Source organism: Salmo salar, chromosome ssa15 (genome assembly GCF_905237065.1).
Source record: "Salmo salar chromosome ssa15, Ssal_v3.1, whole genome shotgun sequence".
NCBI lineage: Eukaryota > Metazoa > Chordata > Actinopteri > Salmoniformes > Salmonidae > Salmo > Salmo salar.
Genome location: NC_059456.1, coordinates 68560870 through 68621817, shown reverse-complemented (window position 1 = coordinate 68621817; position 60948 = coordinate 68560870). Strand labels below are relative to the sequence as shown.

The window sequence follows — 60948 nt, the reverse complement described above, 5'->3', positions numbered from 1 at the left end:
GTAATTGGAATCCAGTCATCCTCAACATACGTTTTGAGAACTTGTTATGGCTATTAGCGATCAGCAGTGCTATTCCTTAAGCATGCCAGCAATCTCAGAGACAGATTTAAACCGTGATTTAAACAGCCCAACCGCTGGTTGGATATGAAGTAAAAAATATTTATAGTATGGATAATGAGCATTTCTCCAGCTTTCATCCCTGATCCCGATGGCCTGCATAACTGTAATAACGATATCAACATTAGGACCCCCTACTGCTCTGTTGTCGCTCAAAGATCTAGGTGAACACTATTTCTGGGGCCCCTGCGCCGGTGTCTTGCCACCAAGTCTCCAGAGCGATGGTTAGGATGCCAACAATGAGGATAACTGTGTGCTCATCTTTTATTTGGCCATGATATTGTGTTCCTCTGCTCGTTCTTTGTTGATGTGTCACATGGGAGGCTCAGGCTCCTTAAATCCTTAGACACTTTAAATATGGTGGTGAGTGACACACGTCAATGGCATGTGACCTTTGTGTGTAAAGGTAAGCCTACATTCAATTTCAGCTGTCTTTTTGATCAAATGGCCAAATAAATATGTTTCTGTTTTAGTATTTGATATTCTCACAACATCTGTACTGCCTTCAATTCACTCTCAAAGCAGTTACAGATTTGACCCATTGACAGATTTCATCTAGAGATTGTGAGACAATATATAATGGAAACTGAATTAGATTTCTGTTCAAACTGACCATGGAAGTAGATCAAGAAAATGCATCACATGCATCACAGTTCTCTACCTCCATCTAGTGGGAATATGAAGAATAGCCAGTAAGGACTCCGCAAGGGCAAATCAGGGCATGTCAGCTGAGGTATGGGTAAGAGTGAATTAGACTACCCCTGAAATGAATATACACAACACTTAAAGTACACAACATTTTCTCAGAGAAAAACAACTATGTGATATGTCATTTGCGAAAAGCCTATCTGATTCTAAAATATATGGCACTTTAATTTCATACACTCAAAGCCTTCTTGTTCAAGCCATATTTCACAATAAAATCGTTTTTGACCCGTAGTTATGATATGCCGAGAGAGAATACTTTTTTCCCCTCCGAAGTGCTGAAACAAAACCAGCCTGTGGTATTCTCTAGCACTGGCTATCTGTGTAATTACCGTACATAATGCTGAATGACTTCTCTGAGGCCGGCTCAACAACTTCTCTCTCTCGAGTTGCCATGAACCATCGGGGCGACGCCGCTTCAACAATGGCCATAATTATGCACTCTCTCTGTGCAGAGCGATGGATTGCTTGCCTGTGATTAAACTATGAATAAATTCCCCCTGGTTTTTAGGAGGGTGTGGGTAGACAAGCAGGTCTATGTTTTGTTGAAGAGCCCAGAACTGGGCAGTGCTTGAATGGATAAAATAACACCCTCGCTCACTAAATCATCAGACTTGAATATATAACACAACTAGGACAAGAACCTGTCTGATCCACTCAACATCTCATCTGCTCTCAGTGAAGGATTGGAAATGAATTGTTATGCTCACTCTCCCTCCTCTAGTGTCTCTCTCTGATATGAAACCCACACACACAAACACACACCATATGTTTTGCTATCATTGTGGGGACCTAAAATGTATTTAGATTCAAAATCATATTTTCCCTAACCCCTAAACCTAAACTTAAGTCTAACCCAATCCCTTACCTTTAACCCCTAACCCTAATTCTAACCCTAACCCTAAATCTAACCCCTAAGCTTAAAATAGAACACTACAATCTGCAGTGAGTGCATATTTGTGACAGTGTCACTGCAGGTCATGGCAGAAGCCTGTTGTCATGGCTTTATAGCGATCTGAGGACAGGTGGGTGTATAAGTGACTGCTGCCTCCATTATCGATGAGCAGAATAGTACAGGACAGCCAAACATATCCCTCATAAACAATGCACTGCATGCTGATTATTGCTATAGGTCTACTCCCATCCCTCCCAGCTCTATTTCTGGTACAGGGCATGCTGGAGGTAAGTAGACTGGGGATGAAAAATACTCTCCCTGTCAGTTGCTGTACGTGATTGCCTGATGTGTTTACAACGTCTGTCAATGTGATATCATTCACGTTTTAACACAGTTTTACATATTTGCATAGGAGGTGTCTCCACTACAGTTCAAGTACTTTCACCCATCATCACCAGCATCATCAGCGAAAGCATTATCAACTTCAATACATCGATTACCATTCTCCAGAGAGTTATTGTTAGATGATCCCGAGCCTTCATATGGACATGGTTGCACACCTGACTTTGCCAGTATCCATGAGAGCAGACAGCGAGTGTTGATGGCTGCTGTATAGTAATACCATGCTATTGGGAGATTTCAGATATGAATGATGGGAATGAAAAACAAACAGTAGGCCTATTTTTCATCATCATTCATCAAGTCCCCTGTCCTCTGGAAATGGATTGCTGGGTCGGATATCACTTGTACAGTAGTCCCTGTTCACCTTCCTGTACTCCCTGTTTACCCGTGACTGCATGGCCGCGCACGACAGCAACCTCTCCCTTAACGTTAGCAAGACAAACGAGCTGATCGTAGATTACAGGAAACGTAGCGGGCCGGCACGCCCCCATCTACATTGATGGGGCTGTAGCAGAGCGGGTCGAGAGCTTCATGTTCCTCAGTGTTCTACATCACTAAGTAATTACCATGGTCCACACACAGTTGTGAAGAAGGAACGACAGTGCCTCTTCACTCTCAGGAGGCTGAAACGATTTGTCATAGGCCCTCAGATCCTCAAAAAAGTTATACCGCTGCACCATTGAGAGCATCTTGACTGGCTGCATCACCGCTTGGTATGGCAACTGCAAGGCACCCGACCATTCAGGGTCTATAGAGGGTGGTGAATACAGCCCAGTACATCACTGGGGTCAAGCTCCCTGCCATTCAGGACCTCTATACCAGGCGGTGTCAGAGGAAGGCCCACAGACTCAAGCCATAGATAGACTGTTCTCTCTGCTACCGCACGGCAAGCGGTACTGATGCACCAAGTCTGGAACCAACAGGACCCTGAACGGCTTCTACCCCCAAGCCATAAGACTACTAAACAAGACTGCTAAATAGCTAACAAAATGGCTACCCGGACTACCTGCATTGATCCTTTTTTGGCACTAACTCTCTTGCACTGACTCTACCCACACACTCACACATACAGTAATTACACTGACACCCCAACACACACATACACACACATACAGTACACATGCATACTGACGTCACACACACACTCACCACATACGCTACTGCTACTGTCTATTATCTATCCTGTTGCCTAGTCATTTTACCCTTACTATATGTACATAGCTAACTCAATGACCTCGTACCCCTGCACATCGACTCGGTACTGGTACTCCCTGTACATAGCCATGTTATTTTGACCTGTTATTGCTATTCGTTATTCACTGTGTAGTTATTCCTTGTGTCTCTATCTGTATATATTTAAAAATAGATATATCTTTAGCTCTGCATTGTTGGAAAAGGACCTGTAAGTAAGCATCTCACTGTTAGTACACCTGTTTTTTATGAAGCATGTGGCAAATAACATTTGATTTGATTTAGTAGTTAGATACGTTTTTGGCATACATCTTCTTGTCCCTAAAGTGGATAAAAAAACAAGTTGTTATTTAGTCCACCCACCAGCCAGCCTGTGTGTGTGTGTATATTCTGTATATACACTGAGTGTACAATACATTAAGAACACCTGCTCTTTCCATGACATAGACTGACCAGGTGAATCCAGGTGAAAGCTATGCTCCCTTATTGATTTCACTTGTTAAATCCACTTTAATCATTGTATATTAAGGGGAGGAGACCGTTTATGGTAGTAGGTGACAGGAGCACCGGTTTTAGTGTGTCAAGAACTGCAACGCTGCTGGGTTTTCACGCTCAACAGTTTTCCGTGTGTATGAAGTATGTCCACCACCCAAAGGACATCCAGCCAACTTGACACAACTGTGGGAGTGAACATGGGCCAGCATCACTGTGGAACGGTTTCGGCACCTTGTAGTCAACACCCTGACGAATTGAGGCTGTTCTGAGGGTGGAAAGGAGGGAAGGGGTGCAACTCAAGGACGATGTTCATGGTTTGTAGGCTCAGTGTATGTGGATCAGGCGGTCCATTCAAGGATATCCGATTGGCCGGTTGTTAATAAGACCGCCCCTGTGGTCACCTACTTCCGCTTCTGTGTCAATTCACACCGTTTTGTGGTCCTCCTGTCCTTTCAAATTAAGTCAAACGTTACCAGGTGTCCCAACGCTTCAGGTACAGTAATTATATAACAGCATGTGACAGTTCTGTGAGTTTTGTGTATGGACTGTAATGTAACTACGCACAAACTTTTGCTTCATCTTCGTTTTTGTATGCTCACTAGCTAGCTTTTTTTCCGACGAGCTCTCGGGCTAGCTTTCTAGTTAGCGTAGCTGGATATGAGCAAGCAAGACAACACGTCAATAATTTGTTTGATTGTGTAGTTGATAGTAAGCTAGGAAGTACATAGAGTGTTAAAGGTTAATGTCGCTGGCGAAAACATTGTATACCTGCTAGCTAGCATACAACATAGCTAACTAGCCTCTCCCTCCTAAACGTCGCGTTAACTAGGTTTCTTAACTAATGTATGCCTTGCAAGTTAACTAATCACGATAGTAAGATGGCTTGTATAAGATACATTTACCATTGTCTACAACCGACATCCCACTGAATTGATAAGTGAATTCGAGGTGGAGCATGACAGACTACTCCCTCCAGTTGCCTGTCTGTGTCTATGCTGCGTCTCTGTCAACAAGATACTGAATCATGTCTGCTCCATCAGCTAGTAGAGAACACAGTATGGGAACGTTATTCTGACCCTTGTTGTTAACCTGTCTGTGTCTTTGATGCTGGAGACAAGCAGACCTGGGTTGATTATTTATTTAAATTCTTATGTTTTGTGTAATTTGCGTATTTTATATAACATCTGAATACTTAAATTGAAGTGTATGTGAAAGTAATTGAGACATTTTGTAGTAGTGTTTTTAACCCAGGTCTGGACCCTAGACTGCTTCATCGTAATTTGAAGTACCAGCATTTTGGCGGAAATCAAGCAATGACCGGGGTCATACAGATGTTGAACAGTGCGTATCCCCCTTCCATTTGTGATGCACAGTTAGAGTACGGATGAAACCTTGTTGACAGACAATTCCCCATGGGCATAGCCTGCATAGTAAGCCTCGACTTTCATCTAACAACCCAGTCAGGACGATAATTGCCCGCACCAGTCAATTAGCATATATTTCAACCCAAGCATCTCCCAAAACATGGTGACTTACTTACACAACCTTCAGAGGCCATGTGTGTCAGCACTCCGCTGATCAATGAGGTTAATGCCTGGATGCAAGCCATTACCGTTGAGGAGTATGAATGGAAAAGGCTCACACGTGGTTGGTGCTTAGGATATGGAGTTTTGGACTAGAACGCGTCTCTTGTTTGAGTTCAAGAGAGGGTGATGGACCTCCCAGGTTTCAGGTGACACTACATTGTGCTTACTCAGTGGAGGTGTGCATCTGTAGTCAAAAGCAGCAGTAGTGCCCTGCCTTGGGTTACCTTGTCATCGGTGTTAGAGAGGTTACATTCCTGAAGGCTTTCCTGAGGGGCGCCAGGGTGGGACGTAGTAACTCCTCAATGTTTGTCTGAGTATTTGTCCTTTATAGTTTGCCAATGTAGACACATGCATGACGTGTGTTTGTGGTGCCTTTGTCTGTTAGTTTGAATCACAGAGTACCAGATAAAGCCCCACATTTGCTAGAACTGGAACAATGTAAACCCATGGCCCTGTGCCCCACTATTAGTCAAAATCAAATACATTTTTATTTGTCACATGCAGATGTTATTGTGGGTGTAGTGAAATGCCTGTGTTTATAGCTCCAAAAGTAATACAGTAATATCTAACAATATACACAACCTAAAAGTAAAATAATGGAATTAAGGAATATATAAATATTAGGATGAGCAATGTCAGTGGCATTGACTAAATACAGTAGAGTAGAATACAGTATATACAGTTGAAGTCGGAAGTTTACATACACTTAGGTTGGAGTCAAATTTCTTGTTAAAACAAACTATAGTTTTGGCATGTCGGTTAGGACATCTACTTTGTGCATGACACAAGTAATTTTTCCAACAATTGTTTAGACAGATTATTTCACTTATAATTCACTGTAGCACAATTCCAGTGGGTCAGAAGTTTACATACACTAAGTTGACTGTGCCTTTAAACAGCTTGGAAAATTCCAGAAAATTATGCCATGGCTTTAGAAGCTTCTGATAGGCTAATTGACATCATTTGAGTCAATTGGAGGTGTACCTGTGGATGTATTTCAAGGCCTACCTTCAAACTCAGTGCCACTGTTGTGCCTTCTTCACCACACTGTCTGTGTGGGTAGACCATTTCAGGTCATCAGTGACGTGTACGCCGAGGAACTTGACACTTTTCACCTGCTCCAGGGCGCCGACGACGTGGATGTCAATTTAAGGCAGCCCCCCGCACCTCTCTGATTCAGAGGGGTTGGGTTAAATACGGAAGACACATTTCAGTTGAAGGCATTCAGTTGTACAACTGACTAGGTATCCCCCTTTCACTGTGGTCCTGTCGATGTTGATAGGGGCTTGCTGCCTTTGCTGTTTCCTGAAGTCCACGATCAGCTCCTTTGTTTTGTTGGCATTGAGTGAGAGGTTATTTTCCTGGCACCACACTCCCAGGGCCCTCACCTCTTCTCTGTAGGCTGTCTCGTCATTGTTGGTAATCAGGCCTACTACTGTTGTCGTCTGCAAACTTGATGATTGAGTTGGCAGCGTGCATGGCCACGCAGTCATGGGTGAACAGGGAGTACAGAAGGGGGCTGAGCACGCACTCTTGTGGGGCCCCTGTGTCGAGGATCAGCGAAGTGGAGGTGTTGTTTCCTACCTTCACCACCTGGGGGTGGCCCGTCAGGAAGTCCAGGACCCAGTTGCACAGGGCGGGGTTCAGACTAGAGGTCGACCGATTAATCGTAATGGCCGATTTTAATTAGGGACGATTTCAAGTTTTCTTAACAATCGGTAATCGGTATTTTTGGACACTTTTTAAAAATATATTTTTGTAATTTTTTTTTTTTTTAACACCTTTATTTAACTAGCCAAGTCAGTTAAGAACACATTCTTATTTTCAAAGACGGCCTAGGAACGGTGGGTTAACTGCCTTGTTCAGGGGCGGAATGACAGATTTTTACCTTGTCAGCTCAGGGATTCGTTTTTGCAACCTTCTGGTTACTAGTCCAACGCTCTAACCACCTGCCTTACATTGCACTCCACGAGGAGCCTGCGTGGCAGGCTGACTACCTGTTACGTGAGGGCAGCAAGAAGCCCAGCTAAGTTGCTAGCTAGCATTAAACTTATAAAAAACAATCTTAACATAATCACTAGTTAACCTGTTAGGGCTAGGGGGCAGTATTGACACGGCTGGATAAAAAACATACCCGATTTAATCTGGTTACCACTCCTACCCAGTAACTAGAATATGCATATACTTATTACATATGGATAGGAAACACCCTAAAGTTTCTAAAACTGTTTGAATGGTGTCTGTGAGTATAACAGAACTCAAATGGCAGGTCAAAACCTGAGAGATTCCTTTACAGGAAGTGGCCTGTCTGACCATTTCTTGAACTTCTTTTCCATCTCTATCTTTTACTAAGGATCTCTGCTCTAACGTGACACTTCCTACGTCGTCCATAGGCGCTCAGAGCCCGGGAAAAAACAGAATGTCGTCATCCCAGCCCCAGGCTGAAACACATTATCGCCTTTCTCAAGTGGCCGATCAAGGGACTCTGGGCTTAGGCGCGTGACCCGACCGCCCCCGCCTTTGTGATTTTTTTTCCTCTGTTTGCCGAAAAGGAGATTCCCTGTCGGAATATTATCGCTTTTCTACGAGAAAAATGGTGTAAAAATTGATTTTAAACAGCGGTTGACATGCTTTGAAGTACGGTAATGGAATATTTAGATTTTTTTTTGTCACGAATTGCGCCATGCGCACGACCCTTCTTTACCATTTCGGATAGTGTCTGGAACGCACGAACAAAACGGCGCTATTCGGATATAACGATGGATTATTTTGGACCAAACCAACATTTGTTATTGAAGTAGCAGTCCTGGGAGTGCATTCTGACGAAGACAACAAAAGGTAATCAAACTTTTATAATAGTAAATATGATTATGGTGAGTGCTAAACTTGCCGGGTGTCTAAATAGCTAGCCCGTGATGCCTGGGCTATGTACTTAGAATATTGCAAAATGTGCTTTCACCAAAAAGCTATTTTAAAATCGGACATATCGAGTGCATAGAGGAGGTCTGTATCTATAATTCTTAAAATAATTGTTATGCTTTTTGTGAACGTTTATCGTGAGTAATTTAGTAAAATGTTAGCGAATTCCCCGGAAGTTTGCGGGGGGTATGCTAGTTCTGAACGTCACATGCTAATGTAAAAAGCTGGTTTTTGATATAAATATGAACTTGATTGAACAAAACATGCATGTATTGTATAACATAATGTCTTAGGGTTGTCATCTGATGAAGATCATCAAAGGTGAGTGCTGCATTTAGCTGTCTTCTGGGTTTTGGTGACATTATATGCTAGCTTGAAAAATGGGTGTCCGATTATTTCTGGCTTGGTACTCTGCTGACATAATCTAATGTTTTGCTTTCGTTGTAAAGCCTTTTTGAAATCGGACAGTGTGGTTAGATTAACGAGAGTCTTGTCTTTAAATAGCTGTAAAATAGTCATATGTATGAGAAATTGAAGTAATAGGATTTTTAAGGTTTTGAAAATCGCGCCACAGGCTTCAAGTGGCTGTTACGTAGGTGGGACGAATTTGTCCCGCCTAGCCCATAGAGGTTAACTACACATGGTTGATGATATTACTAGTTTATCTAGCGTGTCCTGCGTTGCATATAATCGATGCGGTGCCTGTTAATTTCTCATCGAAATCACAGCCTACTTCGCCAAACGGGTGACGATTTAGCACTGTCGTTGCACCAATGTGTACCTAATAGAGGTTGAAAATGTGTCACTTCTCTTGCAAACAGAGTCAGGGTATATGCAGCAGTTTGGGCCGCCTGGCTTGTTGCGAACTGTGAAGACTATTTCTTCCTAACAAAGACAGCAGACTCTGCCAAATGGGGATGATTTAACAAAAGCGCATTTGCGAAAAAAAAGCACAATCGTTGCACGACTGTACCTAACCATAAACGTCAATGCCTTTCTTAAAATCAATACACAGAAGTATATATTTTTAAACCTGCATATTTAGCTAAAAGAAATCCAGGTTTGCAGGCAATATTAACCAGGTGAAATTGTGTCAGTTCTCTTGCGTTCGTTGCACGCAGAATCAGGGTATACAGAATCTAGCTCGTTGCGAACTAATTTGCCAGAATTTTACGGAACTATGAAATAACATTGTAGGTTGTGCGATGTAACAGGAATATTTAGACTTATGGATGCCACACGTTAGATAAAATACGGAATGGTTCCGTATGTCACTGAAAGAATAATGTTTTCGAGATGATAGTTTCCGGATTTGACCATATTAATGACCTAAGGTTTATTATATTATAGTTAAGTGTATGATTTGATATTTGATAGAGCAGTGGTGGTAGGCAGCAGCAGGCTCGTAATAGTCAAAGGTATATGGTTTAGAGATAGTCGACGTGTCATAATTCCTGTAATAACTTGCGGCTGAACTTGAAAGGGGTTCCTTCGGTAAAATAACGTTCATGTCTTCCATAGAGAATGTCTTGATCTACTTCAAATAATGTCTGTGTTTTGTGCTTAAACCGCCTCAGCGTTTTGATACCCGTGTAAATCTCACTAAGTAACGTTTGTCAACATATTTTCATAAATCCTCTACAACAAAAATTATCTTTGCTTATATTGATCAGAGTTATATCCTATGGATATCTACACAGTTATACAATTGGCAAGGTGGTGTAAGCCTAAACCAAACACAGACCTTATTTTAAGTTAATCTAAAAATATCCTATGTAATAAATGAAGGAACCGCTTTTCAGATTTTGCTAGAAGGTGTCATGGGAATTATGACTCGCACTTTGGTAGTCAATTCTTACCATGCCCATTATTAAAATAGGATTTCCTGCATATAGAAATTACAGTTTTTGTTTTCAGCATTCATCACAGGTAACTTAAACTCTATTTTTATTATTCAAACAGTTGAGAGTATTTGTCTCCTAAGCAGACTCTTCAGTATTGTTGTCACTTCAGAGCTATGTATGTATGTATGTATGTATGTATACATACCTACCTACCTACCTACCTACCTACCTACCTACCTACCTACCTACCTACCTACCTACCTACCTACCTACCTACCTACCTACCTACCTACCTACCTACCTACCTACCTACCTACCTACATAAAAAAAAAAATCATAATAATAATCGGCTGATTAATTGGTATCGGGGTTTTTGGTTCTCCAATAATCGGTATCGGCGTTGAAAAATCATAATCGGTCGACCTCTAGTACCTAACATAAACATCAATGCCTTTCTTTAAAATCAATACACAAGTATATATTTTTAAACCTGCATATTTAGTTAATATTGCCTACTAACATGAATTTCTTTTAACTAGGGAAATTGTGTCACTTCTCTTGCGTTCTGTGCAAGAAGTCAGGGTGTATGCAGCAGTTTGGGCCGCCTGGCTCGTTGCGAACTGTGTAAAGTCCATTTATTCCTAACAACGACCGGAATTAATTTGCCAGAATTGTACATAAATATGACATAACTTTGAAGGTTGTACAATGTAACAGCAATATTTAGACTTAGGGATAAAATACGGAACGGTTCTGTATTTCACTGAAAGAATAAATGTTTTGTTTTCGAAATGATAGTTTCCAGATTCGACCATATTAATGACCAAAGGCTCGTATTTCTGTGTGTTATTATATTATAATTAAGTCTATGATTTGATATTTGATAGAGCAGTCTGACTGAGCGATGGTAGGCAGCAGCAGGCTCGTAAGCATTCATTCAAACAGCACTTTTGTGCATTTGCCAGCAGCTCTTCGCTGTGCTTCAAGCATTGAGCTTTTTATGACTTCAAGCCTATCAACTCCCGAGATTAGGCTGGTGTAACCGATGTGAAATGGCTAGCTAGTTAGCGGGGTGCGTGCTAATAGTGTTTCAATCGGTGACGTCACTCACTCTGAGACTTGGAGTAGTTGTTCCCCTTGCTCTGCAAGGGCCGCGGCTTTTGTGGAGCGATGGGTAACGATGCTTCGAGGGTGGCTGTTGTCGATGTGTTCCTGGTTCGAACCCAGGTAGGGGCGAGGAGAGGGACGGAAGCTATACTGTTACACTGGCAATACTAAAGTGCCTATAAGAACATCCATTAGTCAAAGGTATATGAAATATAAATGGTATAGAGAGAAATAGTCCTATAATTCCAATAATAACTACAACCTAAAACTTCTTACCTGGGAATATTGAAGACTCATGTTAAAAGGAACCACCAACTTTAATATGTTCTCATGTTTTGAGCAAGGAACTTAAACGTTAGCTTTTTTACATGGCACATATTGCACTTTTACTTTCTTCTCCAACACTTTGTTTTTGCATTATTTAAACCAAATTGAACATGTTTATTTATTTAAGGCAACATTTATTTTATTGATGTATTATGTTAAGTTAAAACAAGTGTTCATTCAGTATTGTTGTAATTGTCATTATTACAAAGAAAAATAAAAAATCGTCCGATTAATCGGAATCAGCTTTTTTTGGTCCTCCAATAATCGGTATCGGCGTTGGAAAATCATAATCGGTCGACCTCTAGTTCAGACCCAGGTCCCCAAGCTTAATGATAAGCTTGGAGGGTACTATGGTGTTGAATGCTGAGCTATAATCAATGAACAGCATTCTTTACATATGTATCCCTCTTGTCCAGGTGGGATAGGGCAGTGCGATGGCGATTGCGTCGTCTGTGGATCTATTGGGGCTGTAAGAAAATTGAAGTGCGTCTAGGGTGTAAGGTAGAGGTGATATGATCCTTAACTAGCCTCTCAAAGCACTTCATGATAACCGAAGTGAGTGCTATGGGGCGATAGTCAATTAGTTCAGTTACCTTTGCTTTTTTGGGTACAGGAACAATGGTGGACATCTTGAAGCAAGTGTGGACAGCAGACTGGGATAGGGAGAGATTAAATATGTCTGTAAACACCAGCCAGCTGGTCTGCACATGCTCCGAGGACGCAGCTAGGGATGCTGTCTGGGCCGGCAGCCCTGCAAGGGTTAACGCGTTTAAATGTCTTACTCACTTCGGCCACGGAGAGGAGAGCCCACAGTCCTTGGTAGCGGGCAGCATCGGTGGCACTATGTTATCCTCAAAGTGGGCGAAAAAGGTGTTTTGCTTCTCCGGAAGCAAGACCTTGTTGTCCGAGACAGGGCTGGTTTTCCCTTTGTAGTCTGTGATTGTCTGTAGACCCTGCCACATACGTCTCTTGTCTGAGCCTTTGAATTGCGACTCCACTTGGTGTCTATGCTGAAGTTTTGCCTGTTTGATTTGCCTTATGGAGGGAATAACTACACTGTTTCCCCACTTTCAGTTTTGCGCGAATGCTGCCATTTATCCACGGTTTCTGGTTTGGGTAGGTTTTCATAGTCATAGTGGGTACAACATCCCCTATAGACTTCCTGCTGTCAATGGTATTTATTCAGAGAGTAGTGAAGGCCTGGCTTCCCTTTCTCATCAAATAAATCTTTATTCATACAGCACATTTCAGACATGGAATGCAACACGATGTAGTTTACAGGAAGAAAAAAAATTAAAACAATGAAAATAAATAAAAATGTTTATTTATTACACAAACACGAGGATACAAAAAACTAAAGAATAACTAAAAACTGAACGACTAAAAGCACACTACGGAAAGCAAAGCTAAAAAGGTATGTTTTAAGATCTCTTTTAAATATGTCCACAGTTTCGGCCCTACTCAGGTTCTCTGGCAGGCTATTCCAAAGGCTGGGGGAATAGGAACTTAAGGCTGCCAATCCATGTCTCTTGGTCCTAGGCTTTGGGATGGTTAAAAAGAGAGTGCCTGAGGGACCTACTGGGTACATAACTTCAAAGCATGTCTGACATGTATTTGGGTGCACAATTGTGGATTGACTTAAAAACCAATAGAAGAATCTTAAAATGAATTCGAAAACTCACAGGCAGCCAGTGCAGAGACCTTAAAACCGGTGTAATGTGTGCTCTCCATCTGGTCTTGGTCAGTACCCGTGCTGCAGCATTCTGTATGTTTTGCAGTTGACCAATTTACTTTCTTGGGTAGACCAGACATGAGCGCATTACAGTAGTCAAGCCTGCTTGTAATAAAAGCATGTTTTTCACACAGAAAAAAAAAAGAACGCAGAAACAGTATCTTGCTGCGTTTTGTAAACGTAGTTCTAAAATGCTTGTTATTGTCGTTTCTGCTTGGCTTCAGTCACGGCCAGCTCCAAATCCTGAATTTTTGAAAGGACACATTTTGTGCTTGAGTTGCACTTCTCAGCTCGGATGAGAAAATATTTGATATCTTGTTAAATCAGGTTCCCGCATTCGGTCAGCAGACAGCGCTCTTTTTGGGGAAAAAATTCAGGTACTTTTTTACGGTGTTGTTTTTTTTTTCCCGGTAGCAAGTTAAAATGAAAGATGAGCTAAAAGCAAATCGTTAGGAAATGTAGCTGGCTACATTCTTTCTATGATAAACATTACAAATCTGATGGCCGTGCATAATTTTTGCAAAGAAAATAGCTTGCTTTTTCTAAGCTAATACGACCACTTGGCATATGCTTGTCTCAAAGATTAAGCCATGCTAGTCTAAGTACACATGGCCGGTACATTGAAACTGTAAATTGTTCACCAGTTATGGTTCCTTTGCTCACGCCAACGTTCCTTGGCTAACTATCAATTCTAGAGCTTGGCCTAATATTTAAGGAATATTTTATCTCATGGAACATGGGACCAAAACTTTACATGTTGCGTTTATATTAATCAAACCCATAACCCATGCGGGGTTCTCTCGGGCACCCCAGTCACTTTTTGTGACTAAATAACCTCAAGCTGATTGTGTGTCCTTCAAGGCGGTGATGTCTCATTCGAATGTCTGCCCTATCAACATTACATCTGACTTCCTGTGCCTACCATGGTGACCACAGGTACCGGGTAATCGGGATTCGATTCTAGAAAGGGAGGCTGAGAAGGCTACCATACCCAAGGATTAAGGCGGAAGGTGCATACATTACACCACTCCCGACTCGGAAGTACTGTGTAAGAAAAATAACAGAACAGGACTCTTTCGAGCTCTACGGACAATTCCTTCGACCTCGTGGCTTGGTTTTTGGTCTGACATTTACTGTCAACTGTGGGACCTTATCTAGACAGGTGTGTGCCTTTCCAAATCATGTCCAATCAATTGAATTTACCACAGGTGGACTCAAATCAAGTTGTAGAAACATCAAGGATGATCAATGGAAACCGGATGCACCTGAGCTCAGTTTCAAGTCTCCTAGCAAAGGGTCAGAATACTTATGTAAATAAGGTATTCCTGTTAGTTTTTTTTATACATTTGCAAACATTCCTCAACCTGTTTTTGCGTTGTCATTATGGAGTATTGTGTGTAGATTGAGGAAAACATTTAATTCAATCCATTCGGAGAATAAGGCTGTAACATAACTTTGGAAAAAGTCGAGGGGTCTGAATACTTTCCGAATGCACTGTGTATATAAGCAAGCATATCAAACACAAGCAAGACAGACAGGCAGTCAAAATGGCTAAAACCATGGCAAAAGTTAACTTCAGTTTCGAATTGCGAAGTATAAAATGTTTTGGCCATATGGACTACCCAATAGCGAAACACACCGAAACTAGCCTATCATGTGTGAACATGTTAAAGTTAGCTTTCCACACGCACAACCTCATCTCTTAATGGGGCTCCTGGGTGTGTTGGCCCTCTCCCCTTTGTCATAGCGTCCTACCTCGACAACAGCCAGTGAAATTGCAGGGCGCCAAATTCAAAACAACAGAAATCTCACAGGTTAAAATTCCTCAAACATACAAGTATTATACACCATTTTAAAGATTCATTTCTTGTTAATCCAGCCACAGTGTCTGATTTCAAAAAGGCTTTACTGCGAAAACATACCATACGATTATATTAGGTCAGTGCCTAGTCACAAAAAAAAACATACAGCCATTTTCCAGCCAAAGAGAGGAGTCACAAAAAGCAGAAATGGAGATAAAATGAATCACTAACCTTTGATGATCTTGATCAGATGGCACTCATAGGACTTCATGTTACACAATACATGTATGTCTTTTTCGATAAAGTTCATATTTATATCCAAAAATCTCAGTTTATGTTGGCGCGTTATGTTCAGTAATGTTTTGCCTACAAAACATCCGGTGATTTTGCAGAGCCACATCAATTTTCAGAAATATTCATCATAAACTTTGATGAAAGATACAAGTGTTATGCATAGGATTATAGATACACTTCTCCTTAAAGCAACCGCTGTGTCAGATTTCAAAAACGCTTTACGGTGAAAGCACACCATGCGATAATCTGAGTACAGCGCTCAGCCACCAAAACAAGCCATACAGATACCCGCCATGTTGTGGAGTCAACAAAAGTCAGAAATAGTGTTATAAATATTACACTTTTATGATCTTCATCAGAATGCACTCCCAGGAATCCCAGTTCCACAATAAATGTTTGTTTTGTTCGATAAAGTTAATCTTTATGTCCAATTACCTCCTTTTTGTTTGCGTTTAGTTCACTATTCCAAATGCACAAGGTGCGGACACTAAGTCCAGACAAAAAGTAAAAAAAGTTCCATTACAGTTTGTAGAAACATGTCAAACGATGTATAGAATCAATCTTTAGGATATTTTTATCATAAATCTTCAATAATATTCCAGCCGGATAATTCCTTTGTGATTAGGAATGAAAGGGAACGGAGCTCGTGCTCACGGCAGCGCGCGACTAAACTAAAGGCTTTCAGCCAGACCACTGGTTCAAACAGCTCTTATTCGCTCCCCTTTTACAATAGAAGCCTGAAACAACGTTCTAAAGACTGTTGACATCTAGTGGACGCCTTAGGAAGTGCAATCTGACCAAATTTACACTATATTGGATAGGCAATCACTTGAAAAACTACAAACCTCAAATCCAACCAGGAAGTGGGAAATCTTTCTCAGGTTTTCGCCTGCCATATGAGTTCTGTTATACTCAGACGACATTCAAACAGTTTTATAAACGTATGCATATCTTAGCTCCTGGGCCTGAGTAGCAGGCAGTTTACTCCGAATGTGAAAATACTGCCCCCCAGCCCAAAGAGGTTAAGAAGCCACTCTGCTTGCCAAAAGGGATTCTGTTCAAATGAGCTAGGTCGTTGCTGTAGCTACCGTTTCTCACAGTCCATGACAGACCGGCCCAGTCCTCACATGCACACAGAGGTGTGTGTGTGTGTGTCTCGCATGGTAACATCTCTCCCCGGCTTGAGTTCTCTCTTCCCTTCCGGTCTCATCTCTGAATCCCACTGGCTTTGTATGTTGTTTACCAACCACACAGGACCGTATGAGTAGCAGTATAGAGAATCTGAATGGAACAGCAGGTTGGTAACTGGTGTCTCCATTATTACCAGTGGCTTAAAACCTCTTCAGCATCTGATCCCGTTAGCGGGATCAAAATCCAGCGAAAAATCATATCGCCAATTACCATTAAAAAAAAATCATAATTTTTAAAAAAAATAAATATATATTTTTTTTTTTTATAGATACACCTCTCCTGAATCGACCCACGTCGTCCGATTTCAAAAAGGTTTTACAGGAAAAGCAAATCATTAGATTATATTAGATGAGTCCATCGTAAAAAGCAGCTTCATAGCCATTTTCCGACCAACCACTTGCATCACATATAATCATAAAACAGCTAAATGCAGCACTAACCTTTTACAAACTTCATCAGATGGCACCCCTAGGACATCATGTTATACAATGCATGCATTCTTTTGTTCAATAAAGGTCATATTTATATATAAAAACAGCATTTTACGTCTCTGTCTGACGTTGACTTCATTATTTCCCCTCAAAAGCGTCCCGGTAAACAATGCTGCATTTCAATAAATTACTACACTATAACGATTTTTTAAATGTATATTGTCAATCTAACATTTATAGATGAATATCTCTTGAGAACACCCGTCATACCAGATTTTAAATTAACTTTACTGGGTAATCACACTTTGCGATACTCAGAAAATGAGCTAATATACAGAGCTCGGCGCCATCTTGGACGCAATAGCATGAACCATCTCATCTTGTATAATATTGTCAATAATCGCCTACCTTTAGTTGTCTTCATCAGAAAGCATCCCAGGTCCACAACAGATGTATTTTCGGTCAAAAAGTCCATACTTCACGTTCCATTAGCCTGATGTTGGTAGCGCGTCCTATGGCTCTCTCCAAGCGCAGCTCTGAAGTTCAGAATAAAAGCAATCCTCGCGCATGTAGGTTCGTTCAAACATGTCAAACGTTGTATAAAATAAATCTTCAGGGCCTCTAACACCAAGAGAGCCAATAAGATTCGAGGGGGATGATGTCATGGCCTTTAAAACCGTATCCAAAGGTGGGGGCAGACATGGCGCCCGGCGTCATAATGGTGATGGCCCATCCCCTGTGACCAATTTCAAACTCGTGTCATTCACTGAGTTTTGACTCTATAAGGCTCAAACCACTGTGAAAGGACTGGCGACATCTAGTGGAAGCAATAGGAAGTGCTCACTGAACCATGGTTAACGGTGTGATTAATAAGGAAAGATGAGAAGTCAAGTCCACAATTCAGAATTCCACTTCCTGTTTCAATCGGTCTCGGGGTTTTGACTGCCATTTGAGTTCTGTTATACTCAGACACCATTCAAACAGTTTTAGAAACTTTAGAGTTTTCTATCCATATATAATAAGTATATGCATGCCCTATCTTCTGAGTTTGATTAGTAGGCCGTTGAAAATGGGAACGATTTTTTTTCAAAATGCGCTGTGGCGCCCCCTATCCTACGGTATCCTCAAGAGTACTTAAGTAAAAATACTTGAAAGTACAAAAGTTTTTTTGGGGGGGGGTATCTGTACTTTACGATTTTTATTTTGACACTACAATTCCTAAACAAAATTATGTACTTTTTACTTTTTCCCTGACACCCAAAAGTACTCGTTACATTTTGAATGCTGAGCGGGACAGGAAAATGGTCCAATTCACACGCTTATCAAGACAACATCCCTGCTCATCCGTACTGCCTCTGATCTGGCGGACTCACCTATCACATGCTTTATTTGTAAATGATGTCTATGTGTTCGAGCGTGCCCCTGGCTATCCGTAAAGAAAATGGTGCCATCTGGTTTGCTTAATATAAGGAATTTGAAAATATTAATACTTTTCATACTTAAGTATATTTTATCAATTACATTTACTTTTGATACTTAAGTATATTGAAAACCAAATACTTTTTGACTTTTACTCAAGTAGGATTTTACTGGGTAACTTTCACTTTTACTTCAGTCATTTTCTATTAAGGTATCTTTTACTTTTACTCAAGTATGACAATTGGGTACTTTTTCCACCACTGATTTTTACTGTCTACAGCTGTAGCCTGTCAGTATGTTGGGTTGCTAGTTTCTTATTAGCCTGTTCGTAGAGATCTTCTCAGGATTTGAAATTGAGATCGGAACTGAATTGTCTCTGCAAAATTTCCACATTATCCAGCCTATATGCAACCATTTTAACAAATATGCAAGAAGAATTAACTGGGTCGCGTCTGTAGCAACTTGACCAAAATAATTAACCAGGTTTTTGTCCGGACTACATCATCTTGTGCCTTATTGCTTAATTACAGGCTAGAACACTTTACCAATGCAAGAAGATACTAGTAGCTTCCAGCTTTGTAGGCTAGCTTTCCTTGTTACCTTCCAGCTGAAGCTATCAATTCACTACACTGGTACTTTGATAGTATGCAAAATATGCTGACTTCAAAGCTGATTGTCACCAAAAACCTTAGTCATTGGCAAAACCGCTATGCATTCACTTCGTCTCCCTCAGCCTAGTCACGTTTATCCTGTCTCTCACTGTCTGTGTAAATGATGTCATTAGGTCCTAAAGAGAGAGACTTTTATGAAAGAGGTTGCTTATTCTATGCAAATGTTGATAAGTACAATAAAATAAGCCCCAAATGGAAAGAGAAGTGATTGTTTTTCATCAGTATGCCCATGAAATCAGCCAAAACAATCTCACTAACTCGATGCATGCAGTTGTACAACTGACTAGATATCCCCTTTCCTTTACATGTCTGTCTCTGAAAAATTGACAAATTTCAAATGTAATGCTGTTGAACTCAAAAGATCTCTTTGGATCAAGTGCCGTTCTTTTTTTTGCTGTGGTATCGTGATGGTATAGAGTATCATGATACTTAACCTGGTATCGAAGTTAGTTCTGGTATCGTGACCACTAGTTGGCAGTGGTCATGATCGGCAGCCTTTTAACACTAGGCTACAATATATTTTTGTAGAATAGGAATCAGTCACACACACACACACACACACACACACACACACACACACACACACACACACAGGAAGATTAACTTGGTCAAGAATGTTTGTTCAGAAAGAATGTCTTTTGTTCAGAAAGAATGTGTCTAACTGCATTATAGCTTTATGCTGACAAATAGGCTAGTCCTAACACACTTGACTTGAGTCATTCAACATTAGTTAACAAACTTTTATTTGAAAGAAAATAACCCAAACTAATAAATGGAATAAACTAGCAAATTGAATAAATAAAACAAATTAAATAAATTGCTCAGGTCTTGAAAGAGCAGCTCCTCTCCCACAACAAGTAGCCTTTATCACCCCTCAATATGTGCAGATTGCAGTGGCTCGTTTTCAGAAAGCAAATATGCCAGTTTGTCAAATTATATTTTGACACATTTGGTTTGATGAAAGGGGACCCCCCTGACAATCGTTTTAAGATAATTAAATGTGTGAAATTTTGAATTTGTTGTTTAGGAACGAAACTCTTTAAATATGTCGGATCCGGTCGGTATTTCACATATTTTCACACAGACCCGAGGTCGGTGGTCACCGAGCGGGAACCAACCTGGGATCCAACCTGAGGGTCAACTACAGAATTCCGGGCCCAACTTCCAAGGGTCAAGGATGGGTTTAGCAGTGGGAGATCGGTTACTCCTCAGGCATTTTACCCAATCATTGGTCACTGTCTGCCGTCTTTAGCCCTCACCCCTTAGATCAAGCATAGATGGGCAAAACCATACATTCAATTTGACACATGATTGTCTGAGGTGAGGTGACTGCAACACTTTTTAGGACTGAAAGCAAATGTGCTGCCTATCCTGTTACAGCACAAAGGCCTGAATCTGTAAGCCATGCAAACCATCTGAGATCAAAGTGTCCTCCAAGCTAAAGTCCTAGGGCCCTTTGGCCTGTTGGAGCAGACAATTGGTGCTCTCAGAGCATTCCACAGATCACATGGAGAATAGGTTACATACCGTAGCATTCATGCAAAGAAAAATGTTGTAGATTATAGGCTTGGGCGGTATACCGGGGGTATTTGGAAAAAGCCACGCGGTTGGTTTTTCAACACCGTCAACAAATTGAAAATGTTTTTGTAGCTACTTTTTTTTAAGCTATTACCTGCAGTCAACTTGTGCAATACATTAAGAGAGAAAGCAGAACAGTCGAGCCAGTCACGTGTGTTTTGTAAATAGCTCAACGGGAGACGACCGGAGCTGGTGAGTCCTTAGTGTTCTATATCTATTGGCGAGTCTCCGTTGTGCAGAGCACGAGGTGACGAAGTTACATTGTATGCAATTCACTGCTTAATATTTGCCATCAGATATCTTATGGCTTTCTGATAGAAGTCAAAAAGCTTTGGATGAGTTATCTGTACAGCTGCCATTTCTTCCATGTGCTTCCTACTAGCTTTTTTGTTTTCTCCTCCGTTCTTCTCCCATCTGCTCCTCGTACACATGCATGCTTTTCTGAAGGAAGAGCAGCATCACAACTTTGTTCATTTGCACAATTTCTCTCTTTCGGTAGCTACTTGCTATGCTTGTGTAACTTAATGAGCTGGATTTGCCTGTCTTTGGAATTTTTGTTTTGTTTTTTTGCTCGTTAGCATTTAGCTGCAAGTGTATGTGATTTCACTATTTGTGCTAATTTTGGTAGCATTCTGGTAATTGAGGCCCAATGGGTGTTTCTTGCGTTTTTAGCGCCCCCTTTGTGTGCTATGCCATTAATACTGTAAATCCTGGGATGAGAGAAGGACGATATGGCGCAAGCCTAGTCGATAACACTTATTGTGAATCTACGTGACGTTTTGGGATGCAACACTCCCCTTACTTTAGATGCTAGTTTCTCTCGTGCGGGTGTAACCCTGTCATTTGCTATATTTCTGTGAAAATGAGAGGCTGAAGGCGAGAGTGCTGTTCAGGTAAGAACAGGTGAAGGATACGAAGGAGTTTCAGTTATAGTTCAGCTGTGATCTTTTGGAATCCGGTGCTCTGTATTAGAGGTCGACTGATTTTTATGATTTTTCAACGCCGATACCGATTAATCGGCTGGATTTTATATATTTGTAATAATGACAATTGCAACAATACTGAATGAACAATACTGAATGAACAATGAACACTTTTATTTTAACTTAATATAATACATCAATAAAATCAATTTAGTCTCAAATAAATAATGTAACATGTTCAATTTGGTTTAAATAATGCAAAAACAAAGTGTTGGAGAAGAAAGTAAAAGTGCAATATGTGCCATGTAAGAAAGATAATGTTTAAGTTCTTTGCTCAGAACATGAGAACATATGAAAGCTGGTGGTTCCTTTTAACATGAGTCTTCAATATTCCCAGGTAAGAAGTTTTAGGTTGTAGTTATTATAGGACTATTTCTCTCTATACCATTTGCATTTCATATACATTTGACTATTTAATGTTCTAATAGGTACTTTAGCATTGCCAGCCTAATCTCGGGAGTTGATAGGCTTGAAGAGCTGCTGGCAAACACAGGAAAGTGCTGTTTGAATGAATGCGTACCAGCCTGCTGCTGCCTACCACCGCTCAGTCAGACTGCTCTATCAAATCAGACTTAATTATAATATAATAACACACAGAAATACGAGCCTTAGGTCATTAATATGGTCAAATCCGGAAACTATCATTTTGAAAACGAAACGTTTATTCTTTCAGTGAAATACGGAACCGTTCCGTATTTTATCTAACGGGTGGCATCCCTAAGTCTAAATATTCCTGTTACATTGCCCAACCTTCAATGTTATGTCATAATTATGTAACATTTTGGCAAATTAGTTCGCAACGAGCCAGGCGGCCCAAACTGTTGTATATACCCTGACTCTGCGTGCAATGAACGCAAGAGAAGTGACACAATTTCCCTAGATAATATTGCCTGCTAACATGAATTTCTTTTAACTAAATATACAGGTTTAAAAAAATATACTTCTGTGTATTAATTTTAAGAAAGGCATTGATGTTTATGGTTAGGTACATTTGTGCAACGATTGTGCTTTTTTTTTTCGCAAATGCGCTTTTGTTAAATCATCCCCCGTTTGGGGAAGTTGGCTGTCTTTGTTAGGAAGAAATGGTCTTTACACAGTTCGCAACAAGCCAGGGGCCCAAACTGCTGCATATACCCTGACTCTGTTGCACAGAACGCAAGAGAAGTGACTAGAGGTCGAACGATTATGATTTTTCAACACCGATTATTGGAGGACCAAAAACCCCGCCACCGATTAATCAGCCGATTATTATTATGATTTTTTTTTATGTGTGTATACATACATACATACATACATACATACATACATACATACATACATACATACATACATAGCTCTGAAGTGACAACAATACTGAAGAGTCTGCTTAGGAGACAAATACTCTCAACTGTTTGAATAATAGAGTTTAAGTTACCTGTGATGAATGCTGAAAACAAAAACTGTAATTTCTATATGCAGGAAATCCTATTTTAATAATGGGCATGGTAAGAATTGACTACCAAATTGCGAGTCATAATTCCCATGACACCTTCTAGCAAAATCTGAAAAGCGGTTCCTTCATTTATTCCATAGGATATTTTTAGATTAACTTAAAATAAGGTCTGTGTTTGGTTTAGGCTTACACCACCTTGCCAATTTTATAACTGTGTAGATATCCATAGGATATAACTCTGATCAATATAAGCAAAGATAATTTTTGTTGTAGAGGATTTATGAAAATATGTTGACAAACGTTACCTAGTGAGATTTACACGGGTATCAAAACGCTGAGGCGGTTTAAGCACAAAACACAGACCTTATTTGAAGTAGATCAAGACATTCTCTATGGAAGACATGAACGGTAAAATAACGAAGGAACCCCTTTCAAGTTCAGCCGCAAGTTATTACAGGAATTATGACGCGTCGACTATTTCTCTCTAAACCATATACCTTTGAATATTACGAGCCTGCTGCTGCCTACCACCGCTCAGTCAGACTGCTCTATGAAATATCAAATCATAGACTTAACTATAATATAATAAACCTTAGTTTCCAAATTTGACCATATTAATGACCCATCATCTCGAAAACATTCTTTCAGTGACATACGGAACCGTTCCGTATTTTATCTAACGGGTGGCATCCATAAGTCTAAATATTCCTGTTACATTGCACAACCTACAATGTTATTTCATAGTTCCATAAAATTCTGGCAAATTAGTTCGCAACGAGCCAGATTCTGTATACCCTGATTCTGCGTGCAACGAACGCAAGAGAACTGACACAATTTCACCTGGTTAATATTGCCTGCTAACCTGGATTTCTTTTAGCTAAATATGCAGGTTTAAAAATATATACTTCTGTGTATTGATTTTAAGAAAGGCATTGATGTTTAGGTACAGTCGTGCAACGATTGTGCTTTTTTTTCGCAAATGTGCTTTTGTTAAATCATCCCCGTTTGGTGAAGTCTGCTGTCTTTGTTAGGAAGAAATAGTCTTCACAGTTCGCAACAAGCCAGGCGGCCCAAACTGCTGCATATACCCTGACTCTGTTTGCAAGAGAAGTGACACATTTTCCCCAGTTAAAAGAAATTCATGTTAGCAGGCAATATTAACTAAATATGCAGGTTTATAAATATATATTTGTGTATTGATTTTAAGAAAGACATTGATGTTTATGGTTAGGTACACGTCGGAGCAAAGACGGTCCTTTTTCGCGAATGCGCACCACATCGATTATATGCAAAGCAGGACAGGATAGATAAACTAGTAATATCATCAACCATGTGTAGTTAACTAGTGTTTATGATTGTTTTTTTATAAGATAAGTTTAATGCTAGCTAGCAACTTACCTTGGCAACATAAAGCAGGTGGTTTGAGCGTTGGGCTAGTTAACGTAAGGTTGCATCCCCAAGCTGAGAAGGTAAAAATCTGTCGTTCTGCCCCTGAACAAGGCAGTTAACCCACCGTTCCTAGGCCGTCATTGAAAATAAGAACGTGTTCTTTAACTGACTTGCCTAGTTAAATAAAGGTTTAATTTTTTTTTACAAAAAAAATAAAAATCTGCAAATCGGTGGCCAAAAATACCGATTTACCGATTGTTATGAAAGCCTGAAATCGGCAACCGTTTGGGAAAGTAGGCTGTGATTCAATGATAAATTAACAGGCACCGCATCGATTATATGCAACGCAGGACAAGCTAGATAACTACACATGGTTGATGATATTACTAGTTTAACTAGTGATTATGTTTGATTGATTGTTTTTTATAAGTTTAATGCTAGCTAGTACCTTACCTTGGCTCCTTGCTGCACTCGCATAAAAGGTAGTCAGCCTGCCACGCAGTCTCCTCGTGGAGTGCAATGTAATCGGCCATAATCGGTGTCCAAAAATGCCGATTACCGATTTGTTATGAAACAGTGAAATCGGCCCCAATTAATCGGCAGTTTCGATTAATCGGTTGACCTCTACTCTGTGTTTGTGTGCATCATACAACAGTGTGGGGAGGTAGGCCTTCAAATATTTTGTATTTTAAGGTATACCGGTATAGAGTTGTACAATACCGTATAGATAACGATTTATGTTAATACAGTGCTTCTTCACTGTCAGTTTTGTCCTAGTTTGGTTTTGTATAAAGCAAATCAGAATAGAGAAAGCCCATTAAAATCACTTAGAATGCCTTTGCCGCCATCTTGCTTTATTTTCCATTCAGCGACGGCCGTCGGCTAGTCAGCCGGGTCCAGACTAATTTTCAGCCGGCTACTTTTTCCACTTCATATTAACTAGGCTACTTTTTGTTTTAAACGTTTTAATTCGCCAGTCCGTCAAGCCCTCTCCCGCTAGAATGATTCAATATGCATCGTCTAGCAATCTGTTGATAGGGTAGGGGCCTGTCAGTCACAAAGCCAGCGATGACAGGGAAACGGTCTGCTGTCTGTCCCGCCTCCCGGTACAATTTGTGTGCGCTGTGGATGGTTGCAGTCAAATTTCTTTACACGGAGGAGGAGAGCATGATCCTCGTGAATTTACACTTCCGGTGTAATGTAAGTGGGAACGATAAGTCAAAATCAATGACTAATTAGGCTAATTATTGTTTTCTGGCTCATTTATTTTCTTTTGTGGTTCACTTTAGCCAGCCATGTGGAGTCGTGGCGAATTGTAGGCTATTTACTGTGCTTTTGATTGACAACTGAACAGCAAGTGAGGACTAGTTTTTAAAAGTTGTCGAACTGTCTGAATAAAGTCGATCCGCTTTATCACTTTGCCATTTCATAAATCTTGCAACGTGGTTATACACTGCCTTCAGAAAGTATTCATACCCCTTGACTGATTCCACATTTTGTGTTACAGCCTGAATTCAAAATTGATTACATTTGAGGTTTTTGTCACTGGCCTACACACAACACCCCATAATGTCAAAGTGGAATTATGTTTTTAGAATGTTTTACTTAAATCCATGGTATCGCATTGGGACAAGTAAACCAAAGGATTTCCTAGGTTTCCTTTCCTAGGATGTCGGGGCTTGCCAGATAGTGTCGCTAAAGTGAGCGACTCTCATCGGTCAGTGTAGACTACCGATGGAGCGCTGTTCATTTGGCTCCATAATTAGCATATGCTACTGGTAGGCCTAGTCTTTCTGGCGATTATCTGCAGATAAAACATTCAATGAAGATGGTGAATCATCACTGCAGGAACAATAGGTAGTGCAGCGCCTCATTCTTGTCCAACTATGATTAATTAGGGCCCTCGCGGAATCCAGGCATTCAAACGGAATTCAACAATATTCCAAAATCTATTGACCTTAGTCGGGAATCAACTAAATGTATTGAAAATGTCATTTATTTGCTGAAGTTTATCACAAGACATCAACAGAATGCGTCAGTGATTCGTGTTTCCTGCAACTTTCTGAAGAGGCGACGAGAATGGCCCTGTCTGTGTGTGCAGTCCTCGTGTCTACCACTGATGCTAATGATAACAGGGCCTACACCAACACGGCTCCTCCTCGCTTGCCGATCGTGGTACAGTCCAAAATTCACCAGTGAGTGTGTTTTTGAGGCATTCCCTGAGAACAGTCAGTCACCCACCCTAGTCCTTCTACACTCAGATCACCACCCAGAAAAACCTCCCAGACCAGAGGCTAGGAGACAGACAGCAGAACAGCAGGTAAGGCTAACCCAGAGAGAGCGGGCGAGAGAGAGAGTTCAGGCTAACACCAGATGGACGGAGACTAGCAAAGAAGAGCCTCAGGAAATGGAAGCATTTTTGCTCCTGCGTTTGTTTATGTAATAGGAGCACTGTTTATTTAGGCTCATTGGTCTGTGCAGGCAACCTCTCACTGGATCCACTCCTAACCAGAAACCACAACTACTAGACTAGAGGGACACCAAGGAGAATACTTTATTTACTGGTGGAGTGAATGAGTGTGTTGATATGAAATGAATGGGAGTTTGATGAACAGATTGCCTTGTTGTGTTACTATTGTTGATGTGCAGACATTAGTGGTGGCCTGTCATGGTCTGGATCCTATTCATTAGGCACCAAACAGGGAAAAAAATGACTAAAGCATGGAGGGGCTACCAGAATTATTTTGTTTTTCTTCTGTTGCAAATCATTTTGCTACGGCGTGCGCTAATGAATACAATCCTGAACTGTTTATAGTATGTGTCCAGCAGGTTTGCTGTGTGAGCTGCTGCCTGTCCCGACGTGGTTGCGGAGGAGGAAGTTGCCGTGCCAGTGACCAGTGAGGCCTGCTATAGGGACCATGTTCTAGAGGCTCACCTCCCTCTCCACTAGCACCTGGAGGTCCGGCTTTGTCCCTCTACAATGAACAACGATGATGAATTCTACGACGCCGTAACAGGTGGGTGTCCCTGTCCGCACAGGGGGAGGGGCGTACGTAATAGAATGGCCTACCAGACCTTCAGAGGTAACCACATACCTGTAGGGGAACACGCACACAGAGGGAGAGAACATTGACAGTGTGACTCAGCAGTTTTTTTTTTATCACTCTTATCAGTTTCCTGTTCAAAGTGGAAGTTCTGAAACGGGAGAAGTTACTTTGTTTTAGCAACGTTCTCAAATACATTTTTATCCCGTTTTATACCTAATGAACATGACCCCATTTATTTATTTTTTGTCTCTGTTTTGGAATGTTTCTCTGACAAATGTCATGGTCAGGACTCAGGAGTTAGAGGTGTCTTTGTACTGCACTTCACACTGTGGCCCAGTGCCACACTATATGCTGTAACCTGAGCAGCTTAACTGACAGCTTCAATAACGCAGCGGTCTATTCAGCGTCCGTGATTTTGGCTTTGCCATCAGCAATAGCGGGGATGTTTGTGCGGTTGTGCATGTGAGAGGGGATGGAAACGACGTGTGGGGTGAACTGCAGAGTGCACGCTGTGTCGTCACGTTATTGTTCCTGTCCGTCTCATCCTCTTATCAAATTTACTTATATGGCCCTTCTTACGTCAGCTGATATCAAAAAGTGCTGAACAGAAACCCAGCCTAAAACCCCAAACAGCGAGCAACGCAGGTGTAGAAGCACGCTTATCAATCCCAGATCACATGGCTAGAGGTGTTCCGGTTGACTCGGGGGGGGGCCCAATTATTTATTTTAAAATGTTAACGGGGCACCACACCTTTTCTCTTTTCCACGCCTACGTTGCTTAGTTCAGCGTCAGACAGTGGCTGTCATGTCACAATGTGTATCACGTCCATATTGCAATCAGTTCTGCGGCTCCCCCTCATGTAGTCATTGCTTTGACCTGTAGCCTAATTGCAAGACTGTTTACTTTATGATTATACGGGCATATTAAGCCATTCTATATTAGGTAACCTTGTCAGGCAAGGTGAGTTGTGCGCTGTTATAGCCTTTCCCTAATTTGTGGCCAACCCTTTAATGTGTGTTAGGCTTGGACTCTGATGAGTCGTATGAAGGCGCGTCGGAGGCCAGTTTTAAAGACGCGGGGGTGTACGACGACGCCCAGAGGAGCAATGGCTCCACGTCACCGGAGAACGGAATCAGGAAGCGCAGGTACGCTCCGATTCCTGCTGTGTCCTCTCCTCCGAGTCTTCTCTCTGTTTCTTTCTCTCTGTCGTCACTCTCTTGCTTTCTGTCACTTTCGCACTCTCTTTCTTTATCTTAGTCTCTCTCTCACTCTCACCCCTTCCACATTGTTAATAGCTCTAAACCTGGTAGAAGACTGGCCAGTTCTCATGCTCCTGTTAACTCTAACCCAGTCAGTCAGTATGACGACACCCAACAGGTCAGCCTCTACCATTGCATACTGTATTACTGATAGTCATCATAGGGATACTCCCCTTCCCTCTGATTCTCTGCTAGACACTTAATCAAATCAAATCAAATCAAATTTATTTTTATATAGCCCTTCGTACATCAGCTGATATTCTCAAAGTGCTGTACAGAAACCCAGCCTAAAACCCCAAACAGCAAGCAAAGCATGTGAAAGAAGCACGGTGGCTAGGAAAAACTCCCTAGGAAAAACTCCCTAGAATGGCCAAAAACCTAGGAAGAAACCTAGAGAGGAACCAGGCTATGAGGGGTGGCCAGTCCTCTTCTGGCTGTGCAGGGTGGATATTAAAACAGAACATGGTCAAAATGTTAAAATGTTCATAAATGACCAGCATGGTCAAATAATAATAATCATAGTAGTTGTCGAGGGTGCAACAAGCACGTCCGGTGAACAGGTCAGGGTTCCATAGCCGCAGGCAGAACAGTTGAAACTGGAGCAGCAGCACGGCCAGGTGGACTGGGGACAGCAAGGAGTCATCATACCAGGTAGTCCTGAGGCATGGTCCTAGGGCTCAGGTCCTCCGAGAGAAAGACAGAAAGAGAGAAAGAGAGAATTAGAGAGAGCATATTTAAATACACACAGGACACCGGATAAGACAAGAGAAATACTCCAGATGTAACAGACTGACCCTAGCCCCCGACACATAAACTACTGCAGCATAAATACTGGAGGCTGAGACAGGAGGGATCAGAAGACACTGTGGCCCCATCCGATGATACCCCGGACAGGGCCAAACAGGCAGGATATAACCCCACCCACTTTGCCAAAGCACAGCCCCCACACCACTAGAGGGATGTCTCCAACCACCAACTTACCGTCCTAAGACAAGGCCGAGTATAGCCCACAACGATCTCCGCCATGGCACAACCCAAGGGGGGGGCGCCAACCCAGACAGGAAGACCACGTCAGTGACTCAACCCACTCAAGTGACGCACCCCTCCCATGGACGGCATGGAAGAACACCAGTAGGCCAGTGACTCAGCCTCTGTAAAAGGGTTAGAGGCAGAGAATCCCAGTGGAAAGAGGGGAACCGGCAAGGCAGAGACAGCAAGGGCGGTTCGTTGCTCCAGCCTTTCCGTTCACCTTCACACTCCTGGGCCAGACTATACTTAATCATAGGACCTACTGAAGAGATAAGTCTTCAGTAAAGACTTAAAGGTTGAGACTGAGTCTGCGTCTCTCACATTGGTAGGCAGACCATTCCATAAAAATGGAGCTCTATAGGAGAAAGCCCTACCTCCAGCCGTTTGCTTAGAAATTCTAGGGACAATTAGGAGGCCTGCGTCTTGTGACCGTAGCGTACGTGTAGGTATGTACGGCAGGACCAAATCGGAAAGATAGGTAGGAGCAAGCCCATGTAATGCTTTGTAGGTTAGCAGTAAAACCTTGAAATCAGCCCTTGCCTTAACAGGAAGCCAGTGTAGGGAGGCTAACACTGGAGTAATATGATCAAATTTTTTGGTTCTAGTCAGGATTCTAGCAGCCGTATTTAGCACTAACTGAAGTTTATTTAGTGCTTTATCCGGGTAGCCGGAAAGTAGAGCATTGCAGTAGTCCAGCCTAGAAGTAACAAAAGCATGGATTAATTTTTCTGCGTCATTTTTGGACAGAAAATTTCTGATTTTTGCAATGTTACGTAGATGGAAAAAAGCTGTCCTTGAAACAGTCTTGATATGTTCTTCAAAAGAGAGATCAGGGTCCAGAGTAACGCCGAGGTCCTTCACAGTTTTATTTGAGACGACTGTACAACCATCCAGATTAATTGTCAGATTCAACAGAAGATCTCTTTGTTTCTTGGGACCTAGAACAAGCATCTCTGTTTTGTCCGAGTTTAAACGTAGAAAGTTTGCAGCCATCCACTTCTTTATGTCTGAAACACAGGCTTCTAGCGAGGGCAATTTTGGGGCTTCACCATGTTTCATTGAAATGTACAGCTGTGTGTCGTCTGCATAGCAGTGAAATTTAACATTATGTTTTCGAATGACATCCCCAAGAGGTAAAATATATAGTGAAAACAATAGTGGTCCTAAAACGGAACCTTGAGGAACACCGAAATTTACAATTGATTTGTCAGAGGACAAACCATTCACAGAGACAAACTGATATCTTTCCGACAGATAAGATCTAAACCAGGCCAGAACTTGTCCATGTAGACCAATTTGGGTTTCCAATCTCTCCAAAAGAATGTGGTGATCGATGGTATCAAAAGCGGCACTAAGATCTAGGAGCACGAGGACAGATGCAGAGCCTCGGTCTGACGTCATTAAAAGGTCATTTACCACCTTCACAAGTGCAGTCTCAGTGCTATGATGGGGTCTAAAACCAGACTGAAGCGTTTCGTATACATTGTTTGTCTTCAGGAAGGCAGTCAGTTGCTGTGCAACAGCTTTTTCTAAAATTTTGGAGAGGAATGGAAGATTCGATATAGGCCGATAGTTTTTTATAATTTCTGGATCAAGATTCGGCTTTTTCAAGAGAGGCTTTATTACTGCCACTTTTAGTGAGCTTGGTACACATCCGGTGGATAGAGAGCCGTTTATTATGTTCAACATAGGAGGGCCAAGCACAGGAAGCAGCTCTTTCAGTAGTTTAGTTGGAATAGGGTCCAGTATGCAGCTTGAGGGTTTGGAGGCCATGATTATTTTCATCATTGCGTCAAGAGATATAGTACTAAAACACTTTAGTATCTCCCTTGATCCTAGGTCCTGGCAGAGTTGTGCAGACTCAGGACAATGGAGCTTTGGAGGAATACCCAGATTTAAAGAGGAGTCTGTAATTTGCTTTCTAATGATCATGATCTTTTCCTCAAAGAAGTTCATAAATGTATTACTGCTGAAGTGAAAGCCATCCTCCATTTGCGAAGGCTGCTTTTTAGTTAGCTTTGCGACAGTATCAAAAAGAAATTTCGGATTGTTCTTATTTTCCTCAATTAAGTTGGAAAAATAGGATGATCGAGCAGCAGTAAGGGCTCTTCGATACTGCACGGTACTGTCTTTCCAAGCTAGTCGGAAGACTTCCAGTTTGGTGTGGCGCCATTTCCGTTCCAATTTTCTGGAAGCTTGCTTCAGAGCTCGTGTATTTTCTGTATACCAGGGAGCTAGTTTCTTATGACAGATGTTTTTAGTTTTTAGGGGTGCAACTGCATCTAGGGTATTGCGCAAGGTTAAATTGAGTTCCTCGGTTAGGTGGTTAACTGATTTTTGTCCTCTGACGTCCTTGGGTAGGCAGAGGCAGTCTGGAAGGGCATCAAGGAATCTTTGGGTTGTCTGAGAATTTATAGCACGACTTTTAATGCTCCTTGGTTGGGGTCTGTTGTCTCTGTTGTCTCTGTCCTCACATCTTTCAGGACAACGCTACCTGCCCCAATGTTCTCCAGGAACAACTTCAGTGTGTGGGGCATTCTGAAGAAATGCATTGGACTGGTAAGGGCTACAGACCGTATTTAAAGAACCACTTCTTGATCACACATGTATTTTTAGACCGTGACGTTCTCTGGGTCTCTACTATGCCAGTGAGTTTGATTTCATCCCACTTGTGTGAAAGTATTTTGCGTTCTAATCTTGCTCATTTTCTGTGTGTGTGTGTGCAGGAGCTGTCCAAGATCACCATGCCCATCGTGTTCAACGAGCCCCTGAGCTTCCTCCAGCGGATCACAGAGTACATGGAGCACACATACCTCATCAACAAAGCCTGCTCGCTGTCCGACTCCATAGAGCGCATGCAGGTGAGAGACTGAACACACACACTGTATCAGAAAATGAAGCTTCTGATAACCCAGTACATGCATATGTAGCTGGATCACAACTAGATTGTGTGAGCCAGTGAATGCTGTGGCCGACTCCTCCCCTCCGTTCTTCCCAGGCGGTAGCTGCTTTTGCCGTGTCGGCCGTGGCGTCGCAGTGGGACAGGACTGGAAAGCCCTTCAACCCTCTGCTAGGAGAGACCTATGAACTAACGCGGTGAGGGGACAAGACTGCGACGCTCCCTTACAAAGAGTCATAGAGAGAAGTTGTAAAAAGCTGTGTAGCTCTGGACAGTTCCTGTCTGACTAGACTGCACACTTTATTGGCCTTTTTAATAGGACATCTTTACCTGCCTTCAACCATGAATTTAACAACACTTGTTTTCGTCTGCTGACCTTATTTTCAGTAGGCTATGATAACAATCTTTGTCTCCTTTTCTCCTCTCCTGCCTACTCCCCCCCCCCAGAGAGGACCAGGGCTACAGGCTGATCTCGGAGCAGGTCAGCCACCACCCCCCTGTCAGTGCCTTCCATGCTGAGAGCCTGGTCGGGGACTTTGTCTTCCATGGCTCCATCTACCCCAAACTCAAGTTCTGGGGCAAGAGTGTGGAGGCTGAGCCCAAGGGAACCATCACACTAGAGCTCCTCAAGTGAGTCGTGGGTGGGTGTTTTTTTTATCTATACCTGGTCATGGGGGTTTTGTTTGGTTGTTTTCTCTGTGCTTTGTCGAAGTCAGTACCGCTTCAGCTTCTATAATCCTATTTTTCTTTACAAAGTCTCTTGTTGTGTGTGAGCCCATTGCGCTGAGGCTGTGTTTGCTGCCCCTCTCCTCCCCTCCTCTCCTCAGGCACGGTGAGGTCTATACGTGGACCAACCCTTTCTGCTGTGTACACAATGTCATCCTGGGCAAACTGTGGATCGAGCAGTACGGCACTGTAGAAATCCTCAACCACAGGTGAATAAAGGACTGGATATTATAGTTTATCTTATTTTACCTTCAATTCCTGGTTTGGAAGCATACAGATGTGTATATATCCACCACTTTCAGCATAGCAGACTTAGGGGTCAATCTTACCTTCCATTTAGGTCAAATGTTCACTTAATCATGCATTGAAGCCAATGGGAAACCAATTGAAAAATGCGTCTTAAGTGGTAGTTAGGATTCACCCTTTAATTTGTATTTGTACAGACAGTAGTTGAGCCATAGTGGTGTATGGAGTGAAGACAGTAGTTGAGCCATAGTGGTGTATGGAGTGAAGACAGTAGTTGAGCCATAGTGGTGTATGGAGTGAAGACAGTAGTTGAGCCATAGTGGTGTATGGAGTGAAGACAGTAGTTGAGCCATAGTGGTGTATGGAGTGAAGACAGTAGTTGAGCCATAGTGGTGTATGGAGTGAAGACAGTAGTTGAGCCATAGTGGTATAGCATGGTTTGTCTTACCCCCTCATTGTTCTCGTTCCTTTCTGTCCTGAGCAGTACTGGAGATAAGTGTGTGCTGAACTTCAAGCCGTGTGGCATGTTTGGGAAGGAGCTGCACAGAGTGGAGGGCTACATTCAGGATAAGAGGTATGTGGAGGTATTGGCATCATTCTGATACACCGACTACAGCTTACTTCTCTGGTCCTGAATTCACTGGTCCAGTTTTAAGTGTTTGGTGACACTTTTGCCTGGGTCGTGTTCAGTAAGGTTTCTAAATGTTTTCTCCCTGCTAAACACAGCCCTGGTGGGTATAATAAATAATATCTTCCATTTAGGAGACTCCAAAGCGACTTAGTCATGCGTGCATATATATTTTACGAATGGGTGGCCCTGGGAATCAACCCACATTCCTGGGGTTGAAAGTGCCATACTCTACCAACTAAGCCGTACAGGACACACAATGATAGCACAGTATCATTCTCTGCCAGTACAGCAGTATTTGGTTGCTGATGTCTCCTCCCATCTCTGTCCCTGGCAGCAAAAATAAGCTTTGTGTGATCTATGGGAAGTGGACTGAGTGTATGTGGAGCATGGACCCACAGACGTACGAGTCCAACAAGAAGGCTGAGAAGAAGGCAGACTCTAAGAAACAGAAGAGTCCGGTGAGTGGACGTCACACAACATGGAGTAAATGATATGTATTTTTAAATGTATTTTATCAGGAAAGATAAGTCATACATGTCATCGTCAACATAAAAAATAAAATAAAATTGGAAATCAGTGGAAAAAACACACGCATGCCTACACGCATGCCTACACGCATGCCTACATGCATGCATACATGTACACGCATCAACAACTCAGAATCCAGAGAATTAATTTCAGAATACTAACGCTGAGCTTGCTTTATTTGCACACAGTATAGCTTGGTCGCCCCCAGTGGTCCACCTCCCTGCAAGTTATTTTCAAAGCAGATTGAGCCTAATAGTCTGTGTGGCGAAACGTTAGTGGTTTCTTACCCAATAAATTACTGGGAGGTAATAGATATGGAGTGTGCGGCTCTCATTGCTTTCATAGCTTGTGTTTTATTGTTTGACACATTGTAAATAGGCCTATACAACATTTACTTCTCTTGATAACTCTCCTCTGATTTTGATTTCCTGATGATTCTGGCAGCATGCCATGACGTTATGTCAAGGTAAAAAAAAAACGTAGTCTACGGTAGGTCACTGTTGGTAGTCTGTAGCCCCTATGTATGTTCTATATATGGGTCTTTCTATAAATGATGGGGCCAATGTGTGATATTGGATCAACACTTAATGGTTTGAGACAAAAATAAAAAAGATTGTTATGCAGTTCCTCGTGTATTTGGAGAAATAAAAATGAATTGATGCCAAATTAGCCCGTAACTCCATCGAACAACAACATAGGCCTGGGACTATATATCCTTTAAAATGTGTCATTTTAATAGCTTTATCACCAGATTATATCGTGAATAGGGCTGGGCATCATATGGAGTTAACTCAAATGTATAAAGTTGCGCGGATTTCCAAATGCCTGTATTGCAAGTATCTCCACTTTTTTGGTTTGTTTTTATGAGCGTTTATGTCCGCTTGTTCTCATGTCTTTTTGATCTCGTCTCCCTCACTCTTTCCGTGCTTTGCAGTGTGCACCTTCCAGGACACACAACAAGCCCCTGCCACTCACCACAACAGAGATCGCCTCTTGCTCTCTGATAAGAAGCATTCCCCAAACCAAACTTGTGGTTTGGTCCAACAGAATTGGTCATATGGACACCGGAACACATTGAGACATTATTTTACTGTTACAGAGGAGAACTTCACCTTTCTAACACCCTCTTTGTCTTGACTCCCAAAATGACGCACTGAGCAGACTACTAAACTGGAGTATTAATGAACATTGATTCTGGGAAAACGCTCGGTTTCTGTTGGCACAACATTACGGTACCAAGTAACCTAAGGCTAGCAGCATTTTAGCCACAAAATGATATGTGCTAGCTGTTTAGTCTGTTTTTTTAAATGTATAATGAGCTTAAAGCATTTATGAGGAATTGACAACTCGTTCTCATTCTGAGAAATAAGCATATTCTTATCCAGGTAGGTAGACGACTTGATTTCAACATCTAAACAAAGTGAACAGGCTAGCATGCTGTTCACAGGTGAAGGACAGGAGGATATGTTCATAGCAGTTCAACTGTTCTACCTTGTTAGCTAGCTAATATAGATCGAAGTTGGCTAGTCTCAGGGTTGCCATGGTCAGCTACAATTTCTAGCCCAATGACCACTCAAAACTAGGCCTGAAAACTAGTCCCCCAAAAAATGTTTTTGCAGCAAGAGAGGAGTTGGTGCGTTTATCCAATAGGAAAACTATTGGTTCATCACACCAAGTGATTTAATCTGAACTGTAGGAGTGATTGATAGTGAATGGTTAAGATGTAGGATATATTTTTTTCATTACACCTCAAACGCAATGTTAAATAATGATAATAAAACACATGTTCAACTGGAGTATGAAAACTGAAAATCAAAAAGCCCCAAGTTTGCTTTTTGGCTAATTTTATTTCATAACAAAATTTGGCAGTCATGTTTGACAATTTTAATGTAGTATAATTAAAATCTTGATTCTGTTGACACACTCGAGGCACAGTTCATTCAGATCAAATGGTTGAGTGGAGAGAGAGAGAGAGGCCAATGCACCCTTCCTTCCCAACACTCACACACTCACTCAGAAACTGCCTGATAGCCAGCAGAAGCAGGTCACAGTGAAATTAATAGATTTAAAAAATAAAAGATGCCATGGCAGCTGCGGTTTAATTTAGAAGTAGACCAAAACAACGCAACCCGAGACCAATACATTTTCACCTGCAACGTTGTTTTCAAAATAGACCAATTTGGCAGGAAAACTATAGACATGGCAACCCTTGCTAGACTTGAAGTATAAAGATTAAGCTGGCTCATTAGTAAGTTGGCTTGTGCATGAGAGACCTGTGTTAATTTTCCATAATGCATTCAGTCATTATGGAAAATTCTATGTGGATGGTTCTGGTTAAATTTGTAACAAAAATGGCATTTTCATAAAAAGCAATATCAATGATTAGTGCACAAAGGCAAGTTAAACTATTTTGATAAGTGGGTATTATGGTTGTGGAAGGCTTATATTTAGCCTAGATATACTTTTACAAGCCCTGAATTAATTTAATTACTGCGGACTGTTTTTAAATGCTGTATGTTGACCTTAAGCTCACTTGGCTACTATGTAATTTGTCATTCTAATATCCAGAATAATGGAAAGGAATATAGCGTTGGGTGTTGTGCAATAGTCTATCCAACACAATTGCACACAGTAAACGGTCAAACCTGAGGCACAGAAATGTATGAAAACATTCAGTCATTACCTTGATGCTTTCTCTGTGAAATCGAACAAGATCCTGCTGTAAATCAAGCAGACGACACATAATCAACATCAATTTACTAGGGATATTAGATCCAACGTGGATCACGGCACAACTGTCTTCACCGACGTAATGAAAGGGACGCCAAAATATTCTGGCCGTTCTTTGCAAACACGTTTTCCCCTCACTGTAGCTGTTTCTCAACTGACAAGTATTCTGCATAATTATTGAAGAACCACGTTAATGACCGTATCGGTTTTAAGTTTAAGGTGACTTTCGGTTAGAAGCATTTGATTTTTACTAACCCAGACATTAATTTGGATTTGTGTGCCCATGAACACTGATTTCACACCGTAACATAAGGACACTAAATATTACGTAGTCGCAGTGCATTTAAAAATGATATTTAACCTTTATTTATCTGGGCAAGTCCGTTGAGAACAAATTCTTATTTACAATGACTGCCTATCCCGGCCAAACCCGGACGCCGCTGGGCCAATTGTGCGCCACCCTATGGCACTCCCAATCACGGCCGGTTTTGATACAGCCTGGAACGGAACCAGGGTCTGTGGTGAGACCTCTAGCACTCAGATGCAGTGCCTTAGACCGCTGCGCCACTCGGGAGCCCGGGCATTTGTGAGATCTCGATGCCAAAAAAAACTGTCCACCGACAAGATCCAGGATTATTTATTTATTTTTACCCCCTTTTTCTCCCCAATTTCGTGATATCCAATTGCGATCCAATTCTGATCTTGACTCACCCTAACCCGGTTGACGCTGGGCCAATTGTGCGCCGCCCTATGGGAGACTCCTGGTCACGTCCGGTTGTGACAGTCTGGCATCGAACCCGGGTCCCCCCCCCCCCTTATCTTAATGTATTGACATTAACAAAATTGGCAGATTATTATCGATGACTTATCAACAGCGGAAACAAGTTGTCCACCGCAGAAAATCCTCGCTGGTACCCTAGTTTCTAGAAAGACCCATATAGTAAACCAGTGAAAACTGTATGTTCATTTCAGTATTCTGTTTGTAGTAGACATGGTACACGAAGTAAACATCCCTTGCTTAAGTAATTTCTGATGTATTTTTTTTTGCTTTATTCATGAGGAAAAATACACATTTCATTTGATTTTGTTAAAAGGGCTATTTATATCAGACGTGTGTCTGCGCGCGTCGGTGTGGTCTGTGTTTACCTGTACACAGGAGGAGCCTGAGGGGGTAGACAGCGACGATGCAGACAACATGCCTGAGGTCCTGGAGACGGTAGCTGTAATCCCTGGCAGCACCCTGCTGTGGAGGATATCGTCACGACCCCAACACTCTGCTAAGGTAACACACGCCGGCGTGTAAACGTGTACATTCACATGCTCATACACACAAGTTAAGCGTATACCCAACATCATACACACTATTTTTTTCTACCATTTACCTACAGTAAATTGGGTTTTCCCTGATTGCATTGTACACTCGTGGCCAAAAGTTTTGAGAATGACACAAATATTAATTTCCACAAGGTTTGCTGCTTCAGTGTCTTTAGATATTTTTGTCAGATGTTACTACGGAATACTGAAGTATAATTACAAGCATTTCGTAAGTGTCAAAGGCTTTTATTGACAATTACATGAAGTTGATGCAAAGAGTCAATATTTGCAGTGTTGACCCTTCTTTTTCAAGATCTCTGCAATCCGCCCTGGCATGCTGTCAATTAACTTCTGGGCCACATCCTGACTGGCAGCCCATTCTTGCATAATCAATGCTTAGAGTTTGTCAGAATTTGTGGGTTTTTGTTTGTCCACCCGCCTCTTGAGGATGACCACAAGTTCTCAATGGGATTAAGGTCTGGGGAGCTTCCTGGCCATCGACCCAAAATATCGATGTTTTGTTTCCCCCGAGCCACTTAGTTATTACTTTTGCCTTATGGCAAGGTGCTGCATCATGCTGGAAAAGGCATTGTTCGTCACAACTGTTCCTGGATGGTTGGGAGAAGTTGCTCTCTGAGGATGTGTTGGTACCATTCTTTATTCATGGCTGTGTTCTTAGGCAAAATTGTGAGTGAGCCCACTCCCTTGGCTGAGAAGCAACCCCACACATGAATGGTCTCAGGATGCTTTACTGTTGGTATGACACAGGACTGATGGTAGCGCTCACCTTGTCTTCTCCGGACAAGCTTTTTTTCGGATGCCCCAAACAATCGGAAAGGGGATTCATCAGAGAAAATGACTTTACCCCAGTCCTCAGCAGTCCAATCCCTGTAACTTTTGCAGAATATCAGTCTGTCCCTGATGTTTTTCCTGGAGAGAAGTGGCTTTTTTGCTGCCCTTCTTGACACCAGGCCATCCTCCAAATGTCTTCGCCTCACTGTGCGTGCAGATGCACTCACACCTGCCTGCTGCCATTCCTGAGCAAGCTCTGTACTGGTGGTGCCCCGATCCCGCAGCTGAATCAACTTTAGGAGACGGTCCTGGTGCTTGCTGGACTTTCTTGAAACCTTCAACACAACAATTGAACCGCTCTCCTTGAAGTTCTTGATGATCCGATAAATGGTTGATTTGGGTGCCTGTGAAGCCCTTTGTGTGCTAAGCAATGATGACGGCACGTGTTTCCTTGCAGGTAACCATGATTGACAGAGGAAGAACAATGATTCCAAGCACCACCCTCCTTTTGAAGCTATTCGAACTCAATTAGCATGACAGAATGATCTCCTGCCTTGTCCTCGTCAACACTCACACCTGTGTTAATGAGAGAATCACTGACATGATGTCAGCTGGTCCTTTTGTGGCAGGGCTGAAATGCAGTGGAAATGTTTTTTGGGGATTCAGTTAATTTGCATGGCAAAGAGGGATTTTGCAATTAATTGCAATTCATCGGATCACTCTTCATAATATTCTAAGGTATATGCAAATTGCCATCATGCAATGTGTTTTGATGTGCTGTTTCTTATGCCGGTCCCTAGTGGCCAATAGATCAATTACCTGTGATCACCTAGGCACAGGTGTGTCGAGGATATTTAAATGCTTTTCCTCCACACACTGATGAAGGCCTAAGCCGATACCCGTTGGTGTATTTTAATAATGACTTGGCCCATAAATAAAGGCTTTTTAATTTTCAAACCCACACGAGTGCCTGGACTCGTACTCAGTACCCATTTGTGGTTATAATTTTGCCTTTTTCAATTACTATTCCCCTCCAAGAGCACCTGTGGTTGTTCTGGAATACCTGAAGCACTCCTACTTATTAAGTTTACATACATACATACATGCATCGATTTTGATGGTGTTAATTCTGTAGGATATTGTTTTTCCAGATGTATAACTTCACTAACTTTGCCATGTCGCTGAATGAGCTGGAGCCTGGTATGCAGGCCACCCTGGCCCCCACAGACTGCCGCCTGCGGCCCGACATCAGAGCCATGGAGAACGGAGACATGGGTAATAGTCTTTCTGCTACATCCTCACACTTGCTAGACGATGCTGCCCTCTAGCGTTCCCTTTGGGTGGTGCATTCACATGTCCTATTTGTGTTCAGATTCCTTTCTTTTCTTGGTGTGTGTGTGGGTGGGGGTATTAGAGAGGTATTAGAGGCTGGTTTATTGAAGTTAGGGTTGTCAGCTTTTAATTACAGAATAATACAGTGGTCAGGAGGGCCATGTATCAAATAGGTAATAGAAGATCCTATGTTCTTGTTTGTGCAGATCAAGCCAGTCGAGAGAAGGAGAGGCTGGAGGAGAAACAGAGGTCGGCGCGGAAAGACCGTTCCAAGGACGAGGAGGAATGGTCCACTCGGTGAGAACTTGGGTGTCCTCGCATTTCAAGATAAATATTTGTATATTTTATTTTATTTATTTATTTATTTATTTATTTAAGTAAACCATAATTGTGTCTTCCAGATGGTTCCAGTCAGGTACAAACCCCTACACGTCCTCTCAGGACTGGCTCTACACAGGGGGCTACTTTGATAGGAAATACTCTGACCTTCCTGATATCTACTGATCCAGGTGGGGTTCTATGAACACCTACTGAACCACCCCTTCAAGCCCCCCCGCCCCGCCAGTCCCTTGGTACACCCCTGTTCTAAGCACCACACGGTCTCCCGTTGGAACTCTGAAGCGGCGATAGCCTCTCCTTGTACAACACATGCGTCTGTGTTAGCACAACCCTCCCCTCCCCAGTCTCCTGACGGTGATGAAAGGGAACAGTCAACGGTGAAATCAGGGATGTGAATGCTCCTTTGACTGATAACTGGTTTGGAGATTCTTTGGGACATGTTGGTGGCAGCACAGGCGGAAGCAGACGAACAGAGACTGGAGGAGACTGTTTAGTTCTTGAACAGGAGTGCATTGTGGGTACCCCTCCCTCCCTATCAGACCTGGGTTGAATACCTATTTCAAATATTCAAAATACTTGAGCTTGATTTAAATTGTTTGGCATGTGGAGTTTGCACTTTTGGAATTATTCCATTTGTTCCATTGCACCTGACAAGCTAAACAAAGCACACCTGGAGTATTCCGCCCAGGTCTGGCTGTCCCCTATATACGTCCAGAGGGCAAGCTTCTCATCACTGTAATGTAACCTGTATGTATAGAGAAGAAGAATGATCATATGACCATATAGGCCAATCACACACATCTAGCCACATTGGCCACTGCTCAGTCTGTGAATACAGCCCCTGATTCAGGCAGTCGGCTAGTAATTCCCCCATCACAAAATATTCCTTTTGTTACTCTTCTGCATGGCTTTTGGCTAGCTAGCTAACAGTGTTAGCGACCCCTGGCTCTGTGGCGGTGGGCCTACCTTACGTTCGGCCTGGCTGCTGCTGTTTACCTAGTCTGTCCGTTTAGAGTGTTCTCGTAATGAGTAAGAAAATAACAAGGAGCGTTAATAAGATTATAAGACGAGTATAATGGGTACCAGAGGAGGCTGGTGGGAGGAGCTATAGGAGGAAGAGCTCATTGTAATGGCTGGAATGGAATTAATGGAACGGTATCAAACGCGTCGAGCATATGGAAATCACGTTTGACTCCATTCCAGACATTACAATGAGCCCGTTGTCCTATAGCTCCTCCCACTAGCCTCCACTAGAGTGTGTGTGGCTCTGTGTGTGTGGCTCTGTGTGTATTGAATGACTGTAGTGATTTGTACAGAATCTTAAGCCATATGGTTCCTTTTAACTACAGGTATAACTGGCAAGGGTGGTTTGCTGTGCAGTCATTGGCTATGAATAAATGAATTGATAATTGTTACCTCAAGAACTAAATAATAGTTATCGCCAGAGCATGATAAAGCCTTTTTCATGTAAGATATACATGTATGTAAATACCTACTTTTATCAATATAGCTAGCTAATCGTCATAATACTGTCCAACCAGCTCAAAGTGAATTTGGAATTGAATGGAATTATAGCCGATATGAAGTAGACGTCATTGTGTAATATTACCAGCTTCCCTTGTAAGCATATTGTTGCCTTCCTCGTGTTAGGAACTCTTTGTGGCCATAAACCACACTCTCTCACATCACCAATCTCTTTCACAATGATGAGCCACTATGTCTAAGTTCTTATTTATAAGAGACTGTGACATTTCTTTTTTTTCTCTTTTTTTAAACAAACTCATGCAATATACGATAGGGGTATATATTTATTTTGGGGGGGGGTGGATTCATGTGCAGTTAATTGTACTGTGGTAAACATTTAGCCTTGTAGATTAGATCTGCATGCATGAATCAGTGTAAACCAATGCGTTTCTGCTCTGGAGGACTTTCAAAGTCTGTCTAGTAAAACATGTCATGTTGACCATTGGGAATGCTCTTCCTGTGAGTTCAAACAATATCTTGACGTGATACGATATTGAAATGTAGGGGGATTTAGTTTGGATTTACCATGTTACTGTGTATTTGAAACGACAGCCGAAATCTATGCAACCAACCAATAGCGCTTAGTGTCTCTGTATACCTTTACATGTATAATAGTACACATAAATACTTTAGTTTTGTCACCGGCAGGCAAACCGAAATTTAGATGACTGTATTGGCAGCTTACTTGACTGTAGATGAGCCCATCTCATAAGTGATTGTGTCCATTTGGTCTGTGGATCACCATGGTAGAAGTCTCTAAGGAGTGTAAAGATGAATTGACAGTTTAGAGCAATTTGATCTTGACTATTTGTGCCTCTCTTGCCCCAGTTTGCTACTTATTTTGTTATTTTTTTTCATTTAGCCTGACACGTCACAAAATGTACGTCTATTGCTTTAACAAATGTATTTTTCTTTGTGGAATTGCTGGTGGTTTGAGAAATGGGCAACGGAATGTGGCAAAAAGATATGGCGAACCAAGAAGCCTTGCGTTGTGTCTTAGGTTGATTGATACATTTTTTCCGTGGTTATACTTAGTGCCTAAATTTAAGTAAGCCAATTTTCCAAACCTTTTTATTTTATTTTTTTTTACCTGCATTTCATTTAATATTTAAGGTGTTTTTAGTTTTATCAGATCAGAGTTTTTTTTGACGCATTTGTTTTTCTAACCCATCTCTCTATACAGTACTTTATTATTGTCAATAACACTTTGAAATGTTTAGGTCAGAAGTGTCCGTTTTCACCGTGTGTACAGGAAATGTATGTAAAACTGATCACTACTTCTGGTTGTGTCCACACACTTCATCACATTTCATCAAATTCTAATTTGTTAGCTAGCAACTTTAAGACTAATGCACCAACATTAAAAAAAGTAGATTTTAACTTGCTTTGTGTGGTGTTTTATTTGTGTAAGAGTAGCTTATACACTGAGTGTACAAATCATTAGGAATGTCTGTCTGTCTTTCCATGACATAGCTTTCACCTGGATTTTCCTGGTCAGTCTATCCCTTATTGATGTCACTTGTTAAAATCCACTTCAATCATTGTAGATGAAGTGGAGGAGACGGGTTAAATAATTATTTTAAGCCTTGAGACAATTGTTTGTGTGCAAGACAGATTTTAAGTTCCCTTTGAATGGGGTATGGTGGCAGGCGCAACAGTTTCCCATGTCAATCAAGAATGGTCCACCAGCCAACTTGACACAACTGCATTGGAGTCAACATGGGCCAGCATCCATGTGGAATGCTTTCAACACCTTGAAGAGGCCATGCCCTGATGAATTGAGGCTGTTCTGAGGGCGAAAAGGGGGTGCAACTCAAAATTAGATGTTCCTAATGTTTTGTACGCTGTGTAAATTGCGTTTGACCATTTTGAAAATCCTCTGCAAGTTGAAAATCCTTGACTTTCAAATCTTTTCCCCTGTGTCTCAGAGGTGTTTAGTACAGTGGAATCACAAGCAAATATCATATTTTGTGCAATTGATTTTTATTTTATTTATAGTATTTAAATAAACCTTTGGTAAGAACATTATTCCAGAGGTTTTATTTTGAGATGGGAATATTTGTGTAATTTCTGTACTTTGGAGAGCTTGCTATTTTATGGGTAACATCTAATGAAAACCTAATTATAGTTTAACTATGTGCTTTTTATTTTACAATAATATTGAATATTAAGTGAACTTCTGTAAAGAAACTCAAAAGGAAAGATTCATCCATTTTGAATGTTATATCGAATTTGTGCATCACTGAGCAATGTTCTATCGATTTTCCCAGGGTCATATGTTTTTGGCTGACAGCACATCGCTCAGATATGCACAAATATGATATAACATTCAAAATGGGTGAATCTTTCATTTTAATTCAAATCAAATGTTATTTGTCACATAAGCTGAATACAAATTGAGTAAAACATTTAAATGGGGTGGATAGTGCAAATAGTCTGGGTAGCCATTTGATTAGCTGTTCAGTCTTATTGCTTGGGGGTAGAAGCTGTTAAGAAGCCTTTTGGACCTAGACTTGGCGCTCTGCTACCACTTGCTGTGAGGTAGCAGAGAGAACAGTCTATGACTAGGGTGGCTGGATGTCAGGAAGCTTGGCCCCAGTGATGTACTGGGCTGTACGCACTACCCTCTGTAGTGCCTTGCGGTCAGTGATGCAACCAGTCAGGATGCTCTCGATGGTACAGCTGTAGACCTTTTTGAGGATCTGAGGACCCGTGCCAAATTCTTCCTTTTTTTTCACTTCAAATTAGGTTTATCTATGCCTCTGCCATTTGAACATGATCGTTGTGGTATACCAGTAGTATGGAGGAAGTGAAAGGTTTTCTAAGAATGGCCAGCATGACTTTTATGGACTATAAATACAATGGTTGTACAGTATGTTAAAAAATATTGCCCCTCACTCCATACAGTAGCACTTATACCGTATCCCACCAACTTAGTCTGACAGTGTGTGCATTTGACCAAGGTTATTAAAGTAAATGAAGGTTTTTGAGCTAATGAAACTCTTGGGTAAATGCTGCCAGTAGATAGCAATGTTTCAAATTGGCTTAGCTTGTGCATCACTATCACCAGCTAACAGGGAAGAATTCCGAGGGAGAGTGCGAACAATGGTGACAGTAAACCCCAAACTAGCAGTGGTCGGTCACAAAAGGCAGAGCCTCGTATGGGATTATTTTTACTACATAGCTCCAAATCGAATCTTAATGTTTGCGTACCCATACAGTGCATTTGGAAAGTATTCAGACCCCTTCAATTTTTCCACATTTTGTTACAACCTTAAGGTGTTCAGACTCTTTGCAATGAGACTCCAAATTGAGCTCAGGTGCATCCTGTTTACATTGATCTTCTTTGCGATGTTTCTACAACTTGATTAGAGCCCACCTGAGGTCAATTCAATTGATTGGACATGATTTGGAAAGGCACACATAGGTCTATGTTTTATTTAACCTTTATTTAACTAGGAAACTCAGTTAAGAACAAATTCTTATTTTCAATGACAGCCTAGGAACAGTAGGTTAACTGCCTTGTTCAGGGGCAGAAAGACAGATTTTTACCTTGTCAGCTCAGGGATTCGATCTTGCAACCTTTCGGTTACTAGTCCAACGCTCTAACCACTAGGCTACCTGCCGCCCCACATATGAAGTCCCACAGTTGACAGTGCATGTCAGAGCAAAAACCAAGCTGAGATCCAAGGAATTATCCATAGAGCTCCGAGACACGATTGTGTCGAGGCACAGATCTGGGGAAAGGTACCAAAACATTTCTGCATAATTGAAGGTCCCCAAGAACACAGTGGCCTTCATCATTCTTAAAAGGAAGAAGTTTGGAACCACCAAGATTCTTCCTAGAGCTGGCCGCCTGGCCAAACTGAGCAATCGGGAGAAGGGCCTTGGTCAGGGAGGTGACCAAGAACCCGATGGTCACTCTGACAGAGCTCCAGAGTTCCTCTGTGGAGATGGGAGAACCTTCCAGAAGGACAACCATCTCTGCAGCACTCCACCAATCAGTCCTTTATGGTAAAGCGGCCAGACAGAAGCCTCTCCTCAGTAAAAGGCACATGACAGCCCACTTGGAGTTTGCCAAAAAGCACCGAAAAGGACTCTGGTCTGATGAAACCAAGATTGAACTCTTTGGACTGAATGCCAAGCGTCATGTCTGGAGGAAACCAGGCACTGCTCATCACCTGGCCAATACATTGAAGCATGGTGGTGACAGGTTCATGCTGTGGTGATGTTTTTCAGCGGCAGGGACTGGGAAACTAGTCAGGGTCGAGGGGAAAGATGAACAGAGCAAAGTACAGAGAGATCCTTGATGAAAACCTGATCTAGAGCGCTCGGGATCACAGACTGGGGCGAAGGTTCACCTTCCAAGAGGACAACTACCCCTAAGCACACAGCCAAGACAACGCAGGAGTGGCTTCGGGACAAGTCTCTGAATGTCCTTGAGTGGCCCAGCCAGAACCCGGACTTGAACCCAATCGAACATCTCTGGAGAGACCTGAAGATAGCTGTGCAGCAACGCTCCCCATCCAACCTGACACAGCATGAGAGGATCTGCAGAGAAGAATGGGAGAAACTCCCAAATGCAGGTGTGCCAAGCTTGTAGCGTCATACCCAAGAAGACTCGAGGCCGTAATCACTGCCAAAGGTGCTTCAACAAAGTACTGAGTAAAGTGTCTGAATACTTATGTAAATATGATATTTCAGGTTTTTATACATTTGCAAAAAAATCTAAAAACCTCTTTGTGCTTTGTCATTATGGGGTATTGTGTAGATCGTCTTTTTTCTCCCCTTTTCAATTTAATTCATTTTAGAATAAGGCTGTAATGTAACAAAGTGAAGGTATCTGAATACTTTCTGAATGCACTGTATTTAGCGCATATTGTGGCTTTAGCAAAATGCTTGTGTTCCTAGCTCCAATAGTGCAGCAATATCGAACAATTCACAACAATACATCTAAAAAGTAAAAATAATTGAATTTAGGATGAGCAATGTCATAGTCCAGAGTATAAATATAAATGTGGTGTATGTGTACAGCAATAGTTAAATAGGATAGGCCTTGACTAGAATACAGTATATACATATGAAGTGGGTAAAACGATATGTAAACATTATTAAAGTGACCAGTGTTCCATGACTATTTACACAGGGCATCAGCCTCTTAGGTGCATGTTAAGAGTAAGGGGGTGGTAGCCGGCTAGTGACAGTGACTAAAGTTGAGCGCAGGGTACCAGGCCTTGAACAACAAAGTCATTGAGGTAGATGGCCCCTCCTGGGACCCAGCAAAGATGGACGTCATGATATTTTGGAAGCAGCTGGGGGCAGAGCTTAATCCAAACGCCATGCGCTTGTAAGCGTTGCCCCCTAAATGGGTGATGAATGCAGTGAGGTTGCGGATCCTGTGGTGAACACTGGAGCTGTAGAAGAGGGCAGTGAGCAGGGGATATTTGTCTGGGATGATTGCCTTGCTTGCTGCTCTAAGGTCCATGCAGGTACGCAGGCCCCCTGATTTACGCATCAATAGGCTTGATTATGTCTTCCTCTAGCTGGCACCGGAGCTCGGCATCAAGGTCTGTGCGCGTGGCCAGTGAGCACCCACTGGCTAGCAAGCAAATCTTTCTTCGAAGTTTTCCACACCAAACCTCCACTTTACTTACAAAACGCTCTTCCCAGCTGCTGTATGGAATGTTGACCGATGCGCTTGAGCAAGCAGGCTGCCTGCACACAGATCTCTATTACTGCGCTCCAGGCACAGATTCCTATCCAAGTTTTAGCTGGAACTGATATATCTACCTCCTTATTTAGCTACTGAAATTAAAATAATATACTGCATGCATTATTTTAATTGCTTAGAATCTTCAAGGTAAAATATAGTCATATTTTCAGTTATTTTTTAAAATGTATTTATGCAAATAAATGTGATTAAATAGGGTTTTGTAAATCCTGGTGAATTGTAGTATGATATTGAAATATAATAAACTCAGGAAAAAAAGGTCCCCTTTTCAGGACCCTGTCTTTCAAAGATAATTTGTTAGTCCAAATAACTTCACAGATCTTCATTGTAAAGGGTTTAAACACTGTTTCCCATGCTTGTTCAATGAACCATAAACAATTAATGAACATGCACCTGTGGAACGCTCGTTAAGACGCTAACAGCTTACAGACGGTAGGCAATTAAGGTAACAGTTATGAAAACTTAGGACACTAAAGAGGCCTGTCTACTGACTCTGAAAAACACCAAAAGAAAGATGCCCAGGGTCCCTGCTCATCTGCGTGAATGTGCCTTAGGTATGCTGCAAGGAGGCATGAGGACTGCAGATGTTGCCAGGGCAATAAATTGCAATGTCCGTACTGTGAGACACCTAAGACAGCGCTACAGGGAGACAGGACAGCTGATCGTCCTCGCAGTGGCAGACCATGTGTAACAACACCTGCACAGGATCAGTACATCCGAACATCACACCTGCGGACAGGTAAAGGATGGCAACAACAACTGCCTGAGTTACACCAGGAACGCACAATCCCTCCTTCAGTGCTCAGACTGTCCGCAATAGGCTGAGAGAGGCTGGACTGAGGGCTTGTAGGCCTGTTGTAAGGCAGGTCCTCACCAGACGGCAACAACGTCGACTAGGGGCACAAACCCACCGTCGCTGGACCGGACAGGAGTGGCAAAAAGTGCTCTTCCCTGACGAGTCGCGGTTTTGTTTCAGCAGGGGTGATGGTCTGGTTCGCGTTTATAGTTGAAGGAATGAGCGTTACACTGAGGCCTGTACTCTGGAGCGGGATCGATTTGGAGGTGGCGGGTCCGTCATGGTCTTGGGCGGTGTGTCACAGCATCATCGGACTGAGCTTGTTGTCATTGCAGGCAATCTCAACGCTGTGTGTTACAGGGAAGACATCTTCCTCCCTCATGTGGTACCCTTTCTGCAGGCTCATCCTGACATGACCCTCCAGCATGACAATGCTACCAGCCATACTGCTCGTTCTGTGCGTGATTTCCTGCAAGACAGGAATGTCAGTGTTCTGCCATGGCCAGCGAAGAGCCCAGATCTCAATCCCATTGAGCACGTCTGGGACCTGTTGGATCAGCGGGTGAGGGCTAGGGCCATTCCCCCCAGAAATGTCCGGGAACTTGCAGGTGCCTTGGTGGAAGAGTGGGGTAACATCTCACAGCAAGAACTGGCAAATCTGGTGCAGTCCATGAGGAGGAGATGCACTGCAGTACTTAATGCAGCTGGTGGCCACACCAGATACTGACTGTTAATTTTGATCTTGACCCCCCCCCCCCTTTGTTCAGGGACACATTATTCCATTTATGTTAGTCACATGTCTGTGGAACTTGTTCAGTTTATGTCTTAGTTGTTGAATCTTATGTTCATAGAAATATTTACACGTTAAGTTTGCTGAAAATAAACGCAGTTGACAGTGAGAGGGCGTTTCTTTTTTTGCTGTGTTTACGTAGGCTACGTGTTATTTGTTAAATTCTGAAAACAAATTTTGTTAGTCATAATGGAACTTTAAAACAGCGTTCAGTGGAACAGAAGATAATGTGCAGCACAATAAACAGTGCAATTAGTTAACACAGACAAGAGATTACCTTTAGAAGCCAACACACACAGCAAGCTACCAGACATCATTAATTAAACAACATTTTTAACGGCAGTGCATTTTTGTAAGGGTATCCTGTATTATTGTGCGTGTTTATCTTGCTGGTAGCCTGGAACAAATGTTACTGAAGTGAATGTGCACTTTTTATTTGGGTGGACTGCAACTACAAAAACCACTGGCCAAGCCTGTAGTAAAATCAAAAGTATTTATAGCTATCAGAGATGTCCTAAATTACGGACAATCTCGGATAGCTATAGGACTGAGGAGACTGTCACACATTTGAGCTTTTAATGACCTAGCAAATTCCATGACTTTGGGGTTAAATACATCACATTTCTTTTTAAATTGCTAATTCAACACCTGCCAAATAAAAAAAACTCAAATGGCCCTTCTCCTGAAAAATGAATCGGGCCGGATGAGCTGAAGTGGACTCGGCCCGGGTACCATTGATATACCTGGAATATACCAGAGTAATGTGATTCTGACGGATTTGGGAAGGCCTTGGCCTGCATGAAGTTCTCAGAGTCCATGCCGAGTATCCCGAGTCTCAGATTAGGCCTGAGCCCAGTGTGTTGACTGGGTTTGGTATGCCTCGAGACCCTAACCCGCTTTGATGTGCGCTGGCCAGCGGTTGTTTGCCAAGTGTGCTAAACTGAATCATGCAGACCCTGCTGGCAAAAAACATTACTAAAAATGTATAATTGTAATGCTCTAGTGTCTTATATGCAATGGGTGCCTGGCCCACAAACACTATGCCCATGTTTATATACGAAGATCTATATTCAGTGAGTAGAATTTTGATAACTGGTCAGTAGTTCAATCAGATTTCAACCAAAAAAAAACATATCAACCAAAATAACGTCAAAAAGACGTCATGATACATATGTTTTAATCTGGTTATAAAATGTCCCGACCAGATTTTAACCACTAAAATACCTCTATCATGTAGTATGCCCACTGATAAATGACAATATCCGTCTAGACATTTGCTACCTAGGAAATGTGTGTGTGTGACTGGACCATCTGAAATAGTATTTGAGTACCCCGGCCATACGCCTTACAACACATAAATGTCTTCTCGCCTCCCATGCATAAATCTACTTTCTTTCCCTAACAATAAAACAAACTAAATAATAGAAAAATGAAATAGAAATGTTTTTATCAAATCAAGTCTGAAAACAAACAAACTAAACTGAATTTCTGGTAAAAAAAGAATTAAAAAAAAAGAATATAAATAAGAACTATTAGAAAATCACAATTATAATAACCTTGAATTTGAATATGAAGAAGCAGCAGAGACCTGAGTGTATTTCTAACTAATTCTAGACAGATTACTAGACACAACAGTAGTTCTTTTTTTTGTTCTCTTTTATTCTTTTCCTGATTGAAATGTATTGTAAGGTCATTATTTCATTCATCACATTACATGACATGATGCACCAAGTCTAATACAATTGTTTTACAGGAATACACTGAAACATACACAATGTTTTACAATGGATACGTGAAGTATAGCTCATTGCACTTACAACAGTGAATGTAACATTTGATTCATTTAGGGACTCTGCCTTTTATTTTCTGTAGCTTTTTTCAATTAGATTACATTTTTTTATACACCCCCCCCAAAAAATTGTTGTGCATGGAAGCCAGGATATCCCTTTTGAGGTTTTTTTTTTCTTCTCATTTTACAAACACAACATGTATAGAAACTCTACACTGACCAATATGTTTCTGAATACAACTTTTTGATTTTAAACAGTCTGCACGAGCCAGCCACATACACAATGCTTTAAAAAAAGCAATAACTGCTCTTTTTTTTTCTTCTTTTTTTTGTTACACAAAAGCACAAGTTTGGCGAGGTCGGCCTGTGTGGCTTCACTGCACACTATGGCGTCCCATGCCTGTGATGGTGTTCAGTATGACATTTACATGTTGTACAGCGTGGTCTATGGTCCTGACTGGTATTTACAGTGAATATGGTTGCCAGGTGAAAGGAGAGGCCTGAGGCTGGGGAGTCGGGCGTTAGGCTGCATTAGCTCATGCATTTGTTACTTTTCACTATTTTAAAAGATGACTGCTCCCTGATGGTTGTGAAACAGTTTCCTGTAGCTTTTTTTTCTCCTTCGTTTCAGCGTTTCCTTCCTAAACCTGTCACCCTTTTCTCTTCATCCATAGTAATAAATACTTTTAGTTGTTCACTGTGCATAGCCATCCACAACCACCCACGGTAAGGGCAGATCGTCACAGTTTGCTATGCTACTTTAAAAGCAACATTTTTGGTTGACGTAAAAAAAAGACATGAGTGTTTTATTTGTCCCTGGCAAAATGCTGTGGTCTGAAGCCCATGTAATCCAGAGTAGATGTAGGACTGGATGGGACAGTAACAAGATGGCTTTCTTGATTGACCAACATTGGAATAATAAGCCCTTACTACTATGCATATTGACGTCCCCTTTCGTTTCGCCACGGTGCATTTTGTGTGTGCTTTCCTGAGGCAAAGTGATTGAACACAGTTACAAACTCCTTCAAACATAAACATACACATAATTGGATTTTGATAAATATCGTTTCCCTTATTTTTTTAATTTTTTTTGTACAGCTTTATTATTATGACCTCTATTACATCTATATCTAATTTACACATATCTAATATTCCAGTCAGGGGACAATGACTATACGTCACTAGTCTGTTCTAATGGCAGTGAGCCTGTGAGGTGCTTTCCATGCCAGTGTCTATATACTGTAAGCAGGCCTTTGCACCAGCTCCGTTAGGTCAATATTGATACGATCATCATTCTCTTCCATAAACTTCCTAGAGATATGGACAGTGTACCAATCACTCTATTCATCTGTATGATAAAATAATATTTCTGTATAGATATTCCATCAATGGAAGTCGTAATAAGTCATAAAAATATCTCCACTTTCTTTTTTTACATTGAACTAATTCGCCCATACTTTTAATAGCTGTTAGTGTACAGAGTGAGTTGTGGGTTTAAGGGATGTTCACACTAGCCTCCAAAGGTCCTTCAAGCCAGATGAATGGTGAGTGGATATAGCCTACAATGGTTTTCTGTGGGTCACACTAAAAGGAAACAAGCGTTGTAGTGCCAGCAGCCTCCCATCAACGTTCAGACTACACGAGTATCATATTATGTTAATAGGTATTGGCAGTGTACAAGGTCAACCCCTTTGATCATGAAAAGTGCCTGTCATTACAGAAATATTTGTGTTATATATTATCATATATATTTAACATATAGTATTTGTTTTACATATACTGTATATTTATATACAGTACCAGAACCACACCTACTCAAGGGTTTGTCTTTTTCTTTTACTCTTTTTTACATTGTAGAATAATAGTGAAGACATCAAAACTATGAAATAACACATATGGAATCATGTAGTAACCAAAAAAGTGTTTAACAAATAATTTTTGTATTTTTTATTTTAGATTCTTTAAAGTAGCCACCCTTTGCCTTGATGACAGCTTTGCACACTCTTGGCATTCTCTCAACCAGCTTCACCTGGAATGCTTTTCCAACAGTCTTGAAGGAGTTCCCACATATGCTGGGCACTTGTTGGCTGCTTTTCCTTCACTCTGCGGTCCAACTCATCCCAAACCATCTCAATTGGGTTGAGGTCGGGTGATTGTGGAGGCCAGGTCATCTGATGTAGCACTCCATCACTCTCCTTCTTGGTCAAATCGTCCTTACACAGCCTGGAGGTGTGTTGGGTCATTGTCCTGTTGAAAAACAAATCATAGTCCCACTAAGCGCAAACCACATGGGATGGCATATCACTGCAGAATGCTGTGGTAGCCATGCTGGTTAAGTGTGCCTTGAATTCTAAATAAATCACAGATGGTATCACCAGCAAAGCACCCCCACACAATCATACCACCTCCTCCATGATTCATGGTGGGAACTACACATGCAGAGATCATCCATTCACCTACTCTGCGTCTCACAAAGAAGCGTTTGGAACCAAAAATCTCAAATTTGGACTCATCAGACCAAAGGACAGATTTCCACCGGTCTAATGCCCATTGCTCGTGTTACTTAGCCCAAGCAAGTCTCTTCTTATTGGTGTCCTTTAGTAGTGGTTTCTTTGCAGCAAATCGACCATAAAGGTCTGATTCACGCAGTCTCCTCTGAACAGTTGTTGAGATGTGTCTGTTACTTGAACTCTGTGAAGCATTTATTTGGGCTGCAATTTCTGAGGCTGGTAACTCTAATGAACTTATCCACTGCAGCAGAGGTAACTGGGTCTTTCCTGTGGCAGTTCTCATGAAAGCCAGTTTCATCATAGCGTTTGATGGGTTTTTGCGACTGCACTTGAAGAAACTTTAAAAGTTCATGAAATGTTCCGTATTGACTGACCTTCATGTCTTAAAGTAATAATGGCCATAATATGGACTTGGTCTTTTACCAAATAGGGCTATCTTCTGTATACCAACCATACCTTGTCACAACACAACTGATTGACTCAAATGCATTAAGGAAAGAATTTCCACAAATTAACTTTTAACAAGGAACACCTGTTATTAATTTAAATGCATTCCAGGTGACTACTTCATGAAGCTGGTTGAGAGAATGCCCAGAGTGTGCAAAGCTGACATCAAGGCAAAGGGTGGCTACTCTGAAGAATCTCAAATATAAAATATATTTAGATTTGTTTAACACTTTTGGATACTACACGATTCCATATGTGTTATTTCATAGTTACAGTGTAGATAATAGTAAAAAACAAAACAAAAAAACCTGTAATGAGTAGGTGTCCAACCTTTTGCCTGATACTGTATATAAAATTGATATATTTCATCTCTTCATAGAATTGTCTTAATTCTTCAGCAGCTTTATTCACTTTACGAAATAAGAAGTGCACAAACTGGCAGCCAAATATTTGGATCCACGGCTGTACTGTACGTAGAAGACCATTCACTGTACCCAGCAACCCATGCTTGAAGCAATAAAATGGCAGACTTTTATGACAGTATTCTGCATAAAAAAAATGGCATCCGATTCCCTACAGCCTTTAGTACACAAATAGAAATAGCGTGTCGTTTTAGGGTGCCTATATAGTTAATCCTTTGGCAACGGGTCCCAATTTTCAGTGAGGGGACTCAAACATGCCAAAAAAACCCAACATTGAATCAAATTCCTGACGTAAACGTATTGTAGCTATATACAAACAAGTCAATTTGTTTTTGTAGCAGGAACGCTACAATAAAGCAGTATTTTTCTCAGGCATGACAACGATAGTGGTATTCGGTTGTTTTGTTTCTTCCCTAGTATTTCCCATAAATATGATTAATTGCATAGAACGTTTCAAATGGAAAAGTTGCTGTCGACCACACACTTACATTTTATTTGTCAAATATCGGTTTGTTTTGTAGTTTTGTAATAGGATGATGAGAAACACACGCATACTCACACATACATACAGACATCAGGAACGTAACGATACAGAAGTGACTGTTACTGAGATTTTGCCGGAGCATGCTTTATCCCAGCGTCCACACAGAGAGAGAGAGAGAGAGAGAGAGAGAGAGACAATATACATCAGGTTTGGGATCCCATCAGTAGGCCCCCATCAGTGGGCCCCTGTAGCATCGGAGTGCCTGACCAGTCCCACCTGACCAGTCCAACTACACTGCACTGCAAAGAACAGCAGGAAGAACACTGACCTGAGAGGTTTCTGTGACAACTGTCAACATCTTGGGGTTTGCAGTTTGGTCGCAAAAACAAAGGCAAATAACTATCTGTGACTGAACCAACTGTGTCTTTGACCCTTCGGCGTCTAATGCTCCAAACACATTTAACATGCACATAACTCATACAGCCATATGTGAGTGTGCGCAGACTAGGTTTCTCCAGTGTGTCAACCTCAGTATATTTGGAACACATAGCCTATATGTACTACTTGTCAGTAAGTATTATCTCTTTTCCCTTTTGTGTTCTTTTGGATATTAAAACATTTGTAGTAAGCCAGAAAACATGAAAACCCATTGATGATGATGACTGTCAACAAAAGAATGCTAAAGTGTTCAAGTCAGATTCAATGGTGATTTGCACTGGTTTGTATTCAGTGCCTCTCTGCTGTCTTGCAGTGCTCACATATCAAAATGGGCAGATATTATGTGCCTTGTCTGGGCAGTAACAAACTACACCAATGGATTTCCAGGGTCGTATTCATTAGAGCACACCGTTGCAAAACGTTTTACAACAGAAAATGAAAATTAGGATTTCTTATTGGACAATTTCAGGTAGTCCCTCCCTGTTTCAGTCCGTTGTTTCTTCGGTTTGGTGCCTAGTGAATATGACCCAGGTGTGGCCCTGTTAAGATGTGATAGCAGAAAATCGCACAACTCAGATATACAGACAGAGGCAACACATTCCTGACCACTGATTTTTTTAAATGACACAAGACTGTGCTCTTTACTGACTTCCTTCCACATACTATTGCATTTTCATTATTAATAATCATAAATCAATAAATAACATAATCAATTGTTATGGCAACCATAAAACACATAAATGTATGAAAAATAAATCATATAAATCATTTGAAACCTAAAAGTGAAACAACATACAAAAATATTCAATTCATCTCAGAGCCAGTCTTCTAGCTGACATCATTATCACATCAAAAGTCTGCAATGAAAATAAGCTTTATGGACACAACATCGAGTACAAAAATAAGATGTCACTTTACTCTAAATAAAAAGAATGGCATGATTAAGGCAAATCCGCTATCATGTAACAGAAAATCAGGCAAATACAGAGCGAGAAAAAACTGCTGTAAATTTTTTTTAAATAAAATTAAAAAAACACCAGAGATCCAAACGTTGTAGGAAGGTTCAGAAACACTATGAACCCAAACGTTCTGGGAATGTTTTTTATTTTCTTATTAATGGCTTTGCAATGGCTAAAAAAAACAAACCTAGCCACATTCGGCTCTCATGGTGCAACCAAAACCTCCCGAATGATGATTCTCCCATTCTGTGGCCAGATTCAGTGTAATGTCCACCTTGTCTTCTTGTGGAGTTTTTTAAATTAGCTTTATTATTAACCAGTGTCTTATGGCCTCTGTGATTGAAATGGTGAACAGTGTAAGGTCTTGGATATAAAGTTCCATGCATTCAAAATCCTAAATCCACTCACTATACACTTCATAGACACATAACAAACAAAAAAAGAATGAGTCAGCATAAAAAAAACGGTGCCTTCTTTCATTCTGGAATGTAAAGATAAAAACAGAACAAACCGTGGAGTCGTCATGCTAGTCATCCTTATTATGTATATATTTATTTTCTTTCTTCTTCTTCTTCTTCTTCTTCCCTAAATTGTTATCAGCATCCAAATGAAACAGGAAGTATTTAGTACCAGAAAAACCTACGAAGCGCTTCAGTTTTCTTTTCTTTATTCGGAGATGAAAGGAGAGTGTGTCTGAGCACAGGCTTATGGAATCAAGGATCCTACCCTGCCACCATGGCCACGCCCCCTGGGATGTATTCCGCCCCCAGCATGCAGCAGCACAACAGCCCACAGACTAGAGCAGTGGTTCCCAACCAGGGGTACTAGGACTCCTGGGGGTATTTGGCCTATCAACACGGGGTACTTGAGAAGACTCATGAGATAATAGGCCGACTGGTAAAATGCACATGAGGGGGTACTTCAGGGGTACTCCGGGCAGATCAAAATTCAGTTACCGAAAAAAAGGTTGGGAACCACTGAACTCGAGGATAGCATCATCAGTGTGCTGCGGTGTCACAGTATTGTGGCTCCCTCCCATCCTCCTACAGAGCAGCTGGATGGAATATTCCTTAGTATAGAGCCCATTCCCCAAAGGATAATGGCTGTTTGCGAGGTGGTGCTGAAACCCCGGACAGTGGCAGAGACCAGGGGGAACAGGCTCTCTATCCAACTAGCCGCTCTCTGGAAGGGTCCTCGGGGCTTGTGACCTCAGTGCAGACCACAGCCCTAGGGTGTTCTGGGGGTCCCAGGGTGTCAGGAGCCTGGTTCTTTGGCTGTGGGCATGGCAGCCGGGTGGCCTCAAAACGATCTGGAGAACGTGAACACAAAGTCAGGTGACTGGTATCCTCTGATTATCTTACTATAGCCTGAATGAAACAGTAAACACATGTAATGTATCCCCAATGAATGACAGAGGAATGCCCAACTGAATTAAATAATTCTGTGGAAATAAGCGTTTTAAGTGAACCCTTTCATTATATGCAGAGTTGAGCATACGATTAGAACATAGTGAAATCCTATGATTCAACACTAGATGGTAGAAGAACAGAAGAAAAGCAAGACTGAACTGTACAGTGTACTGAGGTCTGTGCAAGGTTATGTAATTATACTACCTCTCTATTACATTACACTCAGTTTATCCTCAGTGACACACATTTAACAAAATATTGACCGTAACAACCATTCATTGAATATTGTGATTGTAAGGGCATGGCAGCCTACGTGTAGGCTCTCTCACTGAATCGGACATAAACACAGCAGAACAGTCCATTTCACAGACGGCTCGAAACAACAAGATGGTCTACTGTGCACGAGGCTCCATTCATTCCATCAGCGGCACCAGTATCTGTATATGAGAACACTATGCTGAGAGAGACAGACTGGGGCTGTGGTCACATGAGGCGGTTAGTCATCATGGCATGATTGGCTGCAACACCTTGCACTACAGATACAGCATGAGTCTACATCTCAGGCAGCACACTGCCATTTCTGACAGCAGATCCCGACATTAGCACAACGTACAGTCCCATCTCCTTAAACGCATACTCCCGCTGGCTTATGATGTGTTTCATGTAGCATGATGTACAACTGCAGCACCCATAATGCTCTGTAATCATACACGGCTGTTATCTCAGTGAAGATGTTCCCGGAAGCGAACACAATGTCTCCTTAAATAATACATTTCAGCGTGGTTGATTTCCTTCTGGAGACGATGAGTTTGAAACCAGTGTGTGACTGATCCATTATCCATCGACAACATCTTCTCCAGAAGGAAATCAACCACGCTGAAATGTATTATTTAAGGAGACATTGTGTTCGCTTCCGGGAACGTCTTCACTGAGATAACAGCCGTGTATGATTACAGAGCATTATGGGTGCTGCAGTTGTACATCATGCTACATGAAACACATCATAAGCCAGCGGGAGTATGCGTTTAAGGAGGTGTGACTGTACGTTGTGCTAATGAAGGCGTGTTAATCAGATATACTAGGGGAAGTTACGGTAAAGCCTGTCAAGGCGTTCTCCCTGAGCTTGTCTAACAGGACCCCCATGGGGACAGCCATTCAAAACCAAAGTTCCAGTTCTCAACACTAGGGGTTTTATATTGGGTTCATTGGGTTGCTATGATGTAATGTACTGTAACATGGTCTTTCTCTCTCTTTCTCGCTCATATTCTGTGCACTGCTGCCCCACTGTGGAAGAAGGAAGCCTCTGTGAGCGTAGTGGTCAATTCATAAAATGTCTGTGTGTCCCTGCCCAATTTGATGTGTGTGATATTCCTGCCTTCCTGTGAGTCTCAGTAGATGTCAGGTGATCCACACGGTAGTGCTATCTTCAATAATGCTATATTAAGCATGAGGGGTCGGTTCAGGTGTCACGTCACAGGAAGTTTAGATATCACATAGAAACGTATCGTGTGGAACAGTTAGCTGTTAGCTGTATTCATTACATTTATATCCCAGTGAATACAACCAAGTCGCCCTGTGACCCTAAAAGGCCGTGACCTCAATGGGCACCATGGGAGAGCAGGGCTCCAATGTCACAACTTCACAACACAATTAAAAACCAATCAGGAGTGCTCTCTTCTGTCACAAAGGCAATGATGCTATAATATAAACAAACGTTGTGGTTTTTCTGTTTGCTCCTCCAACGCTGCTTGCCTTGGTTTCACAACTTTATTCTTGGGCCCAGTTAATTACTCTGGAGAGGTTATATAGCAATGCTGGTTTGTCATTTTCAACATAGCGAAGCAATCATACATTACTACTGCGTGATATGAAATCTATTATGCACTATGGGGGAAGAGGAGGAGGTAGAGAGATGAGGAGGAGGTAAGGAGAAGAGTTGGTAGAGAGAGGAGGAGGTAGGGAGGAAGAGGAGGTTGAGAGAGAACGGAAGGTAAAGAATGGTTACTTTAGCAAACAAAGGTAAACCAGTGCCATCTGTACTTGTAGCGGATGAACAGTGAGGAGTTGAGAAGTATACAGTGTATGTTGTGGGGTGGGGGAGTGGAGAAGAAGGGGTCCCGGGGGGAGGTGGATGGATACACAATCTTCTGGCACACATTACCACGTCACTCAATCTCATATCCATCCACGGATACTGTTACCGGCCAAAGAGCCTTTCCATAGTCAGAGAGCGTGCTCTGTTTTCTGTGAATATGATGAGTCCAGT

The 60948-nt window shown here is 41.7% G+C and overlaps 2 protein-coding genes across 10 annotated transcripts in view; one reads left to right on the top strand and one right to left on the bottom strand.

Annotated features, from left to right (window-relative positions):
* The first annotated feature begins 4008 nt into the window (after nt 1-4008).
* LOC106572257 (oxysterol-binding protein-related protein 2) lies at nt 4009-44287 on the top strand. Of its 7 annotated transcripts, none has more exons than XM_014146300.2 (14): nt 4009-4298; nt 27340-27527; nt 28580-28703; nt 32330-32405; nt 32573-32707; nt 32845-32942; nt 33193-33375; nt 33573-33680; nt 34202-34291; nt 34683-34806; nt 38763-38888; nt 40864-40987; nt 41251-41341; nt 41446-44287. In XM_014146300.2, the coding sequence occupies exons 2-14, from the start codon at nt 27491-27493 to the stop codon at nt 41546-41548; spliced, it is 1419 nt and encodes a 472-aa protein (XP_014001775.1). In that variant the 5' UTR covers nt 4009-4298; nt 27340-27490; the 3' UTR covers nt 41549-44287. The 7 variants fall into 7 exon arrangements, with proteins under 7 accessions (XP_014001775.1, XP_014001776.1, XP_045551947.1 ...); XM_014146301.2 differs by having other exon boundaries at nt 4081-4298; nt 27337-27527; XM_014146302.2 differs by having other exon boundaries at nt 4200-4298; nt 27326-27527.
* A 10904-nt stretch (nt 44288-55191) lies between these two features.
* Nucleotides 55192-60948, bottom strand: part of LOC106572259 (protein bassoon-like) — a 188495-nt gene continuing 182738 nt past the window's right edge. The window contains exon 12 of one of the 3 annotated variants that reach the window (XM_014146306.2): nt 55192-58582. The gene's annotated coding sequence lies outside the window, so the exon portion shown is untranslated. The remainder of the gene's footprint in view (nt 58583-60948) is intronic. The other 2 variants (XM_014146305.2, XM_014146307.2) reach the window with 2 other exon arrangements.

Excerpts from the sequence above, each read along its gene's own strand:
- LOC106572257 (XM_014146300.2), top strand. The coding sequence starts at position 27,491 with ATGAACAACGATGATGAATTCTACGACGCCGTAACAG. Across the intron at positions 34,807-38,762 it reads CTAAGAAACAGAAGAGTCCG|GAGGAGCCTGAGGGGGTAGA; the intron begins GTGAGTGGACGT and ends ACCTGTACACAG. Across the intron at positions 40,988-41,250 it reads CATGGAGAACGGAGACATGG|ATCAAGCCAGTCGAGAGAAG; the intron begins GTAATAGTCTTT and ends TTGTTTGTGCAG.